At 40.8% G+C, this 72,089-nt stretch overlaps 4 protein-coding genes across 7 annotated transcripts; 2 read left to right on the top strand and 2 right to left on the bottom strand.

The window, feature by feature from the left end:
• Positions 1-7,047: 7,047 nt before the first annotated feature.
• On the bottom strand, positions 7,048-8,010 carry LOC102952295 (olfactory receptor 149-like). The gene has a single exon (XM_007074076.2). The coding sequence runs from the start codon at positions 7,999-8,001 to the stop codon at positions 7,048-7,050; it is 954 nt and encodes a 317-aa protein (XP_007074138.2). The 5' UTR covers positions 8,002-8,010.
• Positions 8,011-18,724: 10,714 nt separating this feature from the next.
• On the bottom strand, positions 18,725-54,826 carry VWA5A (von Willebrand factor A domain containing 5A). 4 transcript variants are annotated; one of them, XM_015538717.2, is made up of 20 exons: positions 54,735-54,826; positions 53,731-53,775; positions 51,491-51,548; positions 51,169-51,371; positions 50,643-50,865; positions 50,345-50,520; positions 49,951-50,065; positions 46,248-46,417; positions 45,907-45,995; positions 45,558-45,702; positions 45,016-45,095; positions 37,846-37,960; positions 36,992-37,156; positions 36,613-36,713; positions 36,090-36,343; positions 33,179-33,319; positions 24,845-25,000; positions 23,401-23,531; positions 19,791-19,917; positions 18,725-19,249 (listed from the first exon to the last, which is right to left on the bottom strand). In XM_015538717.2, exons 3-20 carry the CDS (start codon positions 51,531-51,533, stop codon positions 19,170-19,172), a joined length of 2,514 nt encoding a protein of 837 aa, XP_015394203.1. In that variant the 5' UTR covers positions 51,534-51,548; positions 53,731-53,775; positions 54,735-54,826; the 3' UTR covers positions 18,725-19,169. The 4 variants fall into 4 exon arrangements, with proteins under 4 accessions (XP_015394203.1, XP_015394206.1, XP_007074098.1 ...); XM_015538720.2 differs by lacking the exon at positions 54,735-54,826 and adding an exon at positions 53,937-54,418; XM_007074036.3 differs by lacking the exon at positions 33,179-33,319 and having other exon boundaries at positions 54,735-54,815.
• Positions 54,827-59,320: 4,494 nt separating this feature from the next.
• On the top strand, positions 59,321-60,253 carry LOC102951997 (olfactory receptor 148-like). The gene has a single exon (XM_015538823.2). The coding sequence runs from the start codon at positions 59,321-59,323 to the stop codon at positions 60,251-60,253; it is 933 nt and encodes a 310-aa protein (XP_015394309.2).
• Positions 60,254-70,171: 9,918 nt separating this feature from the next.
• On the top strand, positions 70,172-71,110 carry LOC102963141 (putative olfactory receptor 10D4). Its single transcript, XM_007074035.2, has one exon. It carries the CDS (start codon positions 70,175-70,177, stop codon positions 71,108-71,110), a length of 936 nt encoding a protein of 311 aa, XP_007074097.2. The 5' UTR covers positions 70,172-70,174.
• Positions 71,111-72,089: the final 979 nt, after the last annotated feature.

Below are 72,089 nucleotides of genomic sequence, written 5' to 3'. Positions count from 1 at the left end.
CTCCGTGTCTCCAGCTTTTCTTGTGTCCTAAAGACACCAGTCACATTGGATTAGGGCTGACCCTAACAGCCTCATTAAACTGAGTCATCTCTGTAGAGGTCCTAACTCCAAACACAGTCACATTTTGAGGTACTCGGGGGTTAGCGCTGCAACATATTGAATTTTGGGAGAAGACAATTGAGCCCATAACGGAGAAGAGACACAGTTAGCTAGCTGGAGTATGCATACACGACACATATGATTTTGACCGGGCTGCTCAAGCTCTCCATCTCATTTTTCTGAACCATAGAATAGGGATAATAACGAGCTGTCACTTCATAGGTTACTGTACAAATGAAATGAGTTGGGCATGCAGAGGACCCAGCCCGGTGCTTAGCTCACCACAAAGGCTCTATAAATCTCAGCTAATCACAGCAAGCTTTTACGTTTTCTTGGTATCTCAAACATTTCCTGATGGAAGTTTCAGTTCATCCTTTCCATTGTATGGTTATAATGTAGTAAGTCTATCAGCTTTCTTCTTTCATCTAAGTCCCATTTAATCCATTGGGGCACCTGGGTGGCTCAGCTGGTGGAGCGTCCGACTTCAGCTCAGGTCATGATCTCGTGGTTCGTGGGTTCGAGCCCCGTGTCGGGCTCTGTGTTGACAGCTCAGAGCCCAGATCCTGCTTTGGATTCTGTGTCTCCCTCTCTCTCTGCCCCTCCCCTGCTCACGCTTTGTCTCTCTCTGTCTCAAAAATAAATAAAAACATTAAAAAAAATTAAGCTAATATAACCTTTGACCCTATATTTTTGGTTCTTTTAAATTGCTTCCACAGATTCTCAATTTCTGGGTAGTATTTAGAAGCAGCAGCGGCATTGCTGATATTTCCTGAGTGCTTTGTGTCTTGTTTACTTTTTTGGCAAATTGGGAACAGGATGTTTTGTTTCGTTTTGTTTTGTCTCCCTTCCTAAGTCTTTTGTTTATATCTGCCTACAATTTGTTAGCTGTAGCCAAAGCCCAAATAGCTATTAGATTGAGATAAACTGTGTAATTCTGATATTAATTCCGTTATCTACAGCTTTTTTGAGATCATATACTCAAGGGTCAACAGTTCAGTGACTTCAAATGAACAAAAAATAATTGTGAGAACCAGAATTGGAAACAAAAACCTCATCAATTTTGCCTCAATCCAAAATATTACATAACTGAAAATTAATGTATGAAATGAGTGTATTACATTAAATTAAAATGCCATATTATACACAGTATTGGCTTTTACCATGAACTTATTATACGCTAAGCCCTACACTAAGCCCTTTGCATGGATGACACCATTGAATCTTTACAGTGACCTTCTGAGTTGGGTACTTATATCTTTCTCACATTACATTTGAAGAGGGCTTGCCTGACACCGCACCAATGACAAGTGGCCAGCAGGGAAATTAAACCCTGATCTGCCTGGCTGCAAAGACCAGCACACTCTCAAACACTGTTCTTAAACACTGCTCTCTGCCATTAATAGTCTTGAAGAATTGTTTCCAAAGAAAAACCGTACACTGAACCCTGCTCTTTTATTTTTTTTATTTTTTTCCTATTTTTATTTAAAGAAAAATTTTTTCAATATATGAAATTTTTTGTCAAATTGGTTTCCATACCACACCCAGTGCTCATCCCAAAAGGTGTGAACCCTGCTCTTTTAAAGAAATGCATTTTTTAAGAGACAAAAAGGAGAAGGTAACATATTTATCATGTTCCAGATACAGTGTGAGGTGATTTGAAGACACATCCAAGTCAATCTTTACAATTCAGTGAAGTAGGCTTAAGTATCTCCACTTACCAATTAGAATCTAACAATTTAAGTTAGTTAAGTAACTTAAAAGACATGAAGTGCCTACATGGTAAGATAAAATTTAAACCATATCTGATTCCCTTACTTCTGTTGGCATAAACTGTTGCCATTTTTCTCAAAGTAGAACGTGAGTCTGTTCCTAGTAGATGCTTAATAACATCTAACCACATACATAGACTGAGGTCCTAGCCAATGACAAAATGTCATCTAGACGTCACACTTTGATTTATTAATGCAACAAATGAGGGGTTGGATAATTCTGAACTGTAAGTAGCCATCTGTCTCCCTTTCTTCACCTCTCTACATGTCGTTAGCTGTTAACCCTTTAGGGTCACTTTGCCAATCTTTTTTTTTCTACATGATGAAGTGATACTTTATGTCATAATCTAAAATTGAAACACAGAGAAATAGGAACTTAATTGCGTCTAAGATAAAGAAATTTCACAAAGAAAGTGATTATTCAGCTTGGGCTATGAAGGATGAGTAGAAGTTTTTTTAGCAGAGGAATCAGGGAAGGGCATCCCAAGACGGGAGAATATATTTATGAAAGCACAAAATTATGAATGAGTATATTTGAAATGTTTTTTTTGGAAGCTTCTTCAACATCTGTACAAGATTAATCATTTCTGTTTTCATTTTAGTAGTCTAGTTTATATTTTTCATTAAATATCTATTATATATTTTTTCAATTTTTCATTTAAATTCGTTAGTTTACATACAGTGCAATATTGGTTTCAGGAGTAGAATTCAGTGGTTCACCACTTACATACAACACCCAGAGCTCATCATAACAAGTGCCCTCCTTAGTACCCATCACCCGTCTAACCCATACCCCACCTCCCCCCTTCCATCAACCCTCAGTTTGTTCTCTATAATTAAGAGTCTCTTTCGGTTCGTTTCCCTCTCCCTTTTTACTATATTTTATTTTAATCATGTGTATATCTACCTCCCATGTTTAGCTATGAGCTTCTTAAGAATATGACTTAGAGATATTCATAATTCCAGTGCTTAGCATAGTAATTACTCAATACATATGTGTTTAAATGAACAAGACAATAAATAGATAATGTAAAGAAGTACCTTTAGGGGGTGACAAGGAAAGTTTAGCTAGAAAAGAGTGTGTATGAGAGAGAGAGATGTATATGTTACTGGATGAATGTATGGCTTTGAGGAGACTAAAGAGTTGGGTTGGATCTGATCGTTAATTCTACAGATACTTTACTAAATTATTAAAACTTAACCTATAAGCAATAAACAATTGTTGGAGGTCCTAACAGAAGCATAGTAATATTGGGGCACCAGGGTGTTTCAGTCAGTTAATTGTCTGACCTGTTCAGGTCATGATCTCACGGTCCGTGAGTTTGAGCCCTGCATCAGGCTGTGGGCACAGCTGACACTTTGGACCCTCCGTCCCTTCCTTCCTCCCTTCTTTCTCCCTCTCTCACTCAAAAATAAACATTAATTTTTTTCTTTTTTTGAAAAAAGCAGGGTAGTATTGTGTGGTTTGCATTTTGGAAAGATGCTAGTTTAGAAGTGAAATAATTATGACCATAACATTTCTAGCACCTTGGTCCACATTCCCTCACCCCACTCCAGAGGCCTCCTTCAGATAGTGCCCTTAGGTTTTGTGGACTCCCCATGCCTTCTCCCTGGGAATAGTCTCTGGCCAAGGAACTTTATTCAATCAACATACATGGGGCGGACCAGACACGTGCGATAATTAATCCACCAACAAAAGTGGGGCAGGAATTGGCATAAAAATACTCCAGATTCCTTTGCAACTCAGTAGGACAATTCAGAGGTTGCTAAACACCATTTTTGAGAGGATCCCTTGTGCTGTTGAGCCACAGTTCCTCACAGGGGTAACCCATTCATTGACACTTGCTTGATTGGCTGTCCTTTCCCTGTGTTACTTTCCCTCTCTTTTATCATGTTTTCTGGAATCATCTTCCAGATAAATTGTTTATCTTCAAACCTTTGTCTCAGGGTCTGCTATTGGGAAAATCCCAACTAAATAAAATTTTCATTTTCTCTTTTCCCTGATAGAAGGAAATCATAAAGGGAGGCTGGTGATGGTATCTTTGTGTCATATCTATATGTACTGAAAGGTATAAAGAACCCACCAAACACTGTGGCTGTTTAAAAGAAAAGCTTTCTTATATTCTGGAAATTCACGTTTAAGTTATATGTAAAAAACAACAACAGAGAATAAATGTTGATATATTCATACAATGGAATTCTGCACCTTGGCGGTAATGAATTAACTTCCCATGCAAAGCCATTAATGTCAAAAGAGTGACATTAAATGAAAAATAGCAAATTTCAGTAGAATTAAGTTAATATAAAGTTCAAATATTGCCATAGGCTGTTGAGAGACACAAATATAGGGGTGAAACCTAAAGAAAAACAAAGGAATAATAACCACAAAACTCAAGAGAGTGATGACTTCTAGAGGGAGTGAGGGTAAGGAATCAGGCTGGGGTCTACTGAGAACATTCAAGGCACTGACACTGCTCTCTGCCTTAAACTAGGTAGTAGGACCCAGGTGTTCATTGTATCAGAGTTCCTTATACTTTACATATTTTTAATTATTTTCTAAATTTTTACTATTTAATAAAAACATGTTAAAAATAGTTCCAACGAGATGATGATGTCTTTTTGATGTTGTCATTGATGATGATGTCATTTGATGTCAACAGGTTATTTCTCACCAATTTATAAGTCCAATAACCACAGGCACTAATGTTCTTCTTACCCCAGATGAACTAGCAAAACATAAATACTCTTTTAGCTTGAATGATTATTTTTGTAAAGGTAAAGCCAGTGTTTTTGACATACCAAAAATTGCAAGTCAAGTATTGAAAGCATTAATTTCTGACTTTTTTTTTTATTTCAATCAATTTGATTTACAACAAATCAGCAGGGGCCCAGGGAGAGCAAGGAACACACAGAACAGGACTACTCCTGTGAACATGCCCTTGAACACCTGTCTTCACATCCCCCCAGTGCTGGTAAGAGCCATCAGCTCAGCTCCACTGTTAATGTCCATATCATAGGTGTCCACTTGTGATGCCCACATCGTAGTTTCTCTCGCCAGGAACTGTAGGTAAAACAAAATACGTAAGTGAAATTCACGATGGGCATCGGTTATATGTAAAACAAATTTAGAAAGGAGCCAAAAGTGACTGGAGACTATAATGGTGTGTTGCAAAAAGGGTTGAGATGAACAGGGACACCTTTCAAGAATCTAGAATCCACCTGGAGTCAGGTCTTGGGTGCCACTCCTGGCCCATGCTTGGGTCCAGTGTTTCACATGATCTTGCTGCTGTAGCCCACTCTGCTCAAAACATTCTCTGGACCTCTGCTTTAAAATTCTTGTTCTTCTCTGGCCTCGCTCTCTTGGATCTTGATTCTCTGTCTTTGCCCCTGTGGATTAAATATTTTGCTAAGTGGCCTACCTGATTTGGGGTTTCTCAAATTGATATTTTTTCTCAAGTTCTCCTTACATTGTCCCTTTAATCATAGAATACAGAAAAGTCTCTTTCTACTATCAAACTTACCCTGGGCCTCCACACCCCAGGCTGGGCCCTGCTCAGGCGGAAAGATGTTAGACATTACCTAGAGACACAAGAGCTGCCAGAAATATCAGGGGATGTTCTAATTAATTGAAATCTGTTTATTTTCTCTAGTGGACTCTAAATTCTTTCAGGTAGAATCGTGTCTTGTTCAGCTCTGCATTCCCCACCCCTGGCACAGAGTTAGTCCTCGAATGACATCTGAATGAGTGAAAATGAAACAGCATTGTGTCTCATCTTTTATTCTTACAAATTATTCTACTTTGATGATCTGAGCAGCTACAACCAGGAAACTGAGGAAAGGGAAGAGATCTTCAAATGGACTCAGAGAGGCTTGAAAAGGCTTTGGGATACACTAGATTTGAAATTACTTCAGATGTATTTTCGCCTTCCCTTTTAAGCTTTTGTTTGCTGAGAAACAAGGGAGAAAACAGCACTGAGAGGGATTTTAGGAGCCTACGAGAAGAGAGTAGGCAAGAGTTTACTCTGCCATGGGAGCCTGTACTGGCTCAGCCACAGGTAGAGGGCACACAGAGTGGCACTGATCTGGTCTGGCAAGTTCCGTGGCTGCTCTCTGATTCTGAGAAGTACAGATAGGAGAAGAGAACTGGTCTCTGCCTCTGTCCCTCCTCTTCCATTGCCCTCCGCCCAGTGGTCTTCTCTCTCTACATCACCGTTAGAATAAACATCAAAGCAACTGTATTCCCCAAGTGGAATCCTGTTCTCATTGCATCCAGTCATACAAACAATAGTCTACTATATTGAAATAGCGCATTTTTCATTCTTAGCATATTTCAGCCACCAAATGAAGAATTGTAGGAATGGGGACCAAAGTCCAAACTTCTCGGTAAACAGAAAAGCCAAAGACACCACACAATGACAGTGTGGACCCAGCATGGCCCCCTGGTGGTGGTGAGCAATACAAAGCCAAGTTCAAAGGGAATCACAGCACAGTCACCCCTCCATGGATTCCCCGTCTTTCTTTTCCAAATCCTCATCCCATCAAAATGCTGCTCCGGGTCTAAGCCTGACAGATAGGGTTTGTAGGGGACGGTACACCAGTAAGTACCTCTGCTTCGCACAGAGACCTGCCTCAGCCCCCAGACGGAAGACTTTCTCTTTGCACAACGTGTTTATGTTTTCTTACGGTGTTACTTGAAACCTTGGGCATGCACCCCTCCCATTTTGTTTCAACAACTCCTAGACCAATAAAGCGAGGGCTTAACCAATGTGGCATTTGAGGAGACAATCACCGCAGCCAGGAGGAAGAAGTGCCAGGGTGAGGGGGAAAGAAGAGGAGGAGGAAGTGTAGGAGGAGGCAGAAGATAAATAATGGGAAGCAGAAGGTCCAGGTTGTTCGGCCTCCTGGGGAGAGTTGCCTCCTTCCTTCATCAGCAGTATGAACTCCTCAAGACAGTAAAAGTCCCAGGGTCAGGAAACCAGCCCTAGAGTCTCATTCTGCCATTCAGTCTTTATGGGTCCTTCGAGAAGTCACTTTAAGGCCTCAGAATCTTAGTCCCCACACTGTAAAATGGAGACAATCCATTTTATATAAATGGTATAATGCCTGTCTTTTCAGATTCAAAAATATGTGTGTCAACTACGTAAAATTGTTATATACGCTACAAAGTTCAGCTGAAGCCTTAACTAGTGTTCTCTCTGTACAATTGGTCAGCAAGGAAGCCCAAGTGATGTAGCACCTTCCCCAGAGAGGATTTTACTTCCTTGTTCCTGAGGCTGTAAATCAAGGGGTTCAGCATGGGGGTGACCAGGTTATTCAGGATCTGAACGGTTGCATCCAGCCAGGGGCTTGGGGTGGGCCTGAGGTAGATGAGGACCACCGGCATGTAGAAAAGCAGGATGGCGGTGAGGTGGGCACTGCAGGTGGAGAAGGCACGGCGTCTGCCTTCACTAGAGCGGATCTGCAGGATGGAGCAGACAATGCGGCTGTAGGAGGTGAGGATGAGAAGGAAGCAGCTGAGGGGCATGAGGCCCACGCTGACGAACCCCACCCTCTCCAGGGCTGAGGTGTCAGCACAAGCCAGCTTCAGCATCACCGGGATATCACAGAAGAAGTAATCCACCTCATTGGGGCCACAGTAGGGCAACTGGAAGGTGAGAGTGGTTAGGAAGGTGGCCTGAATGCAGCCAAAAAAAGAGGTCCCCACGGCCAGGATGGCACACACCCTGTGGCTCATGATTACCGTGTAGCGGAGAGGGTAACAGATGGCGACAAAGCGGTCGTAGGCCATCACCGTGTACAGGAAGCACTCGGTACAGCCCAGGAAGTGGTAGAAGAAGAGCTGGGACACGCAGCCCGCATAGGAGATGGCCCGGCTGCTCCCCGAGAGGTAGAAGAGCATCTTGGGGGAGCTCACAGAAGGGAAAAATATGTCACACACAGACAGTTGACACAGGAAGAAGTACATGGGGGTGTGAAGCCGAGTGGAGGAGACAATCGCCAGTAGGATGAGCAGGTTCCCCATAAGAGTGAAGACGTAGCAGCCCAAAAACAGGACAAAGAGCATGGTCTCCAGGTCCTCCGTGTGTGGGATGCCCAGCAGGATGAACTCAGTCACTGCTGAGAGATTCTTCATAGCTGTGAGAAAGGCAGACCTCTGAACGGAACCCACAACACCAAAGTCTGAACACCAACATCAAATTATCAAGCTTTTCACTGATGAATGCTTTGATTGTGTTTTTAACAGGCAACACCAGCCTTCTTATGAATGGCAAGATGTATATCAAAATATCAGGTAGTAAGAAATGCCAATTTCAGCACCACACTCCATCCCACTCCTGGAAGGAGTGTTTTAGAGAGGCTGATGGTTGTTCTCTATGATGAGATCAGAGGTTTAGAGTATATACAAAATATTCTCCTGCTGAGAAAACTTTTTCAGTTTGTTCAGTTCTCTCGTTAGTATTTCCTCTCCTTAGGCGTCTTTGTATTTTTATAGTCTCATGATATCTTTGAGTAACAAACTTCCACTATTCATTATCCTTTAGAAAAATCAGCAGGTGGGGAGGGGGAGGGGGAAATGTGTTAGAAATCAGAGCATTTCATTTAAATCCTGGCTGTCTTAGTAAAGTTTATGAGATGTCTGTGAGGGCATCTGGCAAAAACATAAACCCTAATAATAAGTGTTCATTTTATGTATCTTTTTTATTTTTAATAAAATTTTTTAACATTTGTTTATTATTGAGAGACAGAGAGACACAGAATGTGAGCAGGGGAGGGGCAGAGAGAGGGGGAGACAGAGAATCCGAAGCAGGCTCTAGGGTCTGAGCTGCCGGCACAGAGCCCTACGTGGGACTCACACCCACAAACCGCGAGATCATGACCTGAACTGAAGCTGAGCTGACGCCCAACCGACTGAGCCACCCAGGCGCCCCGTATGTATCTTAAACTTCCTTCTTTAAGTGCTTTCCTTTGGTGATGGCATTCTGTAACTATTTGTAAATAAATGTTTTATGAAACAAATTATTGAAAAGACTTAGACCATATCCTCTTCAGATTACATCCCTCCCGACTTGAAAGGTCTTATAACCCCATATCTTTTGGGTGATACTGCTCTGGTTCTTCTGGTGCTTTAACTTTTCCTAAGGAGACTTGAGGCAACTCTGAAATACTAAACAAAAGAAATAGTAACGGCAAGAAAGCATCAATTTCATGTTACCGTGATGAAGAAATACAGGGACCCTTACAGTGGAAAGTCAAAGAACAGCTCAAACAATTCAAGAGCAGGGTATGGTGCCTGGAAGACACAGAGACTTCTTCCTGCCACTACTCATTTAATAACAACAACAATAATAATACACAGACACATGCATATACATACATACCATTTAATGAATATTTACTGTGCTCCAAGGACTGTGCCCAACACTTTCCAAATGTGACTCATTTAAGTAAACCTATAAGAAGAAGCTATTACTACTATCCTCATCTACAAATCAAGGAACTGAAGCTTGGAAAAGTTCAGCAAGTTGCCGAAGGTTACTAAGCTAATATGTGACAGAGCTGAGACCCAGACGGGTTTCATTTCACTCAGGCTGCTTCGTACTCCTAATCACTAGGAAAACTGCCTTCTGCCTCTGCTTTTAAGACAGCCTGATCCACTGCAAGCAATGACACTCTTCTAGATGGGTTCACATCATTTTATAGTAAGATAGGACAAGCCTTCTTGTCTTCCTTCTTCCTGGTTATTTCCAGCCTTGACTTTACAGCACACCTAGTTAAAATAGAATTCAGTTTTAGAGATCAGACAACAGACTTTTTCTATCCTTTTGACCCTAGAACTTAATATCAGCCCCACTACAAGAGCTTTCAACCTGAGAAACTTAACAGAAACCCATGGGGGAAGAGAAGGAAAAAAAAAAAAAAAAGAGGTTAGAGTGGGAGAGAGCCAAAGCATAAGAGACTCTTAAAAACTGAGAACAGAGGATTGATGGGGGGTGGGAGGGAGGGGAGGGTAGGTGATGAGTATTGAGGAGGGCACCTGTTGGGATGAGCACTGGGTGTTGTATGGAAGCCAATTTGACAATAAACTTCATATATTGAAAAAAAAAAAAAGAGCTTTCAAGTGATAGAGTCACATGCAACATGGGGATTCCAATCATAAACTGTGGCAAGTGACACTGAAAAACACGCCAAAGAGAATGACCAAACCAAAATGAGTCATTCATATACCACCCTGCAACTGAGACAAAATTGAAGATAGCAGAGAGGGAAACAGTGACATCCTGGGGGAGAGAGGCTATTGACAACCTGCTTCTTATTACACATTCTAGTCATACCTGAAGAGTGTCTCCTAGCAATGCCGAATTTTTATGAGCTCTGGATCACCTGTTCTTGGTCAAAAAAAGGCTCTCAGAGGTCTTTGGTCCTTACTTACAGTTGGATATTCTATAATTCTATAATCCTGTTTGATTTATAAGTCTATTTTAGGAAAAAGATGTTCCCAGAGACCAGAAAAGCTCCTGTGTGTGGACCCGCTCATGTGTGAGGGGCAGAGGTGAGCAGTCAGATACATTCTGGAGCAGTCTGGACATTCACATAGTCCACCTGAGAACACAGTCAAGTTTGCCAAAGTGTCATAACAAGACCTCACCTTTACTGTCTCTGAGCAGAACACAGAGTGCTCTAACCAAAGGAGCTTCAGTTCTCCTCCTTATAAAGAACCGAGTCTCATAGGGTTTGTACAATCAAGATCTACACTCACTCACTCTCCCTGGATTGCTTCCTTGGAAATTTTTTTAGATTCCCTTATGTCGTACTTGAGGTATAGAGATAGCTCTGAGGGAGCAATTAGTTTTTTAACCTTATTTATCATCCAGCTATGAAATAATAGCAATAAAATCATCAGAAAGAGATGCTGTAAAGTGGGAAATAACAATGTTCCTTCAAGATCACTTACATGGTAGAATGAGCTTCAATTCTATCATTTTTTTGGGTTGTCTTTTACACTCTCAAGGCTTTATTATATTACCTGTCAGTTGCTTTTGAGGTTATCTGTACATTCATGTGACTATACAGTTATCTCTAATAAACATTACTATTAAAGACAGAAACCTCATCAGTTAATGATTATTTATTATGCATCTCCTATCATGATGTGTCCTTCAGGTCAGTACTCCTAAAGAGAAATATTTACATACTAGATGCATCCATAGCAGAGGACCCGTATAAATAAAGGGGTTGGCTATAGGGCATCTGGGTGGCTCAGTTGGTCAAGCGTCTGACTTTGGCTCAGGTCATGATCTCACCATTCATGAGTTCAAGCCCCACATGGGGCTACGTGCTGACAGCTCAGAGCCTGTAGCCTGTGTTGAATTCTGTGTCTCCTTCTCTCTGTCTCTCTGCCCCTTGCTCAGTCATATTCTGTCTCTCTTTCTCTCAAAAATTAATAAACATTAAAAAAATTTTATATAAAGGAGCAGGCTATAAACCTTCTCAAAATGATTGAGAAAAATGATTGAATAGCTAATACTCAGTTAATCCATAGTAAACATTTACCTCAAGCTAAGTGCTATGCTAAATTTTACATTCATTATTACTTTTAATCTCCAATAGAAACCTTATAAAGTAGGTGGCATTTGACAAAGAAACTGAAAAGTAGATGAAATATCTTGAAGATTACACAGCTAGAAAGAAACTGAATTGAGATTCTAATTGCAAAGCCAATGCTTTCAAGCATTATGCTTTGATGAATGCCAGAGATCTGAGTTTTGTACTGAAACAGAAACAGATATAATGTGGTCCTCAAGTGCTTGCATGGCTGGTGGTCTTTATACGCTGTTCCATGTGATGACTCAGGAATCATAGGCAGATATGGTAGGAAGATTTATTTTCAGAATAGAAAGTGTTTAATTATTAGAAAATGTACATAGGTGAAATACACAAGCTTATGAGATGATTAGCTCCTTGTCGCTAGAAATATCCAAGGTGTGGAGAGAATCATCTTGTAGGTGTGCCATTAAGAACATTGTCAATTTGGGGGCACCTGGGTGGCTCAGTCGGCTAAGTGTCCGACTTCGGCTCAGGTCGTGATCTCGCGGTCTGTGAGTTCGAGCCCCGCGTCGGGCTCTGTGCTGACGGCTCAGAGCCTGGAGCCTGTTTCAGGTTCTGTGTCTCCCTCTTTCTCTGACCCTCCCCTGTTCATGCTCTCTCTCTGTGTCAAAAATAAATAAATGTTAAAAAAAAATTTAAAAAAAAAGAATATTGTCAATTTGGATGAATAACTTGAATCAATGTTCTTACTAATTATGAAATTATTTGGTTTTGTTTATACTGTAAAACTTTTCAATGATACTGACCTAACACAATAAAAGTGGAATGTTTATTTAATGATGGTAATTCTACTAACCCCTATACAAAAGAAATGACAAATATGCCCGTAGTGGTTACAAAAGTAACTATTGTAATACCAAGACTGCTGTGAAAACATTTTTTTGAAAGGAGAAACATAGGTCATGGAGCGAGTTCAGATGCTACTCAGGCAGGGTCTCACAAGATGAGAGTGGCCTGTTGAGATGTCATAGTGAACAGACCACAGATTTTTTTATTTTTAGACTACAGTTTTAATAAAAGCTAACATTTATTGTGCGTATGTGCTAGAATTGTGTTGACTGGTCTACATGTATTATCTCTTTCAGTTCTCCCTAGAACTCTATTAGGCACGTAGTATTATTTCCCCCATTTCTAGTAGGAGATTTAGCCTCATAGGGTTTAAGCAATTTAATCAAGGTAATGAAGTTGGTCAGTGGTAGAGCTGCATCTCAAATCCAAGATAACATGACTCTTTCCTTTCGGTTATCAAGAAAAATGTTCAGAACTAATTCTGACTTTCAAATACTTATTCATAACTAATATCACTTTCCTTGTGTGATTGTTTCAGTTTTCTGGTGCACTTTTATGTCATTTTAATTAATTCTCTCAAGAACTTTGTAAGGTGGCCCTTATGAGCCCTGTTTTACAAATGAGGAGGTTGGAACTCAGAGCATCTGTGACTTTCCAAAAGTTAGACCACAAAGGAATCCAGGCATTCCCAGGCTGAGCCGTCTTTCCACTACATCATTACTGCTTCCAAAAATGACTCCATACAGACAGCAGCTGTCCCTGTGTAAGAGGAGAGCTAACAGTAGATTCATTCTCGAGATTTAGAGGAGGCTTATGTATACCCTCACAGTCATTACTGTTTTTATGTAGTGTTTTCTGACAAGATTATGGCCGTACACTATGGGAGAAAGTGAGAGAGTGACAGAGAGCAGCTTGTTCAGCTCGTGTCCTATTTCATAGGGTAGGAGTCCCAGAAAGTTCAGTAGATATTCCACAAGAGAGATGTCTTGCTATGGTATATTTGCAGGGAAATTTCCCTTATATTGAAAGCCTCCTTGTTTAAATCAGAGAAAACCTTGTTTAACTCCTTTTTTTCCTCTACTCCAGGAATTTAAGTAAGTCACTGGCATATTCCAGAAACAACTGGTTTCTCAACTAATCATTCAGCAGAACTTTCTGATTATAAATAGCAAGGCTAAGTCTAGGCATTCTTGGTCCAGTGACAGGTGCTTTATTGTTTGTTGGCAGGACTGGGGTCTGGGGGAAATGGCCAAGTGAAAATTTCTTCCCTTACTGCAAAAACTCTGGGGAAGAATTGAACTATGAGCCAAAAATGGAAAAGAGTAGGATGATGGCTAAAGGGTGATACATTTCTTAAGGCTGATATTTTTTTCCTTTCCTTTCTTTCTTTCATTCTTTCTTTTCTTTCCTTCTCTTTTTTCTTCTAGTAGGAAAGTGCTCAGTTTCTTTGTTTGACCTCTTGACAATTTAATGGTTTCTATGAAAGAGATGTGATCCACCTAATAGAGGAGTTAAAGTAATAAATGTAGGAATAAAACTCATAGTTTCTACATCTTTGGTGGTGGAGAGATGGGAATGATAGAAATATCAGGGACTTGAATACATGGAACTTTCTTGAATGATTTGGTGTCCTCAGTCATTACCAATTCCTAAGTGATTTCACATGCTTGTATCTGGTCCCCACTCCCATTATCAAAGCCTATGAACTCCTGGGACATGGTTCAGGTAGCCACACCAGGCTAGAATACTGGAACAGCTTCTGGACCAGAGATAGCAGACAGATATTAGTGGAATTATCACTAATCTAGCAGGGTCTGAGATATAGCCCCATCTGCCAAGCAAACTACAGTATCCAATTTCCATGGGATAAGCATATAAGTAGGTCAAGGTTCAAGAAAAGTAAACTTTCTAGTAAACAACATGTATCCTAGAAGAGACAGTATAGCATCCTTACAAAAGGGGGAATAAATAAAATATATATATATTAAAATATATACATATGTATATATATATACATATGTACATATGTACAAATAAATATATATTAAAATATATTAAAAATAAATAATATATTAAAATTATATAATTATATATATATAATTAAAAAAATAAATAATATATTAAAAATAAAAACATATTAAAATATATACATATGTATATGTATATATATACATATGTACATATGTACAAATAAATATATATTATATATATAAAGAAAACCCAAAGACGAAGAAACAACTTGAAAGAAGCCTGAGTGGGGGAGAAACACCTTACCCATTAAAAAAAAGAAGAAGAATTATGGTAGATTTCTTATCAAAAACTACACAAGCAAGACAAGAGTGGGGTGAAATATTTAAAGTGTTAAAATGTTTGAAGAGCATAGGATATACTGAAACCAATATTGCACTGTAAACTAACTAAAATTTAAATTAAAAAAATAAGGTATAGGATATAAAATTCTTCCAGTAAACTTTCCCTTCAAAAGTGAAGAAATAAAAACTTTCCCAAACAAAAATTGAAGGAACCCATTTCCGGCACACCTGTTCTGCAAGGAATGTTACAAGGGATCCTTCAGGAAGAAGGAAAAGGATCTAGGTCAGAAATTCAGATCAACATAAAAAAAAAAAAAAAAAAGAGTGTTGGAGAATAAATAAATAAAAGTGGAATAAATGTTTTCTCTTAATTGATTTAGAAGATCAATTTAAAACAATAACAATAACAAAGCATTGGGTAATCATTAACATTTATTTATTTTTTGAGAGTCAGAGAGAGACAGAGCATGAGCAGGGGAGGGGCAGAGAGAGGGAGACACAGAATCAGAAGAAGGCTCTAGGCTCTGAGCTGTCAGCACAGAGCCCGATGCGGGGCTTGAACCCATGAACCGTGAGATCGTGACCCAAGCCGAAGTCAGTCACCCAACCAACTGAGCCACCCAGGTGTCCCGGGTAATCATTATATATATATGGGTAAGAGAAATGAATAGCAGCTATACCATAGTGGTGGGAGTGGAGGTTAAGAAAATTCTGTTATAAGGTGCCTACACTACACAGAAAGTGGTATAGTGCTATTCGAAGATGAACTTCAAGTTAGTTTCAAATGTATATTGCAAGTTCCAGGGCAACAATTTTAAAAAACAAGAAATATAATTGATGTTAAGAGTAGAGATAAAAGGAAGTCACATAAAATGCTTAATTCAAACCAGAGAAAGCAAAATAAAAAGGGGGAGGGGAGAATGCAACATATAGAAAACAGTTAAACACGATAGATATAAATCCAATTATATTAATAATTACTTTAAATATGGTAAGTATGTCAATTAAAAGATAAAGATTGTCAGAGCAAATTAAAAAAAAACGAGCTCCAAGTATATATGCTGTCTACAGGAAACCTACTTTGAACATAAAGATGTACATAGATTAAAGGGGTGAAGAAACACACACCATGCTAATGCTAATCAAAAGAAAGCTGGCACAGGGTGCCTGGGTGGCTCAGTTAAGCTTCCAACTCTTGGTTTCAGCTCAGGTCATGATCTCACGGGTTCATGAGATCAGTCAGTTAAGCATCTGACTCTTGGTTTCAGCTGAGGTCATGATCTCACGGCTTCGTGAGATCAAGCCCCACGTTGGGCTCTGTGCTGACAGCACAGAGCCTGCTTGGCATTATCTCTTTCCCTCTCTCTCTGCCCCTACCCAGCTCACTCTCTCTCTCTCTCTCTCTCTCTCTCTCTCAAAAATAAACACTACAAAAAAAGTTTAAAAGAAAGAAAGAAACCTGATGCGGCTATACTCATTTCAAACAAAGCAGATTTCAGAACCAGGAAACCCATCAGGGATATAGGTGTTACATAACGACGAAAGGGTGAATTCTCCAAGAAGATGCAATAATCTTAAATGTGTACACAATCTAACAAGAGATCATCGAAATACCTGAGGCAAAAACTGATGAAACTGGTAGGAGAAACAGTACATGGGCTTAGCTCATTGCATGAGATTTTTCTTGGTTTTCTTCTAGTCAATCAGATGCTAGAAGCACATGGACTGTTTTTGAGGAAGCAACGGCTCAATTGGGAGAGGAACGGCACACGCTACATGATCCCAGCGTGACTATGCTGCAACTGGGGAAAAGAGGCACTGGGTTTCATTAAGTCTATGCGCAGTAGGGTACCCTGCTCTGGAAGGTACTGGGCTCAGTGTGAGTGGAGAATCTCGAGGTAGTCCTATCTGCCATCCTCCTGTGGCCAAGTCTCTGCAGCCCGGAAAGAGCTGCAGGGTGAGGACGCCCAATGGGAGTTGAGCTCAGTTTCTCTCCTGGGCTCCTTGCCCAGATCATCAGTTCCTGAAAGTACAGATGGTGCTTTATATTTTCCAAAAACATGAGGCACCAGCCTTGAAAGTGGGCTTCGATAAATGTGCCAAAACATACTTGTTGATTATGAAGACCGACACTTGTTTAAATTTGAGGAATTTACAGTTGGCACAACATGTTACTGCATGAGCTCGAATGGAAAAATAAAACCATACTACTTTAAAACTACAGTCAGTTCTGTATGTTAAAGAAGACACATGGAAGATTGCTTTTGTTGTTATTGTTATTGTTTTGTTTTTCGCTCTAGCCTAGTCCACAAGCTGAAGGGTAAGAAAAAGGGAAGGTAATAATACATGTAATTAAAAAAAAAAAAATGATCTGTACAATAAATGTAAAGGGCCATGTTTTTATGAGCACAGGGTAGTTCTACAAGTTGCATGGTCTTTAGGAAGCTGTCTCTTGTCACAACATCAATAGGACCTATCTAGATGGCAGTCATGGATATAAACAAGCTATTTTATAAAGACTAAGCCCTCACTTCTGAAACTCTAATGTCCACGTGAATTACCTGGAGACCTTGTTAAAAGGCAGACTTTAATATGGTAGTTCTTGGGGTTGCCTAAAACTCTGCATTTCTAGCAAGCTTCCAGGTGATGCCACAGCCCTATTCCACAGGTGACATTCAGCCATAAGCAGACTTGTGAGAAAATCCTGGGAGATCGGTCTCCACTATGCAAGTCAGGCTAATGTTCCTGAGGTTCACTCAACAGCTCAACAGAACTCCGGTCTAGGCCATTCTCTACATAAGTGAACAGATACTGAGGTCCTCCTCAGTATTCTTGAATATTCAAGATGAAAGTGACAATGGAATTCGAGTGTCATCCCACTTTTGCATAGAGGGATACTGAGCTCCTGGGGGTTGAATCATTTGTCCATTATCACATAACTATTTAAGTGTTTTGTCAGGATTCTACTAGTGGTTCTCTGATCAGTGTCCTTTCCTTGCCTCATGTGAGTCAGGAAATCAGCCTACAACGGAAGATGAGGGGACAGGACCCAGTGCAGGCATCAGCAACGTTGAGAGGGAAAATAAGGGATAATAAAACCAAGGCAGGTCCAAAAAATAAGTCCACAAAAGATCAGACCCAAGAAAGTGCAGTGTAGAGACAGCCATTTTAATATTGATACAATAGTATCGTAGGGGACACCACGTCAAATAGGGTCATTCCCACTAGGACAGAGTATGTGGGACATGAAGGTCAGAAACAAGCATGGGGAGCCCCTTTCTTCCTCATGGGCTGAGTGATCCAGTCTCAGGTCTCAGGCAAAGGTACCTTTAAACCCACTTTTTCCTTTATTGTAGATTATAGAGCCTGACTTTAGGCCTCGTGGGTTCAGGCCAAGACGAAAGATTCCATTATTAGCTTCTTACTAAGATGTTTAACAATTAAGGGGTGCCTGGGTGGCTCAGTCAGTGAAGCATCCGACTCTTTATTTTGGCTCAGGATCTCATGGCTCATGAGATCAAGTCCTGTGTCAGGCCCCACAGTGACAGCACAGAGCCTGCGTGGGATCTCTCTCTCCCTCTCTCTCTCGCCCTCCCTAGCTCACCCTCTCACCCTCTCTCTTTCAAAATAAAGAAACTTAAAAAAAAAAAAGTTTAACAATTAAGGAGAAACATCTGTCCCCAAAAGGTATGATTCAGTCCCGTCTCTTAGGCAGTGGGAGGGAAGGCATGTGATACTGGTTAGCAAAATCCAAGTGGAATCAACCGGGAAGGCCACCAGCAGTGCCGCCTCTCACAGAGGACCCGTGGAGTCTCTCTCTTTGTGATCTTGAGGTTATACTGATCCCGATGCTGGCTTTCAACCTCCCTTCCAACTCTTTGTCCTATCTTAGAATAGAAAATTGGATAGCTCAGCAGTCTGGTCGTGATGAGTATGTAAGATCGAAGGGAATAGGGGTGCCTGGGTGGCTCGGTCATTAAGCATCTGACTTCGGCTCAGATCATGATCTCACAGTTCCCACACTGGGAGTCCCCAGTTCAGGTGAGCTCGAGCCCCAGTTCGGGTGAGCCCCACTTCTCTCTCTCTCTCCCCTGCCCTTTGCCCCTTGTGGGATTCTCTCTCTCTGCCCCTTGCTCAGTTGCACCATCTCTCTCTCTCTAAAAAAAAAAAAAAAAAAAAAAAAGACCAAAGGGAACAGGCGAATATAATGCACTGGATTCTCTTATTTAGGGATCTCCTACATCAGTGCTGTACCCGTTAGTGGAGTCTGTGTCACCTGTTGTTCATGTGGTCATGCTGGAAAACCCAGAAGGAATGTAAATATCTAAATATCTAAATGCTTTAAATTCCTCCAAAGAAAGGGAACAGGTTCTGGGACCATTGGCACTTGGCTGAGGGTACATGTTGGGGGGGCAGCGGATCGCCCTACCCAAAGGGAACAGGGAACAGAGAGGCAGGGTGGGATGGGCATCCTTCACTTGTATGTCAAGAAACTGACAGGCCAGGTGTAAAAGACAAAAACACACCACAGCAGGAGAGCGTAAAGGAAAGGGCAGCAGCAGGGGAGAGGCACTTGTTTCTCTGGACAGTCTCCTCAGACGCCAAAGACAGCAGGGTCCACGGAGGACTTGGTAAAAGCAATAGCAGCTTTCACAAGCTTTTTCTTGATGGAGCCTGTCAGGAGGAGAAAACAAGAATTAGGCTGAGGAATCACAATGAGTGAACGCTCTTCCCCGAGTCTCCCCTAAACTGGCCTGCTCATCTCCCCGGAGTCCGGCTCCTGTCTTTCTTTAACATCCCTGACTTTTCTCTTCCTACTGCCCGGATTCCCTTTCATCTTCTCAGACCCCGGAAATACTGAGCAGCAGTGAGCTAATAAACCCCCGAGGGGTGAGAGCTCCAGCCCAGCCTTATACTCGGTACAGTACCGAGATGGTGAGGAGAATAAACACCACGCCATCTCCTTCTCACAATTCACAGTCCCCATCCTTGTCCCTTTCCCTCTTTACTTACCTCCCCCTCCCCCATTTAAGACTGCACTCTCAGACCCCCCAAGGAAAGAACTATGGGGGAGTCCAGAAAAGGTCTGAACTGGGAGAGGACCACGGGGCCTCCCTCTCGGTCACCTTCTAGCAGGCTTGGAGGCTCAGCACCTGGCAAGATGGCCAGCTTCCGACGGAGGGAAGGAGATGGGGTCTTAGGACTGAACTCCTACCTGCATTACTGTTAATCCAGGTTCTGGCCTTCTTTTCCAGAAGTTCCCACTCACACTTCTGGTGCTTAGCCTTGGCATGTAGCCAAACCACCGCCAGGACTGTGGCCCAGCTTGAGGAATCTGCATCCTGTACAACACACGGAGACTTCCCTGAAACCTCCAAGTTGGAGCAGGAGGCCCCTCGAGGGGACGCAAACACCTCCTCACTCACTTTGCTCCAAACTGCTGTTAAATGTGACGACCTGTTCTCTCGGAACCTCATCTGCTACTTGCAAGGCGTAAAGCCAGGCCCTGAACCTCAGGGCAAATATTGTGAGTCTTAAGGGCGGTGCTGAAAACTCCTACAAAATCCCCAACAAGCATTCCCAAGCTATGATAAGAGAATACGTGCATAATTTCTTTATATTTTTATAAAGTATTGAATGTTTTATTTGAATATTTGCCAAACCAAAAAAAAAAAAAGAGGAATTACCCATAATGACATTTTTCAATTAAAAAAAAAACAATTTTAAGTTTATTTATTTATTTTGAGAGACAGAGATAGCGTGAGTGGGGGAGGGGCAGAGAGCTAGAGAGAGAGACAAAAAGAGAGAGAGGGAATCCCAAGCAGTCTCTGGGCTGCCAGTGCAGAGCCCCATGTGGGGCTTGAACTCACAAAACCGTGAGATTATGACCTGAGCCAACACCAAGAGTCAGCCACTTAACCACTGAGCCACCCAAGCGTCCCACCAATAATGACATTTTTGAGACAGAAAACTGATTCATAAGAAAGTGAAATGATTTGCCCAAAGTTGGCCTTCTAGCAAATGACACAGCTGGGACTGGAGTCACACTGTTCACTCAAGAGAGAGTCTCAGGCAGAGAACAGAAAATGAGTTTTAGGGATGCCTGGGTTGGTCAGTCGGTTAAGGGTCCGACTTTGGCTCAGATCATGACCTCACCAACAGTGAGGTCAAGCCCCACGTCGGGCTCTGTGCTGACAGCTCAGATCCTGGAGCCTGCTTCAGATTCTTCCTCCCTCTCTCTCTCTTCCCCTCCCCTGCTCACACTCTGTGTCTCTCTCAAAAATAAATAAACATTAAAAAAATCTTTTTTTAAAAAAGAAAGAAAATGAGTTTTCACCCAGGGTCCCACCTTCAGTTTATAGATGCAACAGATCAAGAAAAATTGTTCTTTTAGATCATGAGCCTTAAAATTTGGAAACAGCTATCAGGTCCTCTGTGAGGAGTCCTGTCAATCAAAATTCTCAATTCCTTTCATTCTTCTTTAAAAGAACTGCTAATGTCAAAGCAATAAGAATCCCCATGCTTGATCTAGTCTAGAAACAAACATCACAGTGATGTTTAAAATATACCTCCTTAGGGGCACTTGGGTGGCTCAGTTGGTTAAGCATCCGACTCTTGATTTTGACTCAGGTCATGAAGTCACGGTTCATAGGTTCGAGGCCTGCATCAGGCTTTGTGCACTGACAGTGTAAAGCCTACTTGGGATTCTCCCTGTCTCCCTCTCTCTCTGCCCCTTCGCTACTCTCTCTCTCTCTCAAAATAAATCAACTTAAAAAATAAAAATAAAAACTAAAATACACTTCCTTAAGTGGTCACATCTGGAGGTCGGTGAACTTATGAAATTCTATGACCACAGCCCCAAATACATAACACACACAGCTCTTCTGAAAATCCTGTGCCTTCCACTGATCACATATCACATGCGTTGGTTCACATGAAGTTTGCAGTCACCCCAAGTCTCCATGTTGTAACAGGTCTTAAGTCATTTTGCTTCTATTCTCTGCTTACAAAATTGAAGATTTAGAAGCAAAAAGAGTATTTTGATTCCTAGTAAGTTTTTTCTTCCCCCCCAGGAAAAGTTACAAGTCATTCATTTTTCAAGGTCTTTTGGGATCTCAATTTTGTTACTGTTCTATCTCCCAGTTTTGGCAAATTTACAAACAGGAAAGCACTGGATCTAAATTTTCATTGAAAATATAAACCTCCAGAGAATTCAGAGCCTGGTGGCTCCAAAAATCTGTTGTAAGTTTGAAAAAATTCATTATTCAGTGCAATGAATTTTCAGTGAGTTTGTTCTCAGTCCATATACTCATCATTTAAAAAATTCAAATTCCTTAATGAAATTCAGATACTCCAGGGTTCCTGACTCCCTGGATTGGTTGGCCCAGTTACCATGTCAAAGAAGGAAATGTTAGTCTGACATGTCATTGGTTTCCCAATAAAACCGAGTTAGAACATCATGATTCTTATATCTTTTTCCAATGGTTTAAAAATTATCCTTTTAATTATTTGTTCTAGAACAATTTTTTTTAATAGAAATATAATGTCACACACACATATAGTCCTAAATGTCCTAGTAGCCATATGTAAAAATATAAAAATACACAGGTACAATTATTTTACTAATATGTTTTATTTAACCTAACACATTAAAAATATCATTTTAACATCAATATAAAAATAATTATTAATGAATATTTGCATTTTTTACAGTAAGTCTTAAAATCAGCATGTGTTTCACAATTACATCCCATTTTAATTCAATTAAGAATTTGGTTCCTCATTTGCATTAGCCATATTTCAATTGCTCAATAGCCATTGGACAAGTGGATACTGTATTAGTTGATGCAGGTACAGGATTTTTGAGGGTTTTTTTTTAATCATTTAAAAAATTTCTTTTAAGCTTATTTATTTTGAGAGAGAGAGAGCACGAGTGGGGTATGGGCAGAAAGAGAGGGGAGAGAGAATCCCAAGCAGGCTCTACGCTGTTAGTGCAGAGACCCGTGTGGGGCTTGAACTCATGAACCATGAGATCATGACCTGAGCCAAAGTCAAGAGCCCAATGCTCAACCAACTGAGCCACCCAGGTGTCCCTGAGGTTTATTTAACCACCTTTCCCATTTTGAAAATTCAGAACAACACCTGTCCTTCAGGCTTTTGGTCTTTGTCCATATTTAACAATTTCTCAGAAGATTTGGTAAGTTGCCTTGAAATTCTGGAATGAAATTTGTCCTCATTGGCAGACTTAGACACATTTGAAATAACTAGGTTATTCCCTATTAATACCTGTCCTGACTTCAGTGAAATTTTGCTGATTTGTGGGCCACATGCACAAATTAGTAGCAATGTAGATTCTGAAGACAGTTCTAGAACTGAATCCAGCTCTGCCACTGACTGGCTGGGAAAACTCAGACACAGTATTATGGTTCTATATAAAATAGCAATAATGTGAATAGGATTTACTTTAATTATTATGATGAATAAGTCAGTGGATGTTAAGTGCTTAGCATGGTGCCTGGCAGAGAGTAATTGCTCAAAAAATGTTAGTTATTCTAACTAAGATGACTGACGGGGAATATGAAGTGAAAGAAGATGTTTGCTTTCCCTTTGTCATCTGTCAACTCCCACCAACTAGGCTCTTAGTTCCTTGTTCGTTCTTCTCTAACATACCAAGAAAAATCTTCAACATCTATTTATTAGAAATCAATTTAGTCTATGGCCTCCTACAGTCTCCTTTCTCAGATGAGTCATGAATCACCCCAATCTCATGACCGACCCCAACCCCTCAAAAACATACATACTCCTTTTTCTTCTCTGAATCTTACCTTGACAGGGAGTGCAGACCATAGGTCTTTCAAACTTATACCTAGGATCCTGGCCAGATCTTCATCTAGATCCCAGGAACCATCTGCATTTTGGAGGGATATCAGCTGCACCAGGTAAGTCTCTCCAAAGACTTTGGGGAACAAAAAAAGAGCATGACAAATTATAGAGCTACGATCCCTTAGTATACCTGAGAAAGACAGGTCTTAGCATACCTGAGAAAGACAGGCTATAGTGACAGCGCAGAGCTAAGCAGATCCTACCAAGATACCTGTCATAGTCCTTCCCCTGGGAGGCAGGTATTTTCTCTGTGACAATGTAGGCCACCTGAATGATATACTACATCTAGGGGAGCTACACTTAAAAATTTAGCAACAAGGAAAAGATACGAGGAACTAAAGAACCCACATGATAATGCTGCTTAAACTTTTATCCAGTCCTATTTAAATGGGCCTTAAAACTTGATGTATATTAAAGAAAATTCTACACCAGTGTAGCCTGAATTTTAATTATAAAAATTTTCAAAAGAAAGCAGATATAAAGGAAGCACCTAGCAACGTACCTCAAAGTGTAGTCTAGTGTCTTATCTGGGTGCTACAACAGTTGCTTAAAGACCACACAGAAAGTATCTCACATCTGGCTACCTATCATATGTGATGGTGTACTTAGAGCAACTTGGAAATTAGCAGGCGAGAAAAACTATAACTAGAAAACAATTCTACTCTAATGGGGGAAAACATCTATAGCTCTGAATTTCAACAGTCTTAGTTTGAACCTCAGCTTTGCTAACACTCAAAATGTACAAAAAGTATGGAAGGCCCTTCCTTGGCTCCATACAAAAAGTAGTTGCTAAATAGCTCACAAAATAGCTATTTAGTAGTTGCTAAATAGCTCACCACTGCTAGGTAACATTTCTTTCATCTTTGCTAAGAAGATGGTCAGAGCTGGAATATTCTAAGTGAGGAAGGCCTAGGAAACCAACACAAAGTAAAGCTACTCTGTGGCTACCATGAAGAATTTTCTCAAAGTGGCCAAGATGGCAGAACAGCATGGAAGTTCTTTTGCATCTCTCATCCCTGAAATGGAGCCAGATCAACACTAAACCATCTTGCACACCTAGAAAACTGACTTGAGGACTAACACAATAATCTGCACAACCTGAACCACAGAACTTGGCAGGTACGCAGTGCAGAGAGGTGAACTGGTGGAGAGAGAAGCTATGGAGGGCAGAGAGCTGTTTTTGCTTGCAGAGAGAAGACGGAGATTGGGGGGTGGGGAGAGTATGGGAAAGCACCCCCCGCCAAAAGCGGCTGGAGAGAAAAGGAAGAGTATGCAAGGGACTGAACAAAAAAGGGAGAAAGGAGGAAGGAGAAAGGAGAGTGTTTAAATTCCATTAAGACACTATAAACAGGGAAGCATAGAGTCTGAAACTCTACAGCTCGATACCTGGCGGTGCTCTGGTGGGAAGGTCAAATCCCCAGGAGCCAGATTCAAGGTCCTTCAAGTCCTCGGGCATTATGTCTTGGACAGGCAGTTCCCTTGCTTGGAAGATATTTGGTGGAGGCTGTGAACCATACCTACAGCCAAAGATCCTAGCAGACCCTGGAGAACAACCACATTCACTGGTGTTGGAACAAGGATGTTAAGAGGGAAGCCTGGTGCCAGATGTGTTTTGTGATTTGCCATAATCCCTGAAATGCTGCTGCTACACAACTGCATGAAATTTTTCATGGGTGGACTGGTGCCTAGTCACAGTCTCTGAGCATCAGCAGCGGCAGAGTCTCATGAACATTCCTTGAGGAGGGCTGGCACCAGGCCATTGCTCAGCCAGACCCTCCTCCAGAAGGCCAGAATGGGTCAAAGCCACAGTCTCTCAGAAGTGAGGGGCTGGGAAACACAGCCCCATCTGAAATAAAACTCAGGAGGGAGGTGCCACCTGGCAGCCTGACAGCTTCGTCACAGACAGTGTAAAAGCGAGAAGTGAACAGAAGCCGGAGACAAAGGAGGGGTGCTTGATTGCTAGTCGGGGAGAGCACAGAGCTCCAATACTAGAGACTAGGTAGCTGGGCAACGCCATTTTCATCCCTCCCGCACATGGGCATAAACGCCTCTATGTGCCACAACAATCCACCCCTGTGAGGTAAGCAGCGCCATCTACTGGAGAATGGAGCTGTTATACTAAGCCCCGCCCAACTGGGCCAACAGAGCTCTTGAGGAACACCAAGAGCTAACACAATGTGCTTAGTCTATAGACTATAAAGTGATTCACAGTTCGACTTCTAGGGGAGACTGATGTAATTTCAATCGTATTTCAGTCTGTTTGCTGGTCAATCTATTCAATTTTTTTTCTTTTTCTTTTCTTTTCTTGAATACAGAAAGAGAAAAAAATTATTTTTATTTTCCATTTTTATTAAAAATATATCTTTAATTTTTTTCTAAATTTTTAACTTTTTTGTAAATTCTTAAAATTATTACTTCCATCGTCTCGTTTTATTCTATTTTATTGTATTCATTTTCTCAAATTTTCAAACATTTTCCTTTTTTCTTTTTTTTTCTTATATTTCCCTTTTTTCTCTAATTTATCAAGCTCCTTTCAACAACCAGACCAAAACACACCTAATTTCTAGCATCCTTTATTTGATTTCTTTGTGTTGTTTTTAATTGTACTTTTTTTTTAGTTTATTAATTCCTTTTCTTCCTTCAAAATGACAAAACGAAGTAATTCACCTCAAAAGGAACAACAGGAAGAAATGACAGCCATGGGTTTAATCAACACAGATACAAGCAAGATGTCTAGACAAGAATTTAGAATCACAATAATAATATTAGCTGGGGTTGAAAATAGATTAGAATCCCTTTCTGTGGAGATAAAAGAAGTAAAAGCTAGTCAGGATGAAATAAAAAATGCTATAACTGAGCTGCAATCTCGAATGGTTGCCACGGCAGCAAGAATGGAAGAGTAGATAAAGCAGAACAGTGAAGCGGCGATATAGAGGACAAACTTATGGAGAACAATGAAGCAGAAAGACGGAGACTAAGGCAAAAGACCACGATTTAAGAATTAGAGAACTCAGTGACTCATTAAAAAGGAGTAACATCAGAATCATAGGAGTCCCAGAAGATAAAGAGAGAGAAAAAGGGGTAGAAGGTTTATGTGAGCAAATCACAGCAGAAAACTTTCCTAACCTTGGGAAGGACACAGACATCAAAATCCAGGAAGCACAGAGGACTCCCGTTAGATTCAACAAAAACCAACCCTCAACAAGACATATCATTGTCAAATTCACAAAATACTTAGGCAAGGAAAGAATCATGAAAGCAGCAAGGGGAAAAAAAGTCTTTAACGTACAAGGGAAGACACAGCAGGTTCGCAACAGACCTATCCACAAGAAACTTGGCAGGTCAGAAAGGAGTGGCAGGATATATTCAATGTGCTGAATCAGAAAAATATGCAGCAAAGAATTATTTATCCAGAAAGGCTGCCATTCAAAAACAGAAGCAGAAATAAAGAGTTTCCAAGACAAACAAAAATTAGTTTGTGACCACTAAACCAGCCCTGCAAGAAATTTTAAGGGGGACTCTCTGAGGGGAGAAAAGATGAAAACAAATAAATAAACAACCAAAGAAAAAAAAAAGACCAAAAGTGACAAAGACTAGAAAGGACCAGGGAACACCACCAGAAATTCCAACTCTACAGGCAACATAAGGCAATAAATTCATACCTTTCAGTACTCACTCTAAATATCAGTGGACTAAATGCTGCAATCAAAAGACATAGGGTAACAGAATGGATAAGAAAACTATATCCATCTATATGCTGTTTACAAGAGACCCATTTTAGACCTAAAGACACCTTCTGATAGAAAGTAAAGGTATGGAGAACCATCTATCATGCTAATGGTCACCAAAAGAAAGCCAGAGTAGCCATACTTATATCAGACAATCTAGATTTTAAAATAAAGACTGTAGTAAGAGATGAAGAAGGGCATTATATCATAAGTAAGGGGTCCATCCACCAAGAATATCTACCAATTGTAAACATGTATACTCCAAACATGAGGCACCCAAATATATAAATCAATTAACACAAACATAAAGAAACTCTTTGATAATAATACCATAGTAGGGGACTTCAACACCCCACTTACAACAATGGACAGATCATCTAAACAGAAGATCAACAAGGAAACAATGGCTTTGAATGACACTGGACCAGATGGACTTAACAGATATATTAAGAACATTTTATCCTAAAGCAGCGGAATACACATTCTTCTCCAGTGCACATGGAACATTCTCCAGAATAGATCACATACGGGGACACAAATCAGCCCTCAACAATTTCAACAAAGATCAAGATCACACTGTGCATATTTTCAGACCACAATGCTATGAAACTCAAAATCAACCACAAGAAAAAAAATATGGAAAGATAACAGATACTTGGAGACTAAAGACCATCCAACTAAAACATGAATGGGCTAACCAAGAAGTTAAAGAATAAATTAAAAAGTACATGGAAGTCAATGAAAATGGTAACACCACAGCCCCAAACCTCTGGGACACAGCAAAGGCAGTCATAGGAGGGAAGTATATAGCAATACTTCAGGCCTTCCTGAAGTAGGAAGATGGTCTCAGATACATAACCTAACCTTACACCTTAAAGAGCTGGAAAAAGAACACCAAATAAAACCCAAAACCAGCAGAAGACAGGAAATAATGAAGATTGTAGCAGAAACCAATGCTATCAAAACCAAAAAAAAAACCAAAAAAAGAAAACAGTAGAACAGATCAATGAAACCATAAGCTGGTTTTTTGAAAGGATTAACAAAATTGATAAACCCCTAGCCAGTTTGATCAAAAATAAAAAGGAAAGGACCCAAATAAATAAAATCAAGAATGAAAGAGGAGAGATTACAACCAACACAGCAGAAATACAAAAATAATAAGAGAATATTATGAGCAATTATAAACCAATAAGATGGGCAATATGAAGAAATGAACAAATTCCTGGAGACATATAAACTACCAAAATTGAAACAGGAAGAAATAGAAAATTTGAACAGACCCATAACCAGTAAAGAAATCAAATCAGTAATCAAAAATCTCCCAAAAACAAGAGTCCAGGGCCGGATGGCTTTCCAGGGGAATTCTACCAAACATTTAAGGAAGAGTTACACCTATTCTCTTGAAGCTGTTCCAAAAAATAGAAATGGAAGGAAAACTTCCACTCTTTCTATGAAGCCAGCATTACCTTGATTCTAAAACCAAAGACCTCCCTAAAAAGGAGAACTACAGACTAATTTCCCTGATGAACATGGATGCAAAAATCCTCAACAAGATACTAGCCAACTGGATCCAACAATACATTAAAAGAATTATTCACCACGACCAAGCTGGATTTATACCTGTGATGCAGGGCTGGTTCAATATTCACAAAACAATCAATGTGATACATCACATCAATCAAAGAAAGGACAGAAACCACATGATCCTCTCAATAGATGCAGAGAAAGCATCTGACAAAATACAGCATCCTTTCTTGATAAAAACCCTCAAAAAAGTAGGGATAGAAGGATCCTACCTCAAGATCATTAAAACCACATATGAAAGAACCACTGCTAATATCATTGTCAATGGGGAAAAACTTAGAGCTTTCCCCCTAAGGTCAGGAACAAGACAGGGATGTCCACTCTCACCACTGTTATTCAACATACTATTGGAAGTCTTAGCCCCAGCAATCACACAATACAAAGGATTAAAGGCATCCAAATCAGCCAAGAGGAAGTCAAACCTTCACTCTTCGCAGATGACATGATACTCTATATGGAAAACCCAAAAGATTCCACCAAAAAACTGCTAGAACCGATCCATGAATTCAGCAGTCACTGGGTATAAAATCAATGCACAGAAATCGGTCGCATTCCTATACACCAATGAAGCAACAGAAAATCAAGGAACCAATCCCATTTACAATTGCATCAAAAACCATAAAATACCTCGGAATAAATCTAACCAAAGAGGTGAAAAATCTATACACCAAAAACTACAGAAAGCTTATGAAAGAAAGTGAAGACACAAAATAATGGAAAAAATATTCCATGCTCCTGAATAGGAAGAACAAATATCGTTAAAATGTCAATACTATCCAAAGCAGTCTACATATTCAATGCATTACCTATCAAAATAACACCAGCATTCTTCACAGAGCGAGAACAAACAATCCTAAAATTTGAATGGAACCAGAAAAGACCCCAAATAGCCAAAGCAATCTTGAAAAAGAAAACCAAAGCTGGAGGCATCATAATCCGAGACTTCAAGCTATATTACAAAGCTGTAACCATAAAGACAGTATGGTACCAGCCCCAAAACAGAAACTCAGATCAATGGAACAGAATAGAGAATCCAGAAAGGGAACCACAAATGTATGGCCAACTAATCTTTGACAAGGCAGGAAAGGATATCCAATGGAATAAAGACAGTCCACATCCGGATGGCCAACAGGCACATGAAAAGATGCTCAATGTCGCTCCTCATCAGGGAAATACAAATCAAAACCACACTCAGATATCACCTCATGCTAGCAAGAGTGGCCAAAATGAACAAATCAGGAGACTACAGATGCTGGAGAGGATATGGAGAAACGGGAACCCTCTTGCACTGTTGGTGGGAATGCAAATTGGTACAGCAGCTCTGGAAAACAGTGTGGAGGTTCTTCAAAAAATTAAAAATAGAACTACCCTATGACCCAGCAATAGCACTGCTAGGAATTTACCCAAGGGATACAGGAGTACTGATGCATAGGGACACTTGTACCCCAATGTTTATAGCAGCACTCTCAACAATAGCCAAATTATGGAAAGAGCCTAAATGTCCATCAACTGATGAATGGATAAAGAAATTGTGGTTTATATACACAATGGAGTACTATGTGGCAATGAGAAAGGATGAAATATGGCCTTTTGTAGCAACGTGGATGGAACTGGAGAGTGTGATGCTAAGTGAAATAAGCCATACAGAGAAAGACAGATACCATATGTTTTCTTTTTGTTTTTTAATTTTTTTTTAACGTTTATTTATTTTTGAGACAGAGAGAGACAGAGCATGAACGGGGGAGGGTCAGAGAGAGGGAAGACACAGAATCTGAAACAGGCTCCAGGCTCTGAGCTGTCAGCACAGAGCCCGACGCGGGGCTCGAACTCACGGACCGCGAGATCATGACCTGAGACAAGTTGGCCGCTTAACCGACTGAGCCACCCAGGCGCCCCAGATACCGTATGTTTTCACTCTTATGTGGATCCTGAGAAACTTAACAGAAACCCATGGGGGGAGGGGGGGGAAGAGGTTAGAGTGGGAGAGAGCCAAAGCATAAGAGACTCTTAAAAACTGAGAACAAACTGAGGGTTGATGGGGGTGGGAGGGAGGGGAGGGTGGGTGATGGGTATTGAGGAGGGCACCTTTTGGGATGAGCACTGGGTGTTTTATGGAAACCAATCTGACAATAAATTTCATATATTGAAAAAAAAAAGACAGTCTCTTCAGCAAGTGGTGCTGGGAAAACTGGACAGCAACATGCAGAAAAATGAACCTGGACCACTTTCTTATACCGTACACAAAAATAAACTCAAAATGGATGAAAGACCTAAGTGTAAGACAGGAATCTATCAAAATCCTAGAGCAGAAAGCAAGCAAAAACCTCTTTGATCTCAGCTGCAGCAACTTCTTATTCAACATGTCTCTGGAGGCAAGGGAAACCAAAGCAGAAGTGAACTATTGGGACCTCATCAAAATAAAAAGTTTCTGCACAGTGAAGGAAACAATCTGCAAAACTAAAAGGCAACCGATGGAATGGGAGTAGATATTTGCAAACGACATATCAGATAAAGGGTTAGTATCCAAAATCTATAAAGAACTTATCAAAAGCCAGTGAAGAAATGGGCAAAAGACATGAATAGACACTTCTCCAAAGAAGACATCCAGATGGCCAACCGACACATGAACAAATGCTCCACATCAATCATCCTCAGGGAAATACAAACCAAAACCACAATGAGATACCTACCACCTCACACCTGTCAGAATGGCTAATATTGACAACTCAGGCAACAATTGATGTTGGCGAGGATGCGGAGAAAGAGGATCTCTTTTGCGCTGCTGGTGGGAATGCAAACTGATGCAGCCACTCTGGAAAACAGTATGGAGGTTCCTCAAAAAATTAAAAATAGAACTACCCTACAACCCAGAAATTGAACTACTAGGTATTTATCCAAGGGACACAGGTGTGTTATTTCGAAGGGGCACATGCATCCCAATGTTTATAGCAGTGCTATTGACAATAGCCAAAGTACAGAAAGAGCCCAAATGTCCATTGATGGATGAATGGATAAAGATGTGGTGTATATATACAATGGAGTATTACTTGGCAATCAAAAAGAATGAAATCATGCCATTTGCAACTACTTGGATGGAACTGGAGGGTATTATGCGAAGCGAAATTAGTCAGATAAAGACAGATATCATATGACTCCACTCATATGAGAGATTTAAGATACAAAACAGATGAACATACGTGAAGAGAAACAAAAATAATATAAAAACGGAGGGGGACAAAACATAAGAGACATACAGAGAACATATGGAGAACAAACTGAGGGTTGCTTAGAGGGGTTGTGGGAGGGGAATGGGCTAAATGGGTAAGGGGCATTAAGGAATCTACTCTTGAAATCATTGTTGCACTATCTGCTAACTAACTTGGATGTAAATAAATAAATAAACAAACAAACAAACAAATAAATAAAAGAATTTTCTCATGACAACCCTGTGAGGTCAGTAGTTGCGCAGCTAAAGGAACTAAGGCTCTGGGAAGTGAATTTAATTTGCCTACAACCCCACAGTAGTTGGGAGGACAGGGATCTGACTCCACCTGAGACCGTAAAGTCCTCTCTTTAACTAGCAGCCTAAAGGGAATGAATAAGTAGAGGGTAAATGGCAATGAAGATGTTTCAACAATTAAACAACTGTATACCACAAATTCTTGCTACAAGAATGAGAGACTAGAAAGAAGTTGCCTTTAAGCCTATTTTAGTAGAAAAGACACGTCTTAGTGGCAAAATGTACTTTGACTCAGTTTGTCCTGTACGTGAGAAGTCCGGCTGCTTGGAACACAGCTGGTGTTCCGAGGAACACCCTTTGGTGACAGAAAGAAAGTGAGTGGCCAGCATCAGGAAGATCTACTCTCAAATCCAACTTGCAAAAGACTGACCAGTACAGCGGGGACCCAAACGGGGTGGCAGCAGAGTTCTGCAGCGGGAGGGTGGGAGAGTTCTGCAGGCAAGCTGGATGAGCTGAGATGGCAAAGGGGGTGCGTTCAGCGAGGCCTTAACCCACACTCTGCTGGGTAGTTTCAGGGTCCTGTATTGCAGAGTAGTGAAGGTGGGCTGACCCTAGCAAGGATAGGGACGGGACAAATCTCATCCTCTGCCTGCCACTTTTCAAACAGATTACCTCCCGGCTAGAGAAAGCCAGGGAAGCAGAAGCGTTGAAGATTAGTTCTTTGGTCCCCATAGATCAGAGCAGAGCAATGAGTCCCATCTCACCTGTAGGGTGAGTCTCCAAGTTGGTCCTATTGGTGGGACAATGAGCTCTTTCCATCTCAGGAGAAGTCTCTTTGAGAAACATGCATTTCTTCTCTGATCTATGACCCAGAGCGCTGAGTGTGTCTAGTCTTATACATGTGATAGACAAACATGGGTGAGGAAAAGTCCCTGGAAACATGCTCACCTGGAGAGCACAGGCCCTCATTAACCATGGGCTTACGGAGGCTTTTGTAAACATTCAGCTGACATGACATGCTCAAGTACTGATTGGTCCGTGTGGGCCGAGATGCACGAGGCGGGTAGGAGGACGAGGCCTTTAAACGAGCTGAAAACCACCAGTATAGACATTGAGACTGAGGCACCGTCTGCTCTCTGCTATATAGGCAAAGGGCACTGAGAAAGTGGGACACATGTCCTCCTATGCATGCCTGCCTCAGCCACCATCTTTTTTCCTTCTCCTGTGAGCCCACCTCCTGCACATACCCTTACCTCCTGAGCCCTTCCTGCTGTGTCCTCTGAACACTCGATACCCGACAATGATCTTTCCTGCATCTTTCATTTCATTACAGGAGGCTTCTTCCAACTACTTATCTTAACTTAAAACTAATCTTCTTCTTCCCAGAACTGTTCTCTCTCTGTCCCTCTCACATGGCGCTCTCCTGAGGTACCATAGTCTAAGTACCCAGGTTGGGGAGGCGGGACTGGCCACCTCGTTAGTCACAAAGGTGGCTTCCAGCTCATTACTCCTCCACCCTCACCTGGATTACCTTCCTCATACTCTTCCTGCTGTCAACCTCCAACCTTCTCTGTCACTTCCCATTATTCACAAAAGCATCTGAATGCTAGTTTCTAGACTCCCACTTCACTGCACAGCCTGCCATCATCTTGAGATTTCAGTACCCTTGTAGATAACCTATCCAGCAGCCTCATTCAAAGCGTCTTAACTTTCTCAAATCAAATGGCTTCAACCTCAGCCACTCCCTCCCAAGCCAGAATCTTGCTATCTGGCAGAATTGTTCCACCTGTACAAAAAAAAAAAGCAAATTGAAAAAAAAAATCCCACTTTTTAAATACAGTATCCAATCTTTGGAGCCTTCTAACTCAGAGATCTCTATTTTGCCTGGTCTTTGACTTCATCTGGACCTCTAAATCTGTGTCTCCTCTGCTCTTTCCCTATAGTCCCCTTCCTTTTATCTTCAGTCTCTCTCCTATTTAGCTTCGGTTCCAGGTCCAACACCTAACCACTCTCTTCAACGCCATGTCCCTGATTTCCTTTTCATGACACCCATCTGGTAATACCCCAACCTTGAAAGTACATCAACACTCTGCTGCCTTTGTTCTTACACCAAAGCTGCTGAGTCCTGCCAAAATGAATCACATGGACTGTGCTCCTCTCTGCTAGTTTGGTGCCACTAAAAAAGGCAAAGAATCAAAACTAAACTGGACCCTCAACACTCCTGGGCAAAGGCTTTATTTTCCCCTGGGAATTGCACTAATTGTCCACAGAGCTACTTGAAACCCTTTCCTCAAACTCTCTCTTCTACCTCTTTTTGTCTCAGACTCAGTAGCTAGTCTTGCTGTCTCTTTCACTAAAACTATAGAAAACCTATCAGACGGAAACTCTAAGCACTTGCCTCTCAGTTTGTGAACTGGAATCAAGTTCCACCACCTTTCCTCTCCTTCCTGGCAACAGTAGGCGAGTGTCCTAATACTTGTCCTTCCTGGATTTCACTGCTGCTCTAGAAGTCATCGTCTCCCACTTCCTCAGACACCCGTCTCAGTTAGCTACCCCATTCCCCCCGCCTCAAAGGTGTCAGCCCTCCCTGCTGACACTCTGACTTGGGCATTACAGCATCCTCAAATCTCCCCCATTCTGAAACTTTAAAGAGATAATAACACACAAAATTCCACCTCAACTCTACAACTTCTGTAGACACCACTCTCTATTCCATTCCCTTTCCAGCTTCATGTTTATCAAAAGTGTCTATACATTCATTTCCTACCTCTCTTTACTCTTTAACTTCCTGTAATATGGATTCTTTCCTGACCGAAGCCAATGAAATCGCCCTTGATTACAGCAGCAAGAACTTCTCTGATAGTAACCCAATAGTCCCCCTTCAGTTTCTACTTTGACTTGTCTGCAGTATCTTACACTTTGATAATTCCACTTTTTAAAATCATATTTCATTTGTTTTGGATGTGCACTCACTTCTTCTCATCCTACTTCATTCCTTTTCATTCTGGTGTGGGGAATCCTCTTACTACCCATCCCTAGATACTGGGTTTTCTTCCGTGTTTCCATTTCGTCCCCCTTTCGTCTCACTCTGTACATGCCTTCTGATAATCTCATCTCTTCTCATGACTTTAGTTATTACTTACATGTTAAATATTGCCAAATGTGTATCTTCATCCCTGAGCTTTCCTCTGAATGGCAGAACCATCTATCTATCTTTCTACTGGACATCTTCATATGAATATGCCATAGGGATCTCAAGTTCAAAGTACTCAAAAACAATTCAACATACTACCCTCTACACTGGCTCCTGTTTTTTTAGTTACTCTATTTAAATAAATGGTACCACTAAAACAAAAATCTGGGGGCAACTTGAAGCCTGCCTCCACAACCAACATCACACATTCCCCTCTGGCCACAGAATCCTGCCCAGGGAATTTCTCTACCTGACCCTAACCCTCAAGCCCCTAATATCTGTACTCAAGCCCACCTGACTGACGCTTGAGACACCCATTCCCTAACACTACCAAATCACTACCATCAGCCACCTGTATAATCATTACCCATCTAATTCTCCATAGGCTACATCAGCCTCAGATTTAGACTGTGTGAATACTCAATGTGTATGTGTACTTTCTGTTTTCATTTTTCTTGTTTTTTTTCCCCCTTGGATTATTTAAAATCTCCTTGCCGGTGGGATATTTTCTAGTCCCCTAGAAAGGGACCACAGCAGCCAGAAATCCTAGATGTGGAGAGGCAAGGAAAAAAAATTCAAGTTCACAAGCTTTTACTTCAAATGACGTGTTTACGTATCTAGGGCCCCTTGTGTCACATGAGTTCAAATGGGGTAAAACCCACTCACCAACTCTTTTGCATTGTGGCATCTGCGCAGCAGCACCCAGCAGAACCGGCCTTGGAATGTCCCTACAAGCCAGGGGCCCCTGAACTGGCTTGTTGACATCCTTGTTGATGGCAATGAAAGCTGTGTGGGAGCTTATGACTCCACAGTCAATGCTGACTTTCAGCACATCTTTTTTAGTTTTTGCTGGAGTCTCCCCGAAGCCTATGTCCATGCTCTGGAGAAAGGCCTTGGCAGCAAGGCGGTGAATAGTGAAGCTAGAAGAAAAGAACCCCTGTGACTTAGGGAAGAGCACACACATACCAGTTCCTCAGGGCCCTCAAAAGTTAGCCTTGGCAAAGGGACGAAAAAGCCAGATAAAGGGAAAGAGAAGACTTGAATGGGTCGGAAAGGAGAAGTGTTTGTAGGGACACAACTGAGGCCCAAATTAAGAGAGAGAAGTCAACCCTCAAGGATGGCAGAGACCCTCCCCCCCCCAAAACAAAACAAAACAAAATAAAATAGTGAAGGAAAACTGGATTCTCACTTGTCATCAAGCTTGGGTTGTAGGGAAAATGTCACCTTATTCTCACATCTCTTGCCCTGGAGTGTGTAGTTGAGGCAAACTTCTCCTGTTCCCTCTTCTGGCTGCAAAGTAGAGAAGAGTAGATGTGATGAAAGGGAGAGGTCACCAAGAGAAAGGTCACAACTGGGGCCGCTCCCAACCCAACACATTAAAATTTCTGACTAGGACCCAGGTAGCTCAGGGAATCAGAAACTGAAATCATGGAGAAGGGGGTAGGTGGGCTCCACCCGACAAGTGTGATCATTTGATGAGACTCCACCAGTTTTAAGAAAATCGTCTAGAGCAGAGGTCGGGGCCGTAACTACCCTGACTAGAGGAACAAACAAGAATTGGAACTCACCGGCATGGTCCCAGTCAACTGGGCATAGACAATTAACCTCTGACCCTTATAGAGGACAGTCTGTTCTGGTGAAAGCGTTTTAGCAGACAGACCACGAGGCAAATCCCAGTTCACAGAAACGTCCTCTACTGCGGGCTGTAGAGCATGTTTCAGGGCCCTAAGTGCCTGGTGGAAGACAGAGAACAGACTAAGCAAAAAAATAATAACGGCAATAATAACTACTATCAGCTGAATACTTATTATGCACCAGGTGCTATGCAACACTGTATATGTTATGCCTATTCCGTAATATTGTCCTAGGAGGCGGCAGGAGTAAGGGAGGATAAAGTAAAGGATGGCAGCACCCCGGAAAGAGGAACTTACAAACATAAGCAGAGGAAGAAGATGCCTTCCCTTGTGTGCACTGATCAAATGGGAATATGAATTGACTGCCTCTGGCAATCTACCAGACATACTACATTTCGCCCTTGTTCTCTTCGTCTCATTTGCATGGAGGATATGATAGAGCACCAAAGTGTTCCTTGAGCACACATCTAGAATCCGGATCATGATGGTCACAATCCTTAGTTTCTTTCTGGTCTTAAACACAAAGCCCTGAACTCCTCTGGCATCTTGTCTCTGGGCTTCCAACTACTAGGACCAGATGCCATTTCTCCAGAAACTGCAGTAGGCCCCATTTACATCAGGTCAAAAGGAGCCCCACTATGTATTATAGCCCAAGGCGTTACGGATGTAAGAAAATGAATTCTGGCGTCAAGATGTCGCCTCTGCCCTTGCGGCAGTGTCTCGCCCCGACCCCCGCTCCACACTCCCTCTGGATCACAAGGCCCTCTGAACACAAGGCCTGTCCTCACCTTGGCCTGCATCCTGTCCTTGCCTGTGATAAATTCTGAAGTGCCACCTCCTACCCGGGCAATGCCTTTTATGAGGCTGGTGGAGGCTCCTTCTCCAATCCCAAAGGAGAAACATCTGCAATTGTACAAGGATGAGAGGTTAGAGACAGACACTACAGAGGGAAATTATAAATTAACACATAATAGTCAAAAATACATAAAGAGATAAATAGCTGGTCTAGTTCCTTGACCCAAATCAGGAGACCAAATGCCTTAAATTAATGATGCAATTTAATCATCACAAGACGCCTAAGAGGCAGACTTATGCTTCATTTTGCAGATAAGAAACTGAGGGCCAACAAATTGAAGAAATATGCCCAAGATCACACACATACCAAATGGGAGAGATGACATTTGATCACTGGTCTATGTGACCATAAGATCCCCCTGGCAAAACAATATATATTACGCTGATTCTAGAAGCAGAAAAAAAAAAAATCTTCGGACCATATCCTCATCAATTATTTTAATAATAAATCCAAAGAACGGTAGGAGAAAGTGGGAGAGGTAAGATCAAAGAGACACTATCATCAGCGCCTTGCTAACATTGTACTAGAGCCATATCTGCCCTGGAAAGACCAGTCCTAGGGTGGGAAAGGGTACCTCCTGCTCTTCTAGCTGGAGAGTTCTCTCCCTGCCATAATCCATGTGCACTAAATAGCTTTTTACTTACAATTTGGCTTCCCAACTAAACTGCCTATTAGTGGCAACACTAATATAAGCATTTTTAGAAGGCATGACAAGGAGACGTCTCATTGTAAATTAATGCACTGAAATTTTGGCTTATGCATCAGTCTGTTTTGAATTGGGTTAGTGTGAGTCATCAACCCCAATTCTAGTGACATCATAACATTCTGAACTTGTAGGGCTAAGAACCAGACTTCTAATTAGAGTGACCGACCTGTGACAATGCCCCTAGAGACCACAGCCTGCCAGCATCTTGATATTATCATCTTTAAATTTCCAATTTAGCATTGCAACAGTAGCCTACATTCCTTATGGCTTATGAAGGGCTTTTATGTGCATGTTTAAGTGTTGTATGTGTAAAACTAAAGCTAAACAATAGTTATGGATGGCTAACAACATGCCCAGGACTTACTTAAGTGCTTCCTATGGGTGACAATAATAAGGATAGTAATTACAATAATGGCAACAATTTGTCTAGCACATGTTGTATGTGAAGCACAGTTCCTAATGCTTTACTTAGGTATACCCTTTTAACCCTCACAGCAAACCCATAAGAAAAATACTGCTATTGTCTTTATTTTCAAATGAGGAAACTGAGATAGGGAGTTTAGCTGATTTATCCAAACAGCTAGCAAGCAGGTGAAATGGAACTTAAATATATGATATGGACCTAAAGGAGAACACCATAGGACAGTACTGCTCGCAGCAAAGCCAAAGTTGTTTCAGCCAGTAGAGAACTGGAAAAGCTGTATACAATATTCTTAACCATCTTTTTGAAAACATCAAATGGCTTCAAAGACAATAGGAATGTATGGGCCATGACCTGGGAGAGGAGAGAGGCCAAGAGAGGTGGGACTGGTATCTGGTTACCTGTTACCCTTGAAGATAGTGCCAAGTACAAAATAGATGGCTCAAAAGACTGAAGAACTAAGCGGTTTCAGACTTGGACTTTCCAAAGAGAAGTTGCCCTTACAGACACCTCAGGGCTTTTTTTTAAACACAACCCTGCAGAACTACTCCCCAGAGGTAGAGATGACTCTGAAAGGAACCAGCTGTCAAATGTCTGAAGCTCATTTGGCTCTAATTGGACTAGGATGCTCTGCTTCTAGTCTCCCAACCTGTTAGAAGGAAAGAGTCAATCCTCGCAGAGGGAAGAGAACATCATCTAGAGGCTCAGAGGAGTTCTAGAACTTTTCATATAGAATATCTGACACCTAACAAAGGAATAGAAAATCCCCAAATATTGGGGAATTACACATGATACTTCTGAATAATCTAGGCTTTAAAAAATTGCAATGATACTACTCTTACATGGATGCCAATGGAAAATGACAGATCCCTTGGGGCACCTGGGTGGCTCAGTCGGTTAAGCGGCCGACTTCGGCTCAGGTCATGATCTCGCGGCCCGTGAGTTCGAGCCCCGCGTCGGGCTCTGTGCTGACAGCTCAGAGCCTGGAGCCTGTTTCAGATTCTGTGTCTCCCTCTCTCTGACCCTCCCCGTTCATGCTCTGTCTCTCTCTGTCTCAAAAATAAATAAACGTTAAAAAAAAATTAAAAAAAAAAAAAAAGAAAAGAAAATGACAGATCCCAATTTAGGATTCAGATAGATATGTTTAAATGTATACATCTAAACGCATGCATTAGAAAAGAAAAGTCTAAAACTCAACTGCCTGAGCATCCATCCCCAGATGTTAGAAAAAGAACGGCCAATAAACCCAAAGAATTTAAAGGGAAATGAAAATAATAAAGATTGGAGTGACATTATTGATAGAAAAAACTACCATACAATAGAGAGGGTTAAAAAAAAAAAAAACCACCTCAAAAGTGCTCTGAAAGGATTATTAAAATTGACAAACATTTAGGGCGAGGAAAAAAAACAAAGAAGACACAATACCCAACATCAGGAATGAAAAGGTAATATATCACAGATTCTACAAAATTTAACAACAGCATAAGGCAATATAGCATAAGAGAATTTTATCCAAAGACATTTAAAATTCAGATAAAATATACAAATTCCCATAAAAAGCAAAAATGTATAAAAGTAGGAATAGTGCATTTCAAAAAAAAGATATTTTAAAAATTTCCCACAAAAAAGGCCTCCTGACAACTTCTCGTAAACATTTAATAAAGAGCGGTGCCTGGGTGGTACAGTGGGTTAAGCATCTGACTCTTGATTTTAGGTCAGTCATGATCTCATGGTTCATGGGTTTGAGCCCCACATTGGGCTTTGCACTGACAGTATGGCGCCTGCTTGGGATTCTCCTTCTCTCTCCCTCTCTCTCTGCCAAAGCAAATAAATAAACTTAAAAAATTGTTTTTTAAAAACATTTCAAAAAGAAAATCTTTCAGATAATAGAAAAATAGACAATAGCTCATTTTCTGATGCCAGAATAACAATGACATCAAAACCTGACAAGAATAGTATAAGAAAATATATGTTGACGTTTCTCATGAAAATATATGTAAAAATCTTAAAGTTGAAAAAAAATCCTGAAGTTACCAACCAACTGAATCCAAAAATACATAAAAAAAAAAATGTTAATAGATCACAACTAATTTGGGTTTATTTCAGAAAGGCAAGTTTGGTCTAACACTAGTCATTATAATTCACACATGAAAAGAAAAAAGGATAAAATCATACACTCATCTCAACAGATACATAAAATGCATTTGATGTAATTCAACAATCATTCATGGTTTTTGTTAGAAAAAAAAGAAAGAAAAAATAACTCTCAAAACAAATAAAATTTCCTTAATCTGATAAAGGATATCTACAAAAAAGCCTATAGCCAACAATCATACTTATTGATGCAGTGTTGAACATGTTCCCTCTGAAGTCCAAAACAAGGAAAGAATGCCAGCTATGACCACATCTATTCAGGTTTATACTAAAGTTCTTTTCCATGGCAACAGGGAAGGGAAGAAAAATAAAATCTATAAGAATCTGCAAATATACTATTAGAATTCATATTTAAATAAGGCAAAGTCACTGAATAAAAGGTCCATGTAAATTTTAAAAGCTATTATAATCAATTTCTATTTAGAAATAAATGCCCAGTAAATAAAATGATTTTAAAAATACTATTTAAAATAGTATCTAGGGCACCTGGGTGGTTCAGTCAGTTAAGTGTTCAACTCTGGATTTCGGCTTAGGTCATGATCTCACAGATTGTGGGATCAAGGCCCATGTCTGGATCTTTGCTGGCCGTGTGGGGCCTGCTTGGGATTCTCTCTCCCCTTCTCTCTCTCTGCCCCTCCCCTCCCCTCAAAATAAATAAATAAACATTTAAAAATCAAAAGAGTATCAAACACTTAGGGAAAAATCTAATAACAAACGCATGAAGACCTCTACACAGAGAATTATAAAACATTACAGAGAGATTTTGTATGTATTGTTGGATTAAGGAAATGAGTACATTTACTAATTTTATGGGAAACCAGGTTTGTTACCATAGAGGAAAAAAGGCACAAATATGGAATAGAAGAAAAAAGAGAAAGAATGTTATGTTATTACCTTGGAAGTAGGGGTATCAGTTAAAACAAATTCTTTTAATAGTTGCTAGTTCTGTCTGCCAAAAATGGCTACAATCAAGAACAGCCCCGTAACAGAGTTATGCCTGATACTCAAATATTGACCTCTATTTGTCATTTTCACTGAAAGAAACTAGGCTTCTTGTAGAAATAACTGGCGATAGGGATGGAAAAGTATAGATGAGTCTGTACTCTTTTATAAGAAAGAAAGGAAATATTCAAACACCAAAGAGACACATGAAAAAGACATAGGAATAAGTGAAACGCAGCTCCCACTGGCCAAAACAGGAATTTTTGAAAATCTAAATGAAAACTGAAAATAATGAACCTTAAAAAATTGAAAAACAATCCAAAATTTTGGAAGAATCCCAAAGTATATATTCGCACAACAAAAGGAAGGGAGGGAGGGAGGGGGAAGGAAAATCTTTTTTTTTTTTTAATGTTTATTTATTTTTGAGAGAGCACAAGAAGGGGAGGGGCAGAGAGAGGGCAACAGAGGATCCGAAGCAGCCTCTGCACTGAGAGCAGTGAGTCTGATGTGGGGCTCAAACTCATGAACCGCAAGATCATGACCTGAGCTGAAGTCAGATGCTCAACCGATTGAGCCACCCAGGCACCCCAAGAAACGCTTCTTTACAGTAAGATGCCAACTAATCTGGAAAAGTTGACAGGACTTAAAAATCACCATTTGTAACCACTGACAATAATAACGTTTGGGTAATAATCATCAATGAATGCTGGATCTACAGAGTAAACATCTGTTGAGAACAAGATGTTTAACAAAATTTCCAAGTTTTCTGTCAGATACCACCTTTTAACGAAGTGGTCAAACCTATCAGCAGACTCAATGTTACTTTTGGAATATTTCTTCCCAAAATATTTAATATTAACCTAAGCGTGAATTTAAGTAATCAAACACAAACATAAATTGAGTCTCTACAAAAATAACTAGATAGTCCTCTTTAAAAATATCAGTGTCATGAAAAACAATGAAAGGCTGAGGATCTCTCCCGGAGTAAAGAAGATTAAGGAAACATAACAATGAAATAAAATGTTTGGTCTTAGATTTCCTCTGGGAACAAAAGCAAAGACAAACAAAGAAAAATCTGTAAAGGACAGTATTAGAAAGCTTGGCAAAATATGGCCTGTATTTAGATAGTATCATCTCAACATTAGATATCCTGAGTTTAATAGTTTCATTGTGGTTATTCATCAGGATGTCCCTGTTCTTAGAAGATAAGGTGTGTTATTATTTGCATATGAAGAATTACAGTATCTGTGGTTTGCTCTCAAATATTTCAGACAAAAAATAGGTGAGGCAAATGTGCTAAAACACGGACCTCTGGTAGAAGGGTATATGAGTGTCTATTGTTCTATTCCTCCAACTTCTCTACAGGTTTCAATTTTTAAATAAAATATTGGAAACACACATTCAGAAGAATCAAGAAAGACCTAAATAAATGGATGGACACACCATCTAAATAGATTAGACTACTCAATATAACAAACACTAACTTGTCCCAAAACTGATCTATAAAATCAATGCAATTCTCTCTCCTTTTTTTAAGTAATCTCTATGCCCAAGATGGGGCTTGAACTCATAGCCCCGAGATCAAGAGTCACATGCTCTACTGACTGAGCCAGCCAGGCACCCCTAAAGTCAATGTAATTCTAATCAGTATCTCAACAGCCTCCTTTTTTTGGTAAAAACTGACAAATGAATTCTAAAATACAAATATAAAGAGTCATGAACAGCTGAGACAATCTTGAAAAAAAAAAAAACAAAGTTGAAGACTTACTCTATTGGAAATCAATTATTTATCAGAGAGCTACGTAAATATATCTGGTATAGTACTGGCACATGTCTAGATAAATAGACTAATGGGATGGAACAAAGGATCCAAGAACAATTACTACATGTGTAGATGCTTATCTGTGACAAAAATGACACTGTACATCAGTGAGAACTTTTCAATAAATGGTACAGGGTCAATATGATATCAACATGAGAAGATAATGAAAATTGGCCCCTACTTCACACAACACACACATACAAAATCCATGTGAACTACAGATCTAACTCTCTCTCTCTCTCTCTCTCTCTATATATATATATACATACATACACATATAACTATCTATTATTCTATGGAATACTACACACCAATGAAAATTAACCACGGCTCCATGCAAAATAGGTGCGAATATCAACATACTACTGAGGGCAAGAAGTAAAATACACAGAAACAAAAACATATTGTATAACCCACTTATTTTTACTTGAAAACAAGCAAAAATAATCCATGGTGTTACAGGTCAGGAAAGCTATTTCCTTTGGAGAGGTAAAAGTTGGTAGTGATCAACTCTGTGATTCACCCAGCTGTATACTTAGGATTTGTGTAGTTTTGTGTATGTTTTACTTTGATAAAAATGGTTATAGTTTTAAAAAAAAAACTGTCTTGGGGCACCTGAGTGGCTCAGTTGGTTAAGTGTCCAACTTCGGCTCAGGTCATGATCTCACTGCTCGTGAGTTCGAGCCCTACATCGGGCTCTGTGCTAACAGCTCAGAGCCTGGAGCCTGCTTCAGATTCTGTCTCCGTCTCTCTGCCCCTTCCCCACTCCCTCTCTGTCTCTTTCTCTCTCAAATATGAATAAAACATTAAAAAAATTTTTTAAACTGTCTTACTATTCAATTTTTGTTTCCATATGGTTTAGACATTATTTAGAAAATGACTTTTATCTTTTACTAGAGAGGGGAAAACGATATAGAAAAAGCTTGTTAGCTAGTAAAACTAAAATTCTTGAATCACTCTCTCCTCTGAAAGGAATGTCAACCCTGGTAGCAATTGGCAGTAAACCACATGTGCCACTACCCGGGTCAGTCACCCAGAACTCACATTCTCTTCCTACCTGTGCCTCAGTCTGTGGTTCCGAACTTCTTTAATTATACTGAACGTGTCAGTAACTTCTCCATCTGTGAAGACAAAAAGCTGTAGATAGAAAGAAGACATTCGTCAAATCTCTGTGAAGATCATTTTTTAAGACGCCAGAATTTGCCCTTGGGAAAAATCAACTGTTTCATTCCAGAGACTACAGCCCCTTCAGACGGGTGTGAGGTCCCTAACGTTCCATGGTCACTTGCACCATATTCTTACACGGCTTGTTCGGGACCTGGGATTTTCATCACCTCCCCCTTCTCGTCTCATCTAAAACTTTTGTGGGACTCCACAAAATAACTTCCACCACCCACCGCCCACAGCACGGAGCTAAGGAAAGGAATTCTATTAAACGCTTCTTGTCTCTTGTCTTATTCTCTTCACCGCATGATAGAAGACTCTGAATTTTATGTCCTATTTTAACAAACCTACAACCAAGCTCAGGGGGATGGATTCTTGAACAGAGATTTCATTCTCTCTGTTGCCTTCTGCTGGCTCTGTTGCAGTTGTTCCTACCTGTAGGGGGTGGCCCGGGATGGAAGGTTCTCTGTAAACGACCTGGAGTGGTGTCAAGATTTCCGTGCCCCCTAGGTCCGCCCGCATAAGTTTAACTCTCCTCAGTGCCTCTTCCATGGTATCCTGAGTGTATTTCACACTATTCCTGAGAAAAACAAACACGCCCAGTGATACGCCAGCTGCTCAACACCACCCACTATCAAGTCCCTGAACTGACATACCCCCACTATAAACAACCTCACCTGAAACACCCGACGCCAAAGTCAACTGTGCAAGGAACCCCTCTAACAATCTACTTCTGTCTTTGAAGTTTCCTTTTGGACTCTCTGTAGGCTTTCTAGAAACTTACGGAAAGAATGCCTCGAAGGAAGATCCAAATGCGTAGATATTGAAATAACAGTTTACAGGCAAACTCTTCAGCAGCAAAATCAGTGTTTCCTGAAGGAAGAGAGTACAAGGAGACAGTGAGACAGGCTCCTCCCAGACACACAGACCCTCCCAGTGTAATTCTTACAGGGGTGGGCCTTCCCACATTTCATGACTCCAGGCCCTTATATCCCAAGGCTATTCTCAGAGTGGTCATGTTAGATGTAGCTCAGAAGGGGAAAGTTCCAGATGGACCCCAATTTAACTCTTGCGATTCATCCTCCTTTGTGCCCGTGACCAGAAAAAGAAAGTAACTGGCTTTACCTTGGCTGCCTCTATGCGCAACTGTGATTTATCCTGTTTACTTATGGGGCACTGCATACTCCCTGAGCAGTCCATGAGGAAGACGAATTCTCCACAGATAGCTGATGGCTCAACTTCTGGGATATTTGGGTAGAAACACACCATCGCAGATGGATCTTTCATCAAACCATCTAATTTGAAAAGATAAGGACACCAGAACATGAAAAGGAACCCAAGAATACCGAAGACCCCAAGAATCGGTGTAGTCAGTTACATAGGGAGCTGAGAAAATCCAAATCTAAAATGCTATTTGCTCTTCATACTGTATATCCTGGCAGAGGGTTTGGGGTGAGTTATAAACATATAAAAGATAGAGAAGCAGAAAAGATATGGAAGAAAAAAAGAAGGCAGAGGTCACAGGTACAACCAATAATTAAAATATATAATTGGATGCCAGTTTCCTAGCAGGGAGGTAATTGAGTGAAATGCCTGAAGTTAAAATGTTCTGGAATTTGCCAGAAGAATCGAGCTAATTTATTGGCAGGGACACCTTCTCTTCAGATCAAATCAATAGGAAATTTATTATGTGGGTCCTTGTTTAAGTCTTTAATTATACTTTTGAAATAATGAAGGCTCACGGGCAACTCCTATGTTGGCAGTTTGCAAGAGCTGAAAGTGTCATACACACCAAGGAAAGTCCTCTGCTTTGGGGATGAAACATTTAATGATAATCTCCAGAAGTGGGATGTGTGTTAGACTCTAACAGCATCATCCAAGCAACACTGTGAAGGAAACCATGGGAGTCTGACCCATGTTACCAGGCTGTCACAGCTTTGGTTTTATTTTGAGGAACAAGTGAACACTGATGCAAGAATTGAAATGTTAGTATTGAGACAGAGATGAAATGAGAATGGCTGGGTGATTAGATCCACTCCAGTTTTACAGTTCAGAGAATATAAGAGGACAAAGAATTACATTCCCGTACCTTGCTGTTATAAAGTGATTCCAGGATTTATAGGTTTAAATACTCAGTAGCCTTGGGATTCGATACGACTACAGGATGTGGCTCGTTTTAATCTCTTACCCTTGGGATACCCCAATGACCAAACTGGCTTCCAAATGAAATGGGCGCAGCTCATCAAATATTTGCTTGAATGCTAGTTCAAGAATAACTTCTAAAAAATCCAAATCGCTGCATACAGAATGGAAGGGTAGCTTTTTTTTTTTTTTAATGGGCAAGGTAAATTCCATTCTATTTAAAGAGGCAACTTATTATAGTGGGATTGGCACCGGACTGGTAAATCAGACAATCTGCCATGACAATGAAACAGGTGCGTATGTTTAATGTGTTTAGAACAGTGCCAGATATACAGTATGCACTATCTAGGTATTTCTGCTATAATTCCTTTGGCTTGGCTCAAATTATTTTCACCTTTATGAGTCTCTGCTTCCGCATTTTTAAATAAGACATTGCAAGCCCTAGCTCTTCTGCTTGCTGGCCTCAGTTTCTTCATCTGAACAATCCAAGTAATAATACCTGACTCCAGATTATGTTAAGGGTTCAGTGATACACCTTTAAGGAACTGAATCGAGGCCTTAACTCAGGTTAAGCTCTTAATAACAATTTTGGAAAATTATTTACCAACTTTTTATGCTATTTTTATTAAATTATACATATAACTTTTTAAAAATCATGTTCTTAATGTGGTCAAGTATATTCTAAGTTTAAATATATATTGGGGGGTGCCTGGGTGGCTCAGTCGGTTGAGCGTCCGACTCGTGATTTCAGTTCAGGTCATAAACTCACAGTTCCTGGGTTCGAGCCCCACACTGGACTTAGCACTGACAGTGCAGCTGGGGGTTCTCTCTCTCCCTCTCTCTCTGCCTGTCCCCAGATCATGCGTCTCTCTTTCTCAAAATAAATACACTTTAAAATATGTGTGTACATATGTACATATGTATGTAAAGTACTTTCATCATGTAGTAGTATGCTTCATTTTGTAGAACTGTCAGTGGGTTTAGTGAGCCAAGCTGCCAGTTGTCATTTTCTTCCTTGGATGAATGGGAACAGAAAGTCATCTTGACCAGATATATGATCTAGAAAGTGAGATTTGAGCGTCCCTGCTAGAAGGGGATTCACAAGATCATAAAGGCTTCCCCTGATATCCCGCTCTGGCCCACAGAGCCCGTCATAGAGAACAGATGAGGAATTCTGCCTAGGGGCCAAGGGAACTTCTTGGAAGGAAAGGAACTGAGATCCTAATCCATACCTTTTAAGATTCAGCACTATAAAACTTTCTCTGGTGGACTAGAATAATCCTGACTGAAGACCAGGTCACTACTGTGGGCATATTTCATGGGCACCCAAGGGGGAGCCACCAAAGGGAAAGGACAAAAACAGTACAAAAGGACAAAACTAAAGTACAAAGACAGGGCATGGAGCTTAGTGGAAGAAGAGCTGGAGCAAATCTGGTTGAGGCTGGGAGCCCCTCTACCGGCTTTAGCATGGACAACTGGCCCAGAGAAAAAATGGTTGAACAAGTGAGGGCAAACTAAGGAGCTCTAAATCGACCTTGGCCAAACATTAACAATGGGAGAGAAGGATGGCCTCTGGAGGACCAACTACAGGAAACTGTCTTCATAGCAGTGTAGTTACAGAAGTAAGAACCTAACCCAAGCTATAGCATTGTGACTATGACTGTCCCCAAACATCCTTCCATTCCACCAATGTGAAAAAAGCTTCAGAGGTGGCAGTACCTCCAGTTAGACTTTGGTCCCTGCAATCCAGGGACATGGCTGCCCAGGAAGGCCCAAGACAGCAATAGACTCCTATGGGTTATACCAGTTATAGTTATAAGGAACAGTACACACATGGTAAGGAAAATTTAGAAAATAAGGGAAATTAAAGAAATTAAAAAACTATTAAGAGACTATATCCAGTTTTTAACATACTTAGAAATTAAGATACTAGGGTGAGATGAAAAATCTCTGGAGATGAATGATCAGGCATTATCGGATTTGGAAATCTTTGATAATTTGAAAAGTGAAAATGTCACATCATTATTTTCATTTTATTTTTTCCCCACAAATGAATATTTACTTTTTCATTGAAGTATAATTAACACGCCGTGTTATATTAGTTTCAGGTACCCGACATAATGATTCAATAATTCTATACATTACTCAGTGCTCACTACAATAAGTCTATTTGCCATCTGCCACCAAACGTTATTACAATCTTATTGACTATATTTCCTATATTTCCTGTGCTCTACTTTTCATCACTGTGACTTACTTATTTGGAAACTGAAAGTTTGTACCTCTTAGTACCGTAGATAATAGATAAGGGGATATATAAAAGAAATAAAATAGACTAGAAATAGATAAAAGGGATTCAGAGGTACACGTTTCCAGTTATTTTTATTTTATTTTATTTTTATTTGCACTTGTAGAGACTGATCATTGTCATCTATGTTTGTAAACTAGTTGTGTTTCCTCTCGTGAATTATTTGTCCATGTCCTTGATCCCGTTATCTACTGATTCACTTAAATTTGCCTCTAAGACACAACCACATGATACTCATTGTATCTAACCGTAATGTAAGCTCTTTGAATGTTTTACCTACTACTGGACAGAAGAAAAGTAAAGTGAGGGTAATCTGAGGGAAATTCCGAGACAAGAGTTACCCTTTAGGAGGTAACTACCAAGGGAGAAAGAAAATACCTGGGTTGTTTTTAGGATTCCCCAACTCCACAGCTACACTGGGGGTATGCACCTCCCTGTAGTAAATCAGGAGTTCCACATCTCGATCAAATTTGTGTCCATCAGCCAAGGAAATCTGAGTTGGGAACAAGCAAAAGAGCCATGTTAGAACTATCACTGCTTGCTGCCTGGGGCTGAGGTCAGAGCTGCGGGCTACAGGCTTCTTCCTTGAGTGAGCATGATCAGAGGCAGGGGCAAGAATGTAGAGAAGGCTCTGGATAAAGAAGGAACAAAGTAGGATTCCCTCTACTTAGTAGGGAAAAGTAAGGAACATTTTGGAAAGACTGAGTGAGGAACAAGGTCAGAACCCAAAGAACAGGGGTGCTGGCAACAACATTACTCTCTTATGAATTACCTGGGCAGAAGTCTTCTTATCTCCAAGGTACTCAATAGGACTCAAGGGGCAGTTGGACTGGATCGTCTCAATGCCATGCTGGGAACTGACAGTGGCAGTCATGCTGAACGAATAGGGCAAGTCATCCAAAGGGACTATGGGAGTCTTCAAATCAAGGCAACTGTCCTCAGGCGATCCTACAAGAAGTTACCTTAGTTCCGTTTTCCCTTCTCACATTTCTTAGCACCCCTACGACACTTGAGGGGGTTTCCCAAATTATATAACCCACCACCAGTATTCAAAAGGAAAGGATACTCACCAGAGCAACGGTATCGAGGATTCAAGACAGCTGGGAGCACATAGCGCAGGGCCCCATCCGCTTCCAGGGGCAGCTCCTGCACGTACTTCAGGGTGAGTGCCACCTTTGACCCAGGTTGCAAGTTCCCCACATTGCAACAGAAGACGTCCCTGGAGCACTTGTCCTCTTCCAGGAGGAAAGCTTGGTGGCGGTGGCTGATGGCACTCTCATAGATGATGTGGGCCTACGGATAACAGGGAAAGGAAGGTGATACCAAGGGTAGCACGGCTAAATGAAGAGACGAGCGGTACGGAAAACAGAGACTGATGGAGAAGCCCTGCGATTGGTCTTGCCAAGGTCACAGCTCTACTGTGAATGCCTGATGGACTATTCCCCCCAGATGATTTTAGGAAAATAGCAGCTAGAGGGGAATAGCAGAAAGAGCATTCAACATCAGCATTTTTTGTGAAGTTGCATATGCTAGAGGTCCTAAGAGTATGCATTAAGGAAATAAGAAGGGAGGAGATAATCTACTCATCCCTACTACCTTCTTCTTATCCTTTAATTCTGCTTTAATTGTCTTCCCATCCACCATGGCCTCAAAGCTGTAGACAGCTGAATCTTCATCCATGGGGAACACAAAGAAGGTCTCCAAAGGAAATTTCTCTTCATTTTCATAGTTTAAGGTAGCGGCCACACCAGCCACAAACTCACGAACGGACAAGGTCACACAGATGCTCTTCAATGGCACTAGAGATAGACCAGAGTTCAAGTGGTGAACAAACTTTACCAGAAGGCCTCCTGCATGCCAGGCATTGGGCTAGATGCCAAAGATACAATGGCAGGTTAGGGTCATGAATCATGCCTACCTGGTTCCTCTTGGCGGGTTAGTAGGCCAGAAGGGCGCACCATGGTGATGCGGGGTTACTGTGGAAAAGACACATCAGAAATACAGTGATATGTTGGGGATTATCTATTCAAAGACCAGACCTCATGTGCTCCTGTCTGGCACGAGAATACATTCAGAGGATTAATGGGAGGGAGAAAGAAGCTGTGAAGAAGGGGACACAGATGCCAATAGTAATACTCCTTCTAAATGCCAGACCCAAGTGGTAAACTGTAAGATTCACTAAGTACCCAATAAACAGGAAGTCTCTGAAACACCCTGAAGCTGGTTCAAATACCAGTTCCACTTTTTCAAATATACCATTCCTTAGATACTGTATGTGGAATAACTAAAATTATCTTAACCCCTTTGAACCTCAGTATTCTCTTTCCACAATGAAAACCATATACTATTTGTCATATATGCATATATGGATTTCTATATATGAAGTCCTTAGAATAGTGCCTGGCCTACAGGAAGCATTTAATCGATGATAATAGACTTGTATTGCTCCTGCTGTAATTGTTACAGTTGTTAAATAGACCTTGCCTGTTACTTTGGATCATGCTAAACAGAGACCTGCACTGAAGAAGCGTCTTGATCCATAATGGTCCCCTGCAACTAAGATCACTTACCTTGTGACTTTTCTTTTGGGACGCACAATTGAAACCACTGTTTCCTCCATCCAAAGTATTCTAAGATATACATATAAATATCACATATGCAACATGACCTCCATTTTATTTTATTTTTTATTTTTTTTTAAATGTTTATTTATTTTTGAAAGAGACAGAGACAGAATGCAAGTGAGTTTGGGGCAGAGACAGAGGGAGACACAGAATCCGAAGCAGGCTCCAGGCTCCCGGCTGTCAGCACAGAGCCTGACGCAGGGCTGGAACTCACCAGCTGTGAGATCATGACCTGAGCCAAAGTCGGATGCTCAACTGACTGAACCACCCAGGTGCCCCAACATGACCTCTATTTGAAATCATGCCATCCTAACCACATATTCCAAATTTTATTATAATCTTAGACACCTATTTCATGTGATATGGTAACAAGAAGATAAATTTACATATCTAGATTATGATTTACACGATGATTCTTTTATCCAGAGAGTCAGTGGGTGGGTCTGGTCCTAGTCATTGGCCCTAGTACCCCTGGAAGCTGCCCTCTGACCATTCTGAACAGAATCACTGGTCACCTTGCCTCTCCCTGCTCTGTCAAAGGGTGACATGAGCTACAATCTCCAGCACCAGTTAGGGGGCCTTTCACTGAAAACACAACTTAAGGAGCTAAAATGGAAGTGTCTGGTGTACAGAGAATGCCGAAAAAAACAGAAACTTGTGTACTTATCCAGAGTCCCAGAAGCAGACGAGGCTCTGGGAAGCCCAACCTTCATTGAGGAACCCACAGGCCAGAAAAACATGCAGGCTCATGAGAAAGGCAACTTTCCTTCCTAGAACAACATCCCCCTCAAGGATTCTGAAGCTTCTGGAGGACTACTTCTAGGCCCTCTATGCCCATCCCAATCACCATTTAAAACCTCACCCTACTCCCATCCAGAGCAATGTCCACGTCGCTCATCCATCTGATGGCAATGGTGCATCTTGTACACCATGCCCCATGTCCACAGATCAGCACCAATAAATCAGGCTCTTCATTCTGTGTTTGGTATTTTGAAGAACTGGATAAAAACTGAGTGTGGCGGGGTGCCTGGGGGGCTCAGTCGGTTAAGTATCCAACCTCAGCTCAGGTCATGATCTCACCATTCGTGGGTTCAAGCCCCACGTCAGGCTCTGTGCTGACAGCTCAGAGCCTGGAGCCTGCTTAGGAGTCTGTCTCCCTTTCCTTCTGCCCCTGCCCCACTCATGATCTCCCTCTCTCTCTCTCTCTCTCTCTCTCTCTCTCTCTCTGTCTCTCTCTCTCAAAAATAAATAAACATTAAAAAATTTAAAAAAACTGAGTGTGGCAAAATGGCTCCCATTTGATAGAAACACAGAGGGCAGTAGCAGCTGTGGGGAGAGGAAAGAATGGTCAGGAAAAGGATTTCCATGCAGATGCTTGACTGAGGTAAGATCTGGTAGGACAGGCTGGGGTTAGGGGAGGGAAAAATTTCTAAAAATATCAGTAGGAAGCTTACAACAGGAGAAAGACCCAGGACCCTCGACAACTGAAGAAATGTGTCAAGTAACCCAATCTCTGAGGCTTGGCAATACTCACCAAGGATGGCTTCCAGGTGAAGGGACAGAAGCAGAGGGGTATCTCCTACAAAGAAACAGTCTTATTTCCCAATTCTAACCCCAGAACAAATCCTTCATTGAGGGGAATTTGCTTTTCTGCACCTTCTCCCCCACCCTTCTCCGTACAAACTATGGTGGTTCAGAACTAGTTCTCTGCCCCCCCCCCATGCCATTTCAGAAATGCACCTGGCAACGGTAGGCAAAGACTGACCACAGCAGCTGACCAAGGTCAAAGCGTTGAATCTGAGGCGGCTGGGAGAATAGAGGGGGGGCCCAGTGAGCCGGAGGGCTGCGTGTTAAGGTGGACCCTCAGGAATCCAAGAGTCCAGGCACCTAGCGGTTCAGCCACCCACCTAAGAGAGGGAGGAGCCAGCGCGCTCGTGGCGCAGCGGGCCACACCCCTGCAGCCTGTTGCAGGGGACAAGAGGGGAGTGGAGCTCAGATAGAAACAGAAAGTGACTTAATCTTTAAAATTTCAGTCCTAGATTTGCAGCCAGAGTATTAACAGAAGGGACCAGAGTCGCTTCCTTAAATTTCTATAGGGAAGGGTTTAGAGGCTGCAGTCCTACTAGGGTCGGGGGTGGGGGGAGGTTTGAAACTCCATTTCCACAGCAGAAAATTCGATAAAATTGAGAAAACATCAATCTTCTACAAGAAAGAAAGAGAGAGAGAGAGAGAGAGAGAGAGATAAGTTAAAGAGAAAGTAAAAAGAAGAGGGACCTTGAGAAAATCAGCAGATGCCTAAATCCCCTTTCCAGCCCTCACCCCCACCCCCACCCCCACAAGATTCCCCTAAACTGCCAAACCTGCAGAAAACCCCCGGGGAGCGAACACCAGGATTAAATTCCCCCACCCCTTGGGTTTGCAGTTAAAACAAGCCCCAGCGGGTTTGGAGATGGGGAAAGGGAGCTGGAAAGGGCGCGTCTTGGCCGTCAGGATTAAGGGGTGTGATCCAGCCCCAGCGCGGGCTGCGGGATCCCCTACCTTCTCCCGCAGTCTGGGCGCTCTGAGTCACAGCCGGGGGAAAACAGCTGCAGTCAAAATTTCCAGGAAGACCCGCCCCTTCTAGGGACCGGTTACAAAGTGGCGACTACTTGATTAAGGGATCAATGGAAAATTCTTCAACCCTCGAACGTTTGCTGTTTTTCCAACGCCTAGTCTCTGCTAAGGACCAATCAGAAGACAGGCAAAGGGAAGAGACTGTTTTACCAGTGAAGTGCTTTCACAGTAACATCAACAATCACATCAAATCACATCATATACCTGTAACAGATTGAATTACCCAGGACTTACTGTGCACTAGGCCCTACTAATAATGCTGTATGGTAGGCCCTGAACTTTATGGGCATTATCATTGACTTCTAATCTCTAGTTTGAGTTATTTGTCCCAAGATTGCATCCTTCCTAACAGCACAGGGGGGAGGGCCCGGAGACAGGACAATGCTCACAGGGACCAAGTCTTCCAGTCATGGATCACTTATGGATTTTTCATCAGGATCATAAAATTAAGGTGTTTGGTTTTTGTTTTTTGGGTTATTGTGGGTTTTGTTTTGTTGTTGTTGTTTTTTTTTTTTTTTTTTTTTTTGGTGCTGGGGCTAACAACATAAGTAAGTTAGACTATCTATGCTCATTTTGCTGGCTAAGGGACACTAGAAGTGATGAAGTTTCCTATGTCTTCTTTATTTCAAAATGATCTGTTAAATCTGAGGCTTAAAAAAAGAATTGTATTGCTATTGAGAATATGTAGAGGGTAAAGAAACATAATACATATGAAAACTCAGGTTCATTTTGGTCTCTGCAATGTATTCATATTTACTTTCTCTGAGTTTGTTGTCTTATCTGTAAAATGGAAATAATGGCACACTTCCCTCCCTGGGTTGTTTTTAAAGATTCGGTGGATCTTGACGTGATGTGATGTGTGTATATACACATGTAGGGTAAAGCACAATATAAGCACAAATTCTATTTTATCAGTTTTAGGCTCTAGGACTATGTTCTTTACATGTATCAAACTAATTGTGAGAGGGAATGATCCTTTTCTCTTGGTAGAAATCACATCTGGTATTGTTTCTCCTGACTATAACTTCTGTTGGCCGAAGTGTCTGGTCAACAAAAGGAAGAGGCTGGAAGAATGGGCAGAGTTCATCTTCTGACCCAGTTGGACTAGAGAGGTTAAAAAAAAAAAACAGTTTGCTACAGACGGTATATGGCAGCTGGGTTGAAGGAACTGAATCAGGAAACATATAGATGATGCTGGTTATTGGAAGGACACTTATATGAAAAGCCTCTGAATCTGGCACAATGTACATAATTAAGTAGACCTTAATAGCTGTTAAAAATATGAATGTATTTTATTGATCTGTTTATTCATACTTCTTGTAAGCCCGATGAATAATTCACTGTTTGCATATAGGCAGTTTAATAAATCCAATGATCAAGTTTTGAAAGAGAACATGCAATTCATTCTTTTTAAAAAAAATTTTTTTAATGTTTATTTATTTTTGAGAGAGAGAGACAGAGCGTGAGTGAGGGAGGTACAGAGAGAGGGAGGGACATAGAATCCAAAGCAGTCTCCAGGCTCTGAGCTGTCAGCACAGAACCGTGAGATCATGACCCAAGCCGAAGTCGGATGCTTAACTGACTGAGCCGCCCAGGCGCCCCTTGTAATTCACTCTTTTAGTCAACATATAATTACTGGGCTTCTACTGTATGCAAGGCATTGTTCTAGACATTGGCATTGTGGCAATAACAAGACACAAAGACCCTTCCCTATCTGGAGCTTACATTGCAGGGGGAGGAAATAGTCAATAAACAAATAAGCAAGTAAGTAAAGAAGAAAATATCTGGTAGTGTGAGTGCTTAAGGAAAACACGTTTGTAGTGTAATAGAGAATGAATACAAGCCACCTTAGATTAGGTGTCTCCACCCAAAATTCTGTCCTTGTGACTTTAGGTTGCTTAGGAATCTCTAATATCAATTCTCAAGTTTAGCCCAAGTTTAACCAAGCCTATGGTCTTTCAGAATAAAGACATTTCCTAGCCTCCCTTAAAGCTAGGTATGACATTATGACCGAGTTCTGGCCGATGGGAAACAAAAAATGATGTGTGCAACATCACACCGTTCCCTTTCAAAGCAAAGAGTATGGGGCGCCTGGGTGGCTCAGCTGGTCAAGTGTCTGACTTTGGCTCAGGTTGGTGGGTTTCAGCCCCATCTCAGGCTCTGTGCTGACAACTCAGAGCCTGGAGCCTGATTTGGATTCTGTGTCCCACCCTCTCTCTGCCCCTACCCCACTCATTCTCTGTCTCTTCCTCTCAAAAATAAGCAATAAACATTAAAAAATTTCAAAGAAAAGAGTATGGCCACCTCCTCACTTTCCCCTCTTCCTATTCACTGATAGAAATGCACAACCAATCATGACTTATTCCTTTTCCTTCTCTTCAGGAAGGTCCATTCTTCCTTAGCTCTCCCTTCCACCTGTCATGTACATGCTTTCCCCCCCAACAAGAGACAATAATGAGTCACCAGCAATTATGAAGATATTCAAGGCTCATCTTATCTCTTCTAGTTCAGGAATTAGATACCCTACATTTTGATGTGCACCTAAATTCCTTTCATTAGGCATGGACTCTCAAGCTAACAGGAGGCTCACTTATAGCTATTGCTTTCCAGGATTAATAAAAAAAGGCCTAAAGTAGTCTAAAAACAAAAGGAATCATTTCAGAGCATTCCAAAATCCTATTCAAATAAACACACTTCCTGGATGCTACTATTTTCTAAGTTCTAGAGATATAGTGCTGAACAAGAATAGACACAATCTCTTCATGGAACTTATACTCGAAGTATGTCTGTAAAATAATTTCCAACTTTTCACTCAGTTACTTATCTAACAAATATTTAAATGCCAACTCTTTACTAGCACTGTGATAAGTATTGTGGATTTAATGACAAATTATGATGCTTACTCTCAGGGGATTTACAGCCTAATAGAACCTAAATTCAGTTCCTTTGGAATTTCCTTTGTATATATGAATAGTATTAACCTATCTTACCACTTCCAATTTTTTTAGAAGATAAAATTATCAATTAGTAACTATTAATTATAGAAGAGGATTGAAAAAATCAATCAGGAATTATAATTGGAAGTCAGGAAATTATAATTAAACAATTTTCATATGCTTCGGAACTCCATTGAATCATGAAAGTCAAAACTGAAAGTGAGAATATCATGCATGCCTTTATGGACAATTCACAGGCACCTTTGAATCCTAGCCTTGTAACAGACAGCTGACAACAGCACACCCTGGTGGCAATTCCTATTCTCAACATATTCTGTTTTGTGACTTTTTCCTTTAAAATAAAACAAATAGTTAAACACATAGAAGCAGAGTGCAGAATGGTGGTTGCCAGGGGTAAGGATGAGAGAGAAAATGGGGACAGAACCAAGGGTATAGAGTTTCAGTAAGGCAAAATGAATAAACTCTAGATATCTGCTGTACAACATCGTGCTTACAGTTAATAATACTGTATTGTACACTTAAAAATCTGTTAAGAAAGTAGATCCCATTGTAAGTTTTCTTACCAGAAAAAAATAAAAATTAAAAATTTTAAAAAGCAGAAAACACAAAACAGTTGCGGAATTGAAATCCTTTTATTGCACTAAGGAGTCAAAAATTCCGGTTGTTAGCAAAGATTAAATATCCGTATCTACATCTTTATGGGTGATATAACTTTACTAAAACCTACCTTCTACATAATACAACTTAGCTACTAATCTTTAGACAATTTAAAACCCCAGGATCACATCCAGATTTATCACTGATAGTTTCTTTTCAGTCAAATGAACATTGCCAAATAAGAAAATTCTCAAGCTACGGAATGTATTCAATTAGAATAATACTAATACAATTCAAATTCTAATGCACATTGTACTGAATTGCAATCGATTATTGTCGTCAAAGGTGTGGGTGCCCACATTAACCTTTGATGAATATTTAGGGTATTTGACCGTGTCTTTGATTAACTGTAGACGTGTTCTGAAAAGAAATCAGGAGGAAGTGGCTTCCAGGTTAGTCTATTTTAGGGCATGCATTATTGTATAATTGACTGTGGATGTTAGTTAAATTATGTTCATCTGTTCAATATTGAGCTCTTTGTTCTCTAAGCCCATCCAGTATTTCACCATAGTAATGTTTCGTATCGCATTGTATCCATGTTCATTAAGGAAGATGACATCCCGTGACATAAAAGCATACATTCTATTTGCTTCACTGTCCTCTAAATGTCTTTGGCAGAAGCCTAATTCTTAATTTCAGCATCATATTTATGTTTAAACAAAGCTTGGGGCACCTGGCTGGCTCAGTCAGTTAAGTATGTGAGTCTTGATCTCGGGGTTGTAAGTTTGAGCCCCATATTAGGTGTAGAGATTACTTAAAAATGAAATCCTTTAAAAAATTTTTTAAATAAACAAAGATTGATGGTGATGAATGTCCTGGTATCGTGTCTGCCTCGAGTCATTCTCCACATTCATGCTTTCACCGTCTTATCTCTATCCAGACCTCTGCTCCGGGAACATGAGGAATCACACAGAGTTCCATGAGTTTATTCTACTGGGAATACCTCAGACAGAGGGACTGGAGACTGTGCTATTTGTCATCTTCTCATTTGCTTACCTCTTCACCCTGCTTGGCAATTTACTCATCCTTACAGCAATTGTTTCTTCCTCTACCCTTCACTCCCCCATGTATTTCTTTCTGGGACGCCTATCTATTTTCAACACGTTGTTCCCATCTATAACCTGTCCCAAGATGCTATATTATCTCTCTGGCCAGAGCCAAGCCCTTTCTTATAAGGGCTGTGCTGCACAGCTCTTCTTCTACCATTTCCTGGGGTCTAGCGAAGGTTGTCTCTATTCTGTGATGGCCTATGACCGCTTTGTGGCCATCTGTCACCCACTGAGGTATATGCTCACTATGAGATCTGGGGTCTGTGTCAGCTTAGTCATGGCAGCCTGGCTGGCGGATTGTCTCCACGCCACCATCCTGACCTCCTTCACCTTTCGGTTCACCTACTGTGGCTCCAACCGGGTGGAGTACTTCTTCTGTGACATTCCTGCTGTCTTACCCCTGGCTTGTACTGACAGCTCCCTGGCCCAGAAAGTGGGCTCCACTAATGTTGGGTTTCTGGCTTTAATGCTTTGGTTCAGTGTCTGTATCTCCTACACACGCATTGGGATTGCCATTCTGAGAATCCGATCAGCAGAGGGCGGGCAGAAAGCTTTCTCTACCTGCAGTGCCCACCTCACTGCAATCCTCTGTGCCTATGGACCTGTAATCATCATCTACCTGCAGCCCTCACCCAACCCCTTGCTTGGTGCTGTGGTGCAAATATTAAATAATATTGTCTCACCTATGCTGAACTCGTTAATCGATTCCTTAAGAAACAGGGAAGTGAAAAGATCCCTGAGAAGAGTGTTCTACAATGCAGTATTTATTTCTCTGGCATAAACTATGGGTTTCTTAAATGGATTTTGGAAATTTTTGTCTCAACATCATCTACTTATTTCCTCCTCTTAAATAAATAAGAAGATAATAGAAAATGCTTCCTCGAAAGTGTTATATTTTGTTTCCCTAATAAGATTTTCTGTGCATGTCTCTGTAACACTTGGGGCCCCCAAAATTATCCCCCTAATATTATCCTCAGTGCCTTATTCCTGGGTAAGGAATCCATGGGGCATAGCAAGCAGCTGGAGACAGACTTCTTATCTTCATAATGCAACCAAGTTTGTCTTGTTGAGGATAGTGAGGATCAGCGGTGGTCCAAGAAGCACCCTCAATAGTCCATCTCCAGGCTAAATCACCCTTCACTTAATTTCTCTTGCTGCATTTGGAACGTTCCTCTTTTCTGCCTATAAACATTTCAGTTCCTCCATGTTGCTAAGAATAGTATTGACACATATAGAGCATGATCTGCTCTGCAGGCACCGTGATGAGCATTTCACAGTATTATCTAATCTTTGCATCACCCCATACAGTAAACTTCCCATTTTATAGAAAGAAAAACAAAAAGGTTTTGAGGATTAGAGACCTCAAGTAGTGGACTCAAGTTTGCACAATAAGCAGTAAAGCAGACCTCGAACTCAGATCCAGGTAACTCAAAGCCCCTACTCTTAATCCCTTTTTTACATGACTCCCTAAAAGTCCTGCTTGGCAATTTGCTCATCCTTATTACCTCTCTCCAGTGTTCATGATGCACAGAAAATGTTCGATAAATAACTGGGAAAATATTCCCTGGCATAGGTCATGTTCGCATGTTGACTTTACTATTATCTCTCTTTGTTCTGTCACTATCCATTCTCCCGTATGCAGATGGTGGCGCTGAGAAATAGCAATCGTTGTCTTGCCCTTTGTAACACATCTAGTTACGTGGTAAAGCCAGGCCTAGACCCTAGCCGGGCTTGGGTCTATTAACTCCTATTAACTATTAACTCCTAGCAACTCCTATTGTTCTGGTTTTCCTTCTACCCCATCCTGCCAATGTTACTCCTTAGTATGAAAAGGTGGGGAAAGCCTTCTTCCTGTCCTGTGTTGTTTGAGGAGAAGAAGGCCTAATTATGAGGTTCAATCACCAAGATCATCTGGTTCTCCCACCAAGTTCCATTTTCCAGTTTGGTCTCCAATAATACTGGAGTTGATCATTATTTTTCAATTTTTTTTCCAGAATCTAAGGAGAAAGAAGGGTGTTATTTGCTGGAGATCTCACAGACACAACAGCCCTTAGTTTTCATGACATTTTGGTGCTTTGAAGTTTTTATATTCCATTCTTATTCACAAAGCTTCCCATCCTACTTGAAAGCATTAAAACAAAGCAAAAAAAAAAAAGTGAAAATCCTAAATAAAAAAATATATTACTGCCCTTACAAAAGGCATAAAACAAAAAGGACAAAATGAAGCCCATTTAAGTGTAGATAAATGACTTAAGGTGCGGTATAAGGATTCCGATGGTGAGTGGATAAACACAACGTGATATATACATACATGGAATATTGTTCAGACTGAACAAGCAAGGAAATTCTGACATGTGCTACAGCCTGGATAAACTTTGAGAACATTATTTTAAGTGAAATATGCCGGTCACAGAAAGGCAAATACCATGTGATTCCAGTTATACGAGGTATTTAGAGTAGTCAAATCAATAGAAAAAGAAAAGAGAATGGTGGTTTCCAAAGGCTGGGAGAGGGGAAAATGAGTAGTTGTTTAATGGATATAGAGTCTCAGGTTGACAACAAGTTTTGCAAAAAGTTCTGGAGATTGATGGCGCACCAGTACAAAAATACTTAGCACTACCGAACTGCACTTAAAAACGGTAAAGATGGGGCGCCTGGGAATCTCAGTCAGTAAAGCGTCGGACTTCAGCTCAGGTCATGATCTCACAGTTCACGAGTTCAAGCCCCATGTTGGGCTCTGTGCCGACAGCTCACAGCCTGGAGCCTCCTTTGGATTCTGTATCTCCCTCTCTCTCTGCCCCTGCCCTACTCATACTCTCTCTCTCTCTCTCTCTCTCTCTCTCAAAAATAAATAAAACATTTTTTAAAATTTTAAAAAGGGTAAAGATAGCAAATTTTATGCAGTGTGTAGTTTACCACAATTGAAAAATACATCTGCTTATCCTTTTTTCACATTTCCTGTGGTTTTTGAGTTTGCTAGTTCTCTCCCTTGTCTTGTAACTACATACACTTCTGAACCCTCTCAAATCACAGTTTGTTTAACATCTCAGTTTGGTGTGGGCAGAGAAGACATGTAGCCTAAGTTGTCCTTCAGGGGATGTGCCTGTAGTCGCTATTCCCTGAGTCCTTAACCCTTACCTAGCACTATGCAATTGCTTTATATACATTCTCTACCTTATCTATGTTAAGAATGTGGAGACCATTTTACAGAAGATGAAACAAGGTTTAGGGATGTCAAGTAAGTTTCCCTAAGTCACACAGTTTGCTTGTGGATAAAACTAGGATTCTAGCTCACATCCTCACACAGCTGTACACAATCTAGCAATTTTGCAGAAACTTGGAAAATAAATGTTTGACCTTGTACACACACACACACACATCCCCCCAAAAATCTTATTCTTGCTTTTTTCCTTTTAATATTTCTGATGTATGAGAGCTACCCCACATCATTTCTTATTCCTGTCTTCAAGCCCCCCGAAAATCCCTTCTCTTAGCCACCTGTGACTCTTCCTTTTATTTTCCATAAGTCACGTTGTGCCTTTTCTTTCATGAATCTTTCCTTCCTAGCTTCTCTAGCCCTCCCCTTACCCAATACACTGGTTTTATAAAACAAAGGCTCAAGAAATATGACAAAGGCTTCCATATAGCAGATGGAAGCAACAAACAGATTGTGAATACTTACACCTTATTTTTTTATCTTCATATAAATTATCTGTGTGTAAATGGATGACTGAGTGTTCACCCAAGCATTAAAAATGGGTAATCCAATTTTGAGTTATTTCCACTTTCTTCTTTATGCTTCTGCATCACTCTCATGATTTTGCAATGAGATTGTGACATTTATTTTTTAAAAGAGCTATTTTCAAGAGAAAACAGATAAAAAAAAAAAAAGACCTCATTATGGGATCAAGGGAGGTTAATTATCCAAGCCAGAAATTTTAAGGGGAAAAAAAAGAACAATTACTTTTGAGGAAAAACTAGACATTCATTTCTAAAACCAATGGTGTCATGTGTATTATGTTGTTTATAAATTGTGCCCCAACTAATTTGTAATAAAATGTTCTAATCCCATAGAGTGTGGTTCTATTTTTCTCATCCTCATTAGTTACTATCCTCTGTTGATTGTAATCTTCTGAGTGTTCCCAGAAGATACCTATGGTGGGGGGCGGGGGGGGGGAGGGGGGCTTTACCTGATGATGATCAGAATCAAAGTCTGGTTCTCAGGGTACATTCAGGTACAGGCAAAAAATGAAGTTCTGCTTTAACGTCATCAGATTAGGCTAAAGCAGGGCATTAATCCACATACGTTCTCAGTAGCATCTCTCTGACTTTGTGACTGGCTTTTCTCCTTTTTTCCTGACCAAGTGTCTCAAATTCTGTAGTGCAAGGATCTTCCTTATTTATCTTCCTCAGTGTATTCTAGCTCCCTGTGACAGCTAGATCTCTTCTTATTCCCTCTCTCCCATAATATACTCAAATGTAATGCTGCTGAAGACCCTCTTTGGGTTTTTGTTTTTAATGTTTTATTTATTTTCTGAGATAGAGAGAATGTGAGGTGGGGGAGGCAGAGAAAGAGGAGGGCAGAGGATCTGAAGCAGGCTCCATGCTGACAGGCTGACAGCAGCAAGCCCCACTCGGGGCTCGAACTCATGAACCGTGAGATCACTACCTCAGCTGAAGTCTGACTCTCAACTGACTGAACCACCCAGGTGCCCCCATCTTAGCATTTCTTAAAGCTCCTCATAGAGAGACCATTACCTTTACAGTGACCGGCTGGGCCCTGAGTAATTGCTGTTTGGCTTCTCAAGCTTTACCTCACAATTATTTTCCTCTTTCCTTGAGTTCTTCAAATGGGCTGTGTCCCCCTTCCAAAGCTTTTGCACATGCTCTATCCCGGCCTCCACCATGCTGTGCCTTCCCCTTCCTGCACTCTTAGTTTCTCTTCAGGCGGAAGATCAGATAACATTTTCCCAGGGACATCTATCTGGACCTTCAGGGAACAGCACCTAGCTACAAATCATGATGTGCACACCCATTTACTGACAGGAAGGAGGGACATGGGTGAACACAAACCCTCTCCTTTAGAACTTTTCAACCCATTGAACTTTTCTTCCTAGAATTTGCCACCTTAAATATTTATAACTTATATGTATGATTGTTTGATTAATGCCTTTCTTCTTTTACTAGACTGTAAGCTCTTTGAGGGCAGAGACCAAGGCCAATTCCTGTTCACCCGAACATAGCGATTTTAGCACATCATGGCAGCTGCTTCTTAATTTTTCAGGAGTCAGTAAATGACTTCATTGAAACTTCTAATTTTTTTACATGGCTTTGTTTCCTCTGTCAACCCTTTCTTGTCTCAGCTTCTTGTTTAGATTTTTTTTACTATTATTTTTGCTTGCTTTTTTTTTTCATTGTAGAGAAAGAGCACACAAGCGGTGGAGAGGGGCAAAGGGAGAGAGAGAGAGAGAGTCTTTCTTATTTTAATGTTTGTTTGTTTGTTTGTTTGTTTGTTTTGAGAGAGAGAGAGCATACAAGTGGAGGAGAGGCAGAGAGAGAGAGAGAAACAGAATCCCAAGTAGACTCCACACTGCCAGGACAGAGGCGGACACCGGGCTTGAGAACCATGAGATCAAGACCTGAGCCAAAATCAAGAGTTGGATGCTTACTGGACTGAGCCACCAAGGTGCCCCAATGAGATGAAGAAGTTCTAGAAATGTATTGTACAGCATAATGACTATAATTAACAATCCTGTATTGAATACTTGAAATTTGCTAAGAAGTAGGTTTTAAATGTTCTTGCCACAGAAAGAAAGAAAGAAAGAAAGAAAGAAAGAAAGAAAGAACAGAGAGAGAGAAAAGAGGAAAGGAAGAAAGAGAGAGGTGATGGATATGTTGATTAGCTTTGTGGTGATCATTTTACAATGTATATGTACATCAAAACATCCAATCATACAACTTAAATATATACAATTTTTATTTGTCGATTGCAGCTCAGTGAAGATTTTTTTTAAAAAAAAGAATGACTGACCCTTGTGTTCATAGCAGCTTTATTTACAATAACCAAGATATGGAAGCAATCCAAGTGTCCATTAATAAATAATTGGTAAAGAAGATGTGAGATACACACACACACACACACACACACACACACACACACAAATGGAATATTACTCAGCCATAAAAAAGAGTGAAATCTTGCTATTTGCAATGACATGGATGGAGCTAGAGAATATAATGCTAAGTGAAATAAGCCAGTCAGAGAAATACAAGTACCATATGATCTCACTCATATGTGGAATTTAAGAAAAAAATAAATAAGAAAAGGGAAAAAATAAAAGAGAGAGACAAATCAAGGAACAGACTCTTAACTATAGAGAACACACTGATGTTTACCAGAGGGGAGGTGGGTGGGGAGATGGGTTAAATTGGTAATGGGGATTAAAGAGGACACTTGCGATGAACACAGGATGATGTATAGAAGTGCTGAATTACTATACTGTACATCTGAAACTAACTGGAATTCAAATAAAAATTTAAAAAACAAAAAACAAAACAAACAAAGACTGAATGAAAGCTGCCTTTACAGGTTCAGTCTCAATGCCAAAAATTAATGTTTCCGTTATTTATTGCTACCCAAAATACAACCACTAAACTTAGTGGCTTAAATGACAATTTATTATTATAAAAACCAAACCATTTGCTTAACAATGCAGATAAAAATAACTTGCAATTGTACCTTTGTTGCTTATGATAATTCTGGAACATCTTTGCAGTTTCTGGAGGAAAGTGTAAACAAAAATAAGAAAACTTTCAGAGTTATTTTATTAAAGTCTACCCTACTGAGATCTCATCACTGTCCTGTAATAAGTATCATAGCTGAAAATGGCTGACTTTTTGGGAATGTAGACCATTTGTATTTTCACTGTGACCATGATATTAATGTAGCACATGTCACCTTAATTCTCAATCAGGTTGGATATCAAAGATGGTCCGTGACACGTATCTTCCCTGAATAAATTGTTACCAGACCAAGGTAAATGTAACGGTATTTCACTTTCTACTCAAAAGTGTATTTACCATCTTTTTTATTTGTACAGACTATTTTGTCTTCAAAACATTAAAGACAAGAACAAATAAAATGGTAGAATTATGAACTTTTACATCTTTTTATCATGTGCAACAAAAACATTAAGTTTACTTTTTATATCAAAATTCCAGAGGTGTAGTAGATGTACCTAAACACTCCTAAAACACTGAAATCTCTATGGCCAAAAGTCCTAGAGAATAGGCCAAATCCCAGTTCCTTTCAAAATGTGTGTATTTATTTTGAGAGACAGAAAGAGAGAGCAGAGGAGAGGCAGAGAGAGAGAGAGAGAGAGAATTCTAAGCAGGCTCTGCATTGTCAGCGCAGACAGAGCCTGACGTGGGGCTTAATCTCATGAACCATGAAGGGCTAGTATCCAAAATCTATAAAGAGCTCACCAAACTCCGCACCCAAAAAACAAATAATCCAGTGAAGAAATGGGAAGAAAACATGAACAGACACTTCTCTAAAGAAGATATCCGGATGGCCAACAGGCACATGAAAAGACGCTCAATGTCGCTCCTCATCAGGGAAATACAAGTCAAAACCACACTCAGATATCACCTCACGCCAGTCAGAGTGGCCAAAATGAACAAATCAGGAGACTACAGATGCTGGAGAGGATGTGGAGAAACGGGAACCCTCTTGCACTGTTGGTGGGCATGCAAACTGGTGCAGCCACTCTGGAAAACAGTGTGGAGGTTCCTCAGAAAATTAAAAATAGACCTACCCTATGACCCAGCAATAGCACTGCTAGGAATTTACCCAAGGGATACAGGAGTACTGATGCATAGGGGCACTTGTACCCCAATGTTTATAGCAGCACTCTCAACAATAGCCAAATTATGGAAAGAGCCTAAATGTCCATCAACTGATGAATGGATAAAGAAATTGTGGTTTATATACACAATGGAGTACTACGTGGCAATGAGAAAGAATGAAATATGGCCCTTTGTAGCAATGTGGGTGGAAGTGGAGAGTGTTATGCTAAGTGAAATAAGCCATACAGAGAAAGACAGATACCATATGTTTTCACTCTTAGGTGGATCCTGAGAAACTTAACAGAAACCCATGGGGGAGGGGAAGGGAAAAAAAAAAAAGAGGTTAGAGTGGGAGAGAGCCAAAGCATAAGAGACTGTTAAAAACTGAGAACAAACTGAGGGTTGATGGGGGGTGGGAGGGAGGGGAGGGTGGGTGATGGGTATTGAGGAGGGCACCTTTTGGGATGAGCACTGGGTGTTGTATGGAAACCAATTTGACAATAAATTTCAATAAATAAATTAATTAATTAATTTTAAAAAAAATCTCATGAACCATGAGATTGTGACTTGAGCTGAAACCAAGAGTCAGACACTTAACTGAATGAGCCACCCAGGTGCCCCCCAGTTCCTTTCAGAGTAAGCTCCATGAGTTGTTCTTGGATCTTCATTTTCTTCATGAAGATCCAAGACTTCATCAGAGTTTTATGAGGTTAAAATAAGACTCTTTGCCTCTCAGACTCTTAAGTATTTTGAGCAGAGGGGCTATGTCTAGCCACCCCTTCCCTGACCTTTCTGGATCTTCTGGCAAATAATTGATGCCCTTCCTGTCATAATTGGTATTTGTTGGAACAAATGAATCCATGTATGCACAAATAAGCAAATGAATGAGTGCATTTAACAAAGAATTTGATAAGCCATCCCCCGCCCCCCCCCCAAAAAAAATACTCTTAAGAACACAAGGAATTTAACTTGGAAGCTTAAACAGATGCCAAGTGATATAAGACAGATGCTTCCAGTAATAGCTGAACTTTTCTTGGCCTCTTACATTCTTCTTCCCCCTTTTTCCTGGCAATAAGCTTTTCACTACCCTTTGGAGAACTGCCCAATTCCACTGTACCCTGTACCGTGACCCCAGAGCTAGGCGTGTGACCCAACCAAGAAAATCAGACTTGAATCTGGAGCTGAGGCACGTGGAAGCAAAAGGCAGCTGAGGCTGAGTCATCTGGTGGCGGTGCCCCGGGACTGCTCCAAAATTCTTACTGCTGTGGGCCCCGGAGCTGCCCTAGTTCCCAACCTTCCGTGAGCTACATTTTTTACTCATTTGTTTAATTCTCTGGGCTACCCCAGTTCATGTTGCATTCAATAAGTCAATCCTATCAGGCAGTGCAGTAAAATAACAGAATTTGTGTATTAAAATAACACATACATATAAAAGAATGGTAAGTACATAAATATGCATACAAAATATGTGATATTGGCACCAAATGAATTTAATTATTATTCCACTGAAGTATATTTTACAACAGAAATCATAAAAGATTTCCTCTTTAATCACTTTTCTTCCCTCCCCACCCCCTCTCTGTCATTTCTAAGGTCCAATTAGACCAAGTAATTAACTGCTCTCTTACTCAATAGGATCCCTGACTTGGGGGGCTAATACCCAAAGGAAGACAAAGGTATTTAAAATCTCCTGCATTTGGGAATGATCGCAGTTTCTGGAGTCAGAGAGGAAATTTCTGTGAGGGAGTTAAAGTGCATTTAGATTTGTGACTTTCTTTTAAAAAGTGACTGAAAAGAGAAGAATTCAGGATAGCCACCTGAAGACTACAGAAAGATGGGAATTTAGCAGGGGAGGGCTCTTTCCTTCTGCTGGAGAAGGAAAGGGAAACAGCATTCAATAGAACCAGCCAGTTTTGTTCCCTGTTTGCCATGTAAGTGCCCAAAGTTTGCCCTTCACTTCTCTTATTTTAGACCTCACTGTCTCCTTCCCTTCACAATCATCAAAAAAAAAAAAATTTTTTTGAGTGATTGATAGATAGATAAAGATCTTAGGGAATAGCATTCATGAGTCGATCTATAATTTAAGGATATCACTGTATTGGAAAAGTTAAAACAAGTTGAAAAGATATAAGTTGTTTTTTTTAAACATGGAAGTTGGAGAGGAACCTCTACTACCCCTGTGTCTTCTACTGCCATGAAACCAGGCTATTGCTTAGCTTGGGTCTGGTTAGATGAGATAGACTTTGGAGACTGAAATGGAGGCTACCAGTTACTCGATTGCTCTAAAATCCAGAGGATGTGAACCCTGTTAAATATAATCTTTTGTTCATTAAGAGCTATCTCAGGCCCTTCTTTTGGAGAGTTTCCCATTGTTGACCTTATACCTAGGGAGACCATGTAAGAAAGACTCTGTATCTTTTGTATGTATGGCTTATAAATGATTTTGGGGAGAGTTAATGTAACCAGATTGTCTTAGATCAATGTAAGAACCTTGAATTGGACCTTGTTTGTCATAAAGACATTGAGCCTTCATATTTGTCCTTTTAGAATCGCAAAGTAGCACCGGTATCAATGCAATTTAGTAGTGTGCATAAAGAATGGAAGATAGGAGACCGGTCATGTAAGTCTTCTTGGTGATATTGTAATAAGGGGCACCTTTAAATAGAAACCGCACTGCAGAGAGATGCCCAGTTTGGAGAGAAGTGAGCAGATGAAGACAATTCCAGCACTACTCTTCTAGACCATTGGGCTCCTTTTCCAGTTCACTGACTTAAACACAGCTCATTTATATACATATTAAATTTAACCACAGGTTTCTTTCCACAGACACCCAAGAGTTGATTCTTCCATAAAAATGAGAAATCACACAACAGTAACTGAATTCATCCTGCTTGGAATCCCGGAGACAGAGGGCCTAGAGACTGTCCTTTTTTTCCTTTTCTTGTCATTATATTTGTGTACTCTCTTGGGAAATGTGCTCATCCTCACAGCTACCATCTCCTCCTCTCGGCTGCACACTCCTATGTATTTTTTCTTGGGAAATCTCTCCATGTTTGACCTGGGCTTCTCTTCAACCACGGTTCCCAAGATGCTGTTATACCTTTCAGGGCAGAGTCAGGGTATCTCTTTTCAGGGGTGTGTGTCCCAGGTCTTCTTCTACCACTTCCTGGGCTGCACCGAGTGTTTCCTGTACACAGTGATGGCCTGTGACCGCTTTGTTGCCATATGTTATCCTTTGAGATACATGGTCATCATGAACCGCAGGGTGTGTTCCATCTTGGCCACAGGGACCTGGACGGGTGGCTGTGTTCACGCCATTATTCTAACCTCCCTCACCTTCCAGTTGCCCTACTGTGACTCTAACCAGGTGGGCTACTACTCCTGTGATATACCTGCCGTCTTACCTCTGGCCTGTGGTGATATAGCTCTAGCCCAGAGGGTTGGTTTTACAAATGTTGGTCTTTTGTCTCTCTTTTGCTTTTTTCTCATCCTTGTTTCTTACACTCGCATTGGGATCTCCGTATCAAAAATTCGCTCAGCAGAGGGCAGGCAAAGAGCCTTCTCCACCTGCAGTGCCCACCTCACTGCAATTCTTTGTGCTTATGGACCGGTAATCATCATCTACCTACAGCCCAATCCCAGCGCCTTGCTTGGCACAATAGTTCAGATAGTGAACAATCTTGTTACCCCCACGCTGAACCCACTAATCTACAGCCTGAGGAATAAGGATGTAAAATCAGCCCTTTGGAATATATTTCACAAGAGAGGCTTCTCTGTGAAGAATAAATGAGAAAATCTAAAGTTTTGCTGGGCAAAGTTTGATTCTCCATTTCTTAGAACAGATTCTCATTTGCAGCTTCCAAGATATTGAAATTAAAGGTACTCTGAATTGACCTACCACTTAACCTCACTAGATTTTTAAATACATTGTATGTCTGTTTTCATGTTTCCTCTGTTTTATAATGAAAGATAATAAATAGAGCCACTTAGCAGACATTGAACTGATTCTTATGCTGCATGAATTCTCCCCCAACCACCATCCTTCCTAAAGCATTTCTTAGTTGTTTAAATCTCCGAAAGTTTCTTTCTCATAATATCAGTTAAAATCATGTTCATAAAAATCTAGGGGCACCTGGGTGGCTCAGTCAGTTGAGCTTCGGACTTCGGCTCAGGTCATGATCTCACGGTGTGTGGGTTCGAGCCCCGCGTCAGGCTCTGTGCTGACAGCTCGGAGCCTGGGAGCCTGCTTCTGATTCTGTGTCCCCCTCCCTCCCTGCCCCTCCCCCACTCACGTTCTCTCTTTCTCTCTCTCAAAAATAAACATTAAAAAAATTTTAATTATGTTCATAAAAATCTAGAGAGAAGGGAGAATGGAAAAAATTCAAGAAAGTCCAGATTAATGTAGAATATCAGAACTCAATACCCTTTCTTTTTGTAGAGTACAGCCTCCAATTTTCTGCCAATCAACGCCAAAACTCACACTAAATTGGGTAATGTTTAAAGTAATATCTTTCTCATGTGTAGTCAAGTGTAGTTATAAGGTTTTTCTAGTGTACACATTCCTTCAGGATCTGGCCATTCTTCTTGCATTATTAGCTGTCTGGAAGACTATGAACTTGAATCATTTATTAGCTCCTGAAAAGAATCAACTTCAGTTTTGTAAAAGATAGTATAAAACAACCAACCCAATCAAGTTTAAATAGTTACTTCGTGTTTTCTCCAAAACAAGGAATACTGATTTATCTTTGTCTCTTATAGAAAGCCCATGT

This window comes from Panthera tigris, chromosome D1, assembly GCF_018350195.1.
Source record: "Panthera tigris isolate Pti1 chromosome D1, P.tigris_Pti1_mat1.1, whole genome shotgun sequence".
Lineage (NCBI taxonomy): Eukaryota > Metazoa > Chordata > Mammalia > Carnivora > Felidae > Panthera > Panthera tigris.
Note: the sequence above shows the minus strand (reverse complement) of the source record. Positions and strands in the feature narration are given on the sequence as shown.

Bases quoted from the DNA above. Each gene is read 5' to 3' on its own strand.
- LOC102952295 (XM_007074076.2), bottom strand. From the start codon at position 8,001: ATGAAGAATCTCTCAGCAGTGACTGAGTTCATCCTGCTGGGCATCCCA.
- VWA5A (XM_015538717.2), bottom strand. From the start codon at position 51,533: ATGGTGCGCCCTTCTGGCCTACTAACCCGCCAAGAGGAACCAG. The intron at 50,866-51,168 runs GTAGTAGGGATG...TGTTATCCGTAG, and splicing joins AATTAAAGGATAAGAAGAAG to GCCCACATCATCTATGAGAG. The intron at 45,703-45,906 runs GTAAGTTTCTAG...TGTTTTTCTCAG, and splicing joins TCCTTCGAGGCATTCTTTCC to GAATAGTGTGAAATACACTC.
- LOC102951997 (XM_015538823.2), top strand. From the start codon at position 59,321: ATGAGGAATCACACAGAGTTCCATGAGTTTATTCTACTGGGAATACCT.
- LOC102963141 (XM_007074035.2), top strand. From the start codon at position 70,175: ATGAGAAATCACACAACAGTAACTGAATTCATCCTGCTTGGAATCCCG.